This window comes from Lissotriton helveticus, chromosome 1_1 (assembly GCF_964261635.1).
Source record: "Lissotriton helveticus chromosome 1_1, aLisHel1.1, whole genome shotgun sequence".
NCBI classification, from domain to species: Eukaryota; Metazoa; Chordata; class Amphibia; order Caudata; family Salamandridae; genus Lissotriton; species Lissotriton helveticus.
Window position 1 is genome coordinate 1847332697 of NC_136057.1, and position 72089 is coordinate 1847404785.

Sequence of the window (72089 nt, forward strand, 5' to 3'; positions counted from 1 at the left end):
GCATGACTAATTGTGGTCCTACTTGCCCCTGTATCAATCAGAAACTTTCTGTCTTTCCCTAATACTTGACTGTGAACATAGGGACCTTCTTGATCTACAGGTATCTCGATGAGAGGCAAGCCTACCTCCCTCTCTAGGCTGTTTCATGAATATGGCTGGTACTCTGGATACTCAGACTGTGCATACTGGTACATCTGTGATGTAACATGCTGTGTTGCAGCAATAGGCTGCGGTACTGTAACTGTCTGTTGTGCATTCTGTGGCTGAGGAATCTGTGAAACTTGTTCTTGTCTAGGCGGACGTGGTCTTTCTTTAGTCTTACCAGTAGCTATGTTGTGTTTCAGAACTGCACACTCATTTATAAAATGACCTGGCTGTTTACAATAATTGCAGTTCCCTTTAACGGGAGCTGCAGGATGACTGGCTTGATTCGGACCCCTCTTCTGACTGTCTTGAGGAACAGATTGTGCAACTAGCACTTTCATTTTCGTGTCTTTCATACGTTTTCTTTCGTGTTCTTGCTCTTCCCTGATTCTATTCTGGTGATACTGAAGCATCTGGAGCATCTGGGACGGAGTATTTGCTTGCCAGGTGCTTTCGACTTTCAAAACTCGATTTTTAATTTGTGGACTTGAATTCTCGACTAATTTAGTAACGAAAAGGTGAGGGTATGACTCACTACTTGTCTTGAGGCCACTGTTAATACTGAAACATTTTTCAAACCTAGAATAAAAATCACTAATATCTTCATCTTGTTTCTGTTTACAGGCTGAGATTGCATCCCAGTCTTCTTTTCTCGTTGTTAATAATCTGGGTAAAACTTGAATTAATAATTCTGGTAATTCTTTACATTTATCTCCAAGACCGGTACCTGGTACTCGTGCCTTGTCTTCAGCTTCTAGAGCTGTCCAATCGATCTTTTTCTCTCCCACCTCCCATTCTTTTTCCTTTAGCTTTTCATACACCCCTGCGGGCAACAGGACCTTTAACATTTTAATGATATCTGGGTAAGTGTATTCTCCCATACGGAGCATGTCTTTTAATTCTCGATGGAACCCTGCTGGATCTTTGTCATGACAGGGAATTAATTTCTTCATTTCAAGGAGTTCCATCTTTGTGATTGGAGTGTATACAAACACTCGCTGCATTTCGCCACCCGTTCCTCTAACTGGGTGGACTTCTCGTAACGGATTCTGTCTGTCTATGTAGAATGGTTTACTTTCTGGGGGTGAGACATGAACAAAATGCGGGTTCAAGAACGTTCTATATTTGTGACGCTGTTCTAGAATGACACTAATTAAATCGGTACCTAGACCTCTCCATTTATACTGGAGTAACTCGTTCAGGATATCATGTAACGGACCTGGATCAGAGTGCTGACCCTCATACAGAGTAATGAGGTGCTGGATCATATACATACCCACCAGTCGCTGCTCGGCTGGGGGCAATTTCAGAAACATTTGTGCCACTATTTCGTCTGGAAAAGTGGTAGAATCAGTAATCCATCGGACTGCTGATCGAACTAGTTCTTGTTCATGCATAGTACTTAATTCACTGTAACCGATTCGTGATCTCAGAATATGATCGGTAGCTTGAAATACTTGTTCTAGAGAACCTTGTTCTGGTACTGAATGATGGAAAATAGACTTGGGTTCTAGACGTAAATGGCGATCTGGAAATCTAGATTTTCCTACATACGCTATTCTAGCAGAATTCTCGTCGTCTTCCTCTTCAGGATCAGAGGTACTTTCTTTCTCGCTTACTTGTGCTGCTTTACGCTGTTCGTGTATCTTTATTATTTCTTTACGGATTTTCTTGTACATACTTTCCATGGCACCGACGGTCTTGTGCTTACCCTCGGCTATATTATCACTCCACCTTGTCAGGATTCTCATTTCGGCAGAATCTTTAGACGGGTAATCTTGTTCTCTTATTAGACAATTAATTAGAAACTTTAATATCATGAGCTGGATCTCGGCTTTCCTTTGAGACATGGCTTCGTGAATACTTTCTGGATCATCCCCTGTACGGATGAAACGATATATTCTGTCTAGATCTTCTTTCATATTCGGTAAGGTGACTAGATACTCGGCCACCTTTCTTACGCGGAACGAATATAAAACCATATTATCCTCGCCTGGGACTGGATCATAGACACATTCGGCAAGGGATTTTCTTATTTCTGCTACCGTCTGATGTCTAGGCGTACGCTGTGACGCTTGTGCATGTAATTCGGCTAACGTTAAACGCTTGTGTGGCGGCGGGGTTTGAGGAGGACCTCCTCCTGCGGCCCCTAAACTAGAATCATCGACGGACATTCTTCGTGGCGGAGCGGGAAGTTGAAATGCTGGCTGGACCGGGGGTACCGTAGCAGGTACTCCGGTGTCTGGAAGAGCGGGAAGTGCCTGATTTACAGGGACTGGCGGAGCGCGAACAGGATTTGCATATTCTGGGACTGTGTCGTCCAAATAGGACGAAATAAAAATATCAGCTGCGGTCTGTTTGTGACGTAGCTTGGTCGGAACTAATGGTGGCGGGAAATTACTGGATGCCTCTGGGGTCGCTTTTGGCAAGCCCTCGGCAAGAAGAGGATACATACCCTTAATAAGGGCATGCCTCTGTCTGTCTGACTGTTCGGCTTTGACTTGTTCACCTATCTCGATTAATTCTCTTTCTTGGGCTCGTTCTTGGGATTCTCTACTTAACTCTGACTTTCTGACTTCCTTTTCGGTTCTTCTATGCGCTTCTTTACGCCATAACTCGATGGCATCTTTCTGTGACTGTCTGGCTTTCTTTTTCCATAATGCTTCTTCTACTCGCATGATACATTCGGCATCCCATGTACCCGATACAGGCCATCTATACTTTTCTTCTAACTGTTTGGTATACTCTACCCATAAATCTAGATACAATATGGCACTTATGCCATGTTTCTGATACATAAAATGACCTGGACTGTCCCTCGGCGGAACAGGAACTGCTTCTTCTAATAAACCCTTTCTAGTTTTTAACTGACGTAACTTGGAAAAGAGCGGCATTGTAAACTTGAATCGGAACACAATACAATACACAAAGAACAATAACAATTGGGAAAACAATTCAGGCATACCACGACATTGAAAATACATTAAACAATATCATAACATAACAGTTCGAACAGAATATTACCTGGAATACTGAGAACAGAAATACAAGAATTTTCTCGAGAACGGAACAGACTAGAGTTACTGGATGCACTGCTGTAACAGTACGGAACATACCGGTCCCATAAAGGGACGCATCAAGACCCGTATCCACCTAGGTGAACACTTCGTTTGTGAGTCTGGGTACCACCAACCCACGGACCAGGAGTCAATTTAGATTGGTCCTGTCTAGATACTACCCCAGCAATGGTACTCACCGGGCAGCACGGAACGGAAGGCCTCGGACTGGACTGTACTGATGACGACGAACTTCGGACTTCGGACTTCAGTTACGGGTGGGCCTCCGGATACCTCGGACCTTGGACTCTCGGCTTGGGCTCTGGTCGGGACTCGCCGCGTTCCTCCACCGTCTCGTTTGGATGCTGGACCGCCTCCTCCGTCTCCTCCGTGGGCCTGAGGGATACTTGAAGCAGAAATATCTGCACTTGGCCAGTATGGTTCCGTCACGACTGCAGAGGGTCAGGGGGTCGGCGTGGCTTCACCGACGCGTGGGGAAAGGGCAAGTCCCTATTCGGGCGCCATTATGTGGTAAATAAATAAATAATACCCTATTTTTGACTAGGCATATATCATAACAGATAGCTCAATAAATAAGAGTCAAGATTCGAGGTAGTAGGAGTTTCTGCAGGTTTATTACAGCATAAGGACAGGATCAGGACAACCTGCATAGGAACAGAATGGCAGGGCTAGAGTGGCCCGGCAGCTGCCGGGGCTGGGTCTGGGATGAGCGCGCTAACTTTTAATAACAATACACGGGCATATATACATAGCGCGAACACATAGCATTACATTGCAGTAGGCGTAGCAGTGGGTGGAGCAGAAGGTGTGACGCGTAGCAGTCGCGAAAGATAACAGTAAAAGTAGGTGTAACTGGGCGTATACATAGACATGTGGTGCAGACGTAACAGAATATGTCATGAATGGGGCGGAAACATTGGAGGGGGCTACCTAAGGAGCCGGGACCTCTAACCTGGTGGTGCGCGTAAACTGGCAATGACGTATCACTAGGAGAAGCTGGGGGCTATGAACTCTGTGCTAGGAGCAGAGACTAAAGTCTGGAGGGTCGGAGCGACATGTACCTAAACCCTATCTAGTATCTGATGTTTAGGGAACATGTTGATATAAACTAGAAGTCATGAGGGGAAAAGCTAACTTGACTCTAAGACTGGACCATGCATTATTCTACATGTAGTGCGTGATGAAGAATATTAAATGACCAGTAAATACAGTATTTCTCTAACATGGAGACGTGAAGGCTAGACAATGACGGAAACTATTGATGCAGTTCAGTAGCTTAGGAATGCAGAGAAGGAGGACTGAACTGATAACTGGACTTTTGGCAGACTCAGAGGCAGAGCCAAGCTGCACCGGGCACTGCGAGGCAGGAAGTAAGTGAAAGGTCGAGGATACAGGTGGGGGCTGTATCGCTCCTCAGCGAGGCTTCAGGAGACAGGAGCTGAATCTAGTGTCCGGGCCCTGTTGAGGCCTGGAAACGGGGACTTTATAATGAAATAACGTGCACACTGGGGAACGTGGCAACGTAGCTTTACATAGGCCTGATATTCGTAGTATTCACGAGAACTGGAAACTGGCATACTAGAGGTGGACACAACTATAATTGCGTCATTAATCGGACATGGGGAATAACATATGCATATTGGTCATGCACACATAACATATGAGGGATGACACGTAGGGACACAGAACATGGCAAAATTTACTTTTCCACACACCATCGGGTACAACGCATCCCCAGAGGCTTGCGAATTCCTTTAAAATCAACATTGTGTAAAAACAATCCTCGATTTACAGAAAAGTGGTACGGGATCCTCAATAAGTGCTCTTTAGATTTAATACTGCTCATAGTTGAGGAGCTGTCGAAATTATTGGAAGAACTAGAAAACGAAGTTAAACAACTAAAGCAAGATTTAAGTACAAAACTCACCACTGAGGAACTTGCTACAGCTTTGGAAGACATTAACAATCAACTAGATAAGTATGTGAAAGAAATAAATGAGAGGAAAATAAGAAAATTCAAATGAGACACAGTTGACTACAAACTGGGAGAAGTTTATAACTGGGCTGAAATTTACGCCTCTAGGCGACAAAACCGTACTCAAACCAATAGATCAACTGACGGAGACACTTCATCATCTGAAGATACTTCGAGAACAGGACCTACTAGAGGCCAACCCAGGCCAAGGCCAGACGCATCTGACCGTTCAAGAACAGACCATCCTTCAACTTCAGGCACACCCAGTGATTCCAGGAATCTTACAGACTCAACACCTTCTTTTTTAGAAGTAGGCCGAGCGCCGACCGCAGACCCAGGAGGTCCCGCAGGACCCACCGACTTACCACCACCGGCCAAATCCACCAGGAGTCACAGAATCTAGTGATAAATATCTCGCAGACTCCACTTACTACCATCCAACAACAAGTACTCCAAAAAGGCATGAATTTTGTACCAACATACCATACTAACGAACTTGACACTACCATCTCTTTTTACAAATTTATGAGAACTTTGCGCCTAAGGCATTTTTTCACCAACGTATGTCCCCCTCAAACTACCCAAGAACCAGGTACACTCATGGGACTAAGACCAACAAGTTCCTTTATCCCACCTACCAGCCACAAAGTTTTGGACACGTTTGAAATAGCAGTTCAACAAGATCTACATACTATCTTCAGAACCTCTCCAAAACATCGCCCAAATATATCTACTAATGAATTCCAAGCACTACGACAACTTTCCTCTAATTGTAACTTAAAAATTTGCAAAGCAGACAAAGGAGGACCACTAGTAGCCTTAGATACTTGCTACTATAACCAAAATCTAGACACTCACTTGAATAATTCAGATCTTTACATGCCTCTGAACACCGATCCTACCTACGAATTCAAACAGGTTTTGATCACTGTTGTCAACAAAGCTGTCTCTTCTGGGACCATAACAGAAAAAGATAAAAGATTCCTTATCAAAGAACATCCTCAGATACCATACATCTACCTAGTACCTAAAATTCATAAGCACGCCACCAAGCCACCCTTCAGACCCATAGTGAGCACACGTGATTCCATACACGAGCCCACTGGCAAGTACATCGATAAACATTTACAAAGATCTGTGACAAGCATGTCTACATATATACAGGACACTACAGATTTCCTAATCAAGCTTCAAAACATCAACATTCCACCGGATCAATCTGTAATCTTATGTACCATCGATGTAAACTCACTATACACATCAATACCTCACAATTTGGGATTGGAAGCACTAGAAACTGCCCTGGTACAAAGTCAAAAATCTACAGACCTACAAGTTTTCATCATGGAATTGATGCAATACACATTGCATCACAGCTACTTCAAATCTTCTACTGGTCAATTTTACCAACAACTATCTGGAGTTGCCATGGGAAACTGTGCAGCTCCAGCATATGCAAACTTATTCATGCACTCATTCGAGAACCAACATATATTGAAACATCAGATGTGGCAACCATACATACATGCTTACTATCGGTATATCGATGACATTTTCCTTGTTTGGAAAGGTAACGAAATTCAACTAAAGCAAGCTATCTGCGATTTGAATCATGTGGACGACCGCATCCAATTCACATACTGTTCTGATTCTAAATCCATATCTTTCCTTGATGTACAGATTTCGCTATCCAATAATCAATTTGTCACCTCAATATACACCAAAACCACAGACCGGAACAACTACTTACATTACCGGAGTTTCCACCAACCCAGCTTGAAACGTCACTTGCCATACTCGCAGCTTTTGCGGGCCAAAAGAATTGCATCCACACCAGAAAATTATGCTCAAAACAGCGCTACGATCATCACCAAATTTAAACAACGGGGTTACCCCGATGAACTTACTGAAGCAGCAAAAAATAGAGTCTCGAGTAAACTCAGACAGGAGCTACTGAAACCCCGAGAAAAGCCAGCAAACTCAGATACCCGCGTAGTGTTTGTCTCCAAATACTCCACGCAATCTATCAAAATCAAACAGTCTATTCGCAAGCACTGGCAAATGCTACAACTTGAAACAGATTTCAATAAAATATTTGACAAACTACCTATTTTCGCACACCAACGTTCTAAAAACATTGCATCCATGTTGAAGCCAACACCTACTAAAGAGGAAATCGCCTACAAGGGCACTATACCATGCCACAACTGTGGCCACTGCAGTAGCATCATTTCAGGAAATTGCTTATCACACCCCACACAAGGGACGCCTATCCGCCTTCGAGTTAATGCTACCTGTGACTCTATGAACGTTATATACATGCTAAAATGCCCGTGTGGCCTCCCATATGTGGGCAAGACTGAACGCAAAATTAAAATAAGACTAACTGAGCACCGCAGTAACATACGCACTAAAAATCTCAAGTCCTGTGTAGCGGCTCATTTCATTCAACATGGTCACAATCCCAGCCAAATACGCTTCCTCATTCTGGAAGTAGTGGACAAATACCCACACATCGACAACAACAAGAACTTGCTGCGTCGTGAACTGTACTGGATACACCGCCTTCTGGCCATGCACCCGAAGGGATTAAATGACAGACTGGAATACAGTTGTTACCTTTAGAATTTTCCCAGTACTGTACCTCCACCCTTCGTACTATGAACTGCAGATTTGTTTGATCCCCCTTATAGCTCTTAATTTTACCCTCCACTGCACCCATTCATGTGTTACGTTTCATGGGTCTTATTGTTTTACAGGTGCCACGGGTTGCATATTGTCTTGATATTATTGTTTACAACATATTTCCTCGTTTTAATAATTATACTGTGAGTTTATGATTGTTGACATAACTACACCTATCTATCTTTGATTCTTCTCCACTCACTTTTTCTTTTGTGACTTTCTGTATCTTACCTGATAGATTATAGTTCCACTGTGCACGTTTTACTTTCCCTTCCTGTTACCCTATTTCTTCAATTCCTCTTATAGACGTTAGTTCAATTTCTGACGCTTCTCGCGTTATTTATCATTCTTTTTCATTTTACCCTATTCCTTCTGGGAACTCTCCCCATACTCTCCTCCCTATTATTGATCACATTCCGTTTCTCTATTACTTCGTTTATGTTTTTTCTCATTCATGTTCCATTGCGTATTCTGTCTCCTTCTAGCTTTAGTCCGTCTTTACTCTCTCTGCTCCTCGTGTACATAGCACACCTTATGCGCATGCTCGGCGTCTTCCGGGTTTGTGGACACTTTACTCGGAGCTTATCTGCTCACACCATATAGAATGTATCTCCACCTTGGTTAATCGGTAAGAATGCATGATTTACCCAGTTTTCTTTTCGTTTCACAGGCTATCATCTAATCACACGCGTACTGCCGATATTTTAGAAACACGTTTATTCCGGTGTTGGTTTCTTCGGTTTACCTATCTTTTCATTGGGCATTCGTGACTTTCTTGATTCACACTTTTGTCTCTAACTTCAATTTCCTTCATCAAATTTTAGTTAATTCGTGGCACCTCACTTTTGCATTGCGTTTTGGTCTACATTTGGTTTTCTATCATCTTCCATTTACGAAGTAGATTATTATTACCACTAACTTCACACAAACATGCGTTGTGTATTTACGACTCCTGTAGTAGCGTTCTACATATGTTTCCTTTTACTTTCTAGATTCCCCCTGAAGAAGTGCACCTTTGCACGAAATGCATCGGGGATTATTTGATTGCACTGTTCTGCATAAACTTTGATATCCATATTATATATCATATGACGGCAATATGATTATGGAATTATTGAACTGTCAAATTTAACCACCACTATGGAGAAAGACTTGTTGAAATAAACTCTAAAACTTCACGTAGAACAATTGATTTTGGAACATTATTAATTACAACCACGCACCACGGTGCCTACTAGAGTGCCCAGGATTTGTCCTTACCCCCTGTAAGGCTTGTTTTGTTCTTATTTTTGGGGAGGAGAGCATCCAGTGAGTTGGTGAGCCAGGTGTTAAGATTCTCATCCGCGACTAGCGGATTAGACCCAGGGGGAGGCCGCGACGCCTCCAAATGTGCCGCCCATTTATCAACTTGGAGCCTAGACCAGGTTCTATCCATGGTGTAAACCCTAGGAGCCCGCGCAGCTGAGATGTCAAACTGCCACTGGGCAGGCACCATAAAGTGGTCTGTCCAAGGCAGGGCCAACGGTGGAAATGCTCTGAGGCCAATCGAGTTGGAAAGTATAGGGTCCAGCAGGTGGCCTTTCCCATGTGTGGCACCCGAGTTGGCCAAGTTGAACCCAAAGGTTTTGAGATCGCCTAGCAGATCTGCTCCCGGAGAATTAGAAGGGTCGTCAAGGTGGATGTTGAGATCACCTAAGATGACAAAGTTACCCGTTGAGGAAGCCAGAAGTGCAGTTGTTTCTAGAAGGGAGTTGAGAAAATTTCCCAAGGTTCCTGGTGGACGATAAATGAGCAAACCCGCCATAGATGCCGTAGGTGATAAGCGAAGAGAGAACTGATAGCTCTCACAGTCGCTCACTCCTCCATCCTGAGCCTTACAAACTAGTGAGTCCCTGTGGAGGATAGCAACTCCACCTCCCCTCCCCACAGGCCTGTCCCGATGGGATATGAGAAAGCCTGGAGGGAGTGCTCTGACGATGTCAGGGCCCGAGCTGGAAGAAGTCCAGGTCTCGGTAAGGAATAGCACATCCAGGTCATGGTCCAAAATAAGGGAATTGATCTCAGTAGCATGCCTGGGTAGAGACCGACAATTCAGTAACGCCATGGAGAGTACTGACTTAACGGGAGCCGCATTCCGACCCACTGTACAAGCCCTACAAGGCAGAAACGGCAATGATCCTACCTGGGCGAATTTACAAGTAATAGGGTGGGAAGGCCGCCAGGACATGAGTTCCTCCCTCCCATACACTATAGAAGTACGAGGAGGCTCCAATAAATCGGGCATAAGAACTGGCCCTGGGCCCGTCTGGGCTCTAATGAAAGGAGTCTACTATTGGGACATATAGACTTGTCGTAAAAGAAAAGGTTTCCCTTTAGTGTTGTCTAGCATAAAGGCCAATCATGCCACACCTGTTCACTCACATCAAACACACTTTTTTGAACCAACAACAATTGTATTCAAAATGTATCACAAAATGTTTATTTATCATTTAAAAACATTACCCCTAATACGCAGATATATTAAAATTAATCACATGAAAAGGTTACTTTAAAAACACACTGCATGTTTACTAAAGCTGACAGGAGAAAACCAGACAATAAGCTTTGTCTTGCTGATGTTAATTCAGATTAACTTGGTACAACAGAGGGCATGAGTTTTAATTCCCTGTCACCACAACACTGTTGACCCTTCCAAATTTAACAGGGAAAGTCGGTCGTTGGATTAAAGAGTTGAGCGGGTAACACCTTGGGCATTTACGTGGCATATTGGAATGTCATTTAGGTGAGGGTAGTAAGATTTGCGTATTGCAGCCACTATAGACAGACTCCGAAGCATTAAACTGAACCTAATTTAAAATGTCAGTGATAGAGTGTCAACACCCAGAATAGTTTACATAATGTAGATGGGAGTATATTTTAGTTTCGAGTAGGACAACGCAGTGAGCTATAAATACCCCGGGAGGACCACATCATTGACCCACCAGTAAGGGAATGTCAGGGATGTTCTATATTATGCATATTTGCTTATTAACAGTCCTAAATAGAGAGTAACTATCTTGTTTTGATTTTTTTCTATATATTTATCACAATGGTTGCAGCCACGACACCATGATATACCCCGGGTCTAAGAACTGATATTATACCGTATGTAGGTGCCTGTGACTTAAAAAAAGGTGAGACATTGTTTACAATTTTTATGATATTTTAACATTGATTTACTTGTCTGTAAAATAGGGTACTCAACCAAAACAAAATAGGTCATTTTCTTTTAAAAAGGTGAATCGATCGAGAACATTGGGAAAGAAACAGCCCATTCAGTGGTAAATAGACAATCACCACGCACCAATAATAAAGGTAATTATTAAAGGATTCGTTCTGTGCAGTTGATTTAGGTTATGTCAAAATCAGGGAGCTTTAGTATTACATTTATGTGTACTTATGCTTTGACTGACAGGGTTGGCTTCAAGGTTATCCCTTTGACTGATCAAGGGAAGCATTTTAGAGATCAAACACTGGGCTTATAAAAGGTAAACCCCCACTGCATAACATTTATAGAGATTGAATCTGTAACCTTAAGGATTGTCCAACACCATCATACTTGGATTAGAAACAGTAATTCTGTTATATTCCACAGATGTTTTAACTGTGATATTGAAATACCCCCTTTAACAAAACCAAGGAGGATTTTCACACATATGTGATCGCACGGGTGAGTCAGAATATTGACAAAGTGTGACTATAATTGGTTTGTGAGGATGAATGATTGTGTAGTTTGCAACTGGACCAAGAGTGAAGCACTTACAAAGAATAATAGAGAACTAGGAGGGGCAATGAGCAATCGATTGCATAGTAACATTTGTTGTGGCAGGAAGCTGTAACAATGTTTGCAGCTCTGACCATATAGGATTTACTGTGTATATATGGGATGCACATTTGAGATTTGTTTAGACTATATTGCAGTAGCTCTATAAACTCTATGAACTCTTTGTAAATTGTCTCAGATTTAAAAAAATATATATATATTTTCGAAAGGTAAAAGAATGTTTTGTTTTATCTTGAATTAGGTGACACCAGTTATAAGGAGAAATATATTAAATCTGTCCTGATGAAGGTGGTTTTATCGATTTAACACCACTGAAGCGCGTCGAAGCTCTATTTCCTGTTAAATTTGGAAGGGTCAACAGGGTTGTGGTGACAGGGAATTAAAACTCATGCCCTCTGTTGTACCAAGTTCATTTGAATTAACATCAGCAAGACAAAGCTTATTGTCTGGTATTCTGATGTCAGCTTTTGTAAACATGCAGTGTGTTTTTAACGAAATCTTTTCATGTGATTAATTTTGATATATCTGTATATTAGGGGTAATGTTTTTAAATGATAAATACACATTTTGTGATAAATTTTGAATACAATTTTTCTTTGCAAGTGTTTTATATTTTGTTGTTGGTTCAAAAAGTGTGTTTGATGTGAGTGAACAGGTGTGGCGTGATTGGCCTTTATGCTAGACAACACCAAAGGGAAACGTTTTCTTTTATGACATAATATCTGGGTTCTCTATTCCCTTTGGTTCAAAGAGCCCCTCTCCTTGTTTTAGGACATATAGGCTTGCACATATATGTCTACACCGTTAATATAATGTACCCTGCCTCCTGGGCTCAGGAGGTCTACCATTGCGGTGACTGGCCTATATTAAAAATAGTGCTGTGACCTTGCCACTCATGGTGAAGACAAAGTCGAGTTCAAGCAGTTTTCACTGCTTGAACACGCAAGAAGGAGGGAACAGGAACGTGAAAACAGTTTCATTTACACCCCTACTCTCTGAACCCAGCCAGCTGACAGAGTTAAGGAAGGAATGTGCAGTTGTCACGGGGAGGGAGTCTATGGAGATGAGCCATCCTGGTGGTTGGTGTAGCCTGCGCTTGCCTCTCCGCTGAGACCTCAGCCGTATTGAATTTTGGAGAAATAGTTCTTTCTGGAAGACGATTGTGACACACTTTGGAGGAAATGGTCATGCACTGGGGTGTTGCCCTGCACCTCATTGGCGCCTCTGTGAGAACACTGAATAAGTATCTGAGAGGGGCAGTGCCTCTCAGCTCTGCTGCCTGAAAATGAGAGAAGGATTTCCAAGCTGGAAACTTGGGCCTCATTTATGAAAAGTGACGCATCGCTGCGAGAAAACAGCAAAGTGTCACTTTTCATTGTGCCCTCTTTGCGACACCAATGATGCGTCATATTTACAGTATGATGCATTGTGACGAGGAAGGGAGGACCGACGCTATGAGAGGGAGGCCGCCAACATGTAGCCCTGGTATCAGCTTCTCCCCGTCTATGTCTCCACAGTGTCCACCACCAATACATGCTCCCCGCACGATTCCAACAACTGAAACGGAGCCATGTTACTTTAATTGGGCGGAGTTAGCAGGCGTCCCAACCCCCTTCAATGACGTCACCGGAGAGGACGTTGTAAAAACGTGGAACCCCATTGGAAGAGTGTGCGAGTCACCAGCTCGGAGTGAAGCGGAGGAAGAGACAGTGTTTACGGAGTCTGCGGAGTTAAGAGAAGCAGAACAAGAACACCATCGAAGTCCAAAGAGGGTCGTGATCGGGAGCAGGAGACCAGAGGAGCCAGGAGGCCAACCTCCCAACGCGCCGCCCAGCCGCTCTTCAGGAGAAGAGTGGCTTGCGCAGGTACGATCGCGTCTTGCGGGTTGGGCGGGGAGAAGAGTGTGAACCGATCCCTTCACCAGATCTCCTCTTCCAGAGCACCTACCCTTCCTGTGCACTTTTCACATCTTCGTGTATGTGTACAGCACCGTGTGCCTTCCCTCACTCCCCCCCTCCTTTACAACCTAGGTAACTGAGCATTACCTAATACTACCTTTCATTTTTTTTTTTGCTTCTGTACGGGTGAGGAGTCATCCTGGAGAGACGACGTCGGTCCCCGAAGAGTTGCCCCTTACCAGAAGACGAACCAGAAGTTACCCTACCTTACTACCGTCCCAGTTCAAGAAGGAGGACATTTTTGTTAAGCCTCAATAAAGAACCTGCATATAAAGAACCTGTGTCCTTGCCTTCCTATATCCCGCTCACATGCATCATGTTGCAAGGAGTTACAGATACGTCAGTATTTCTGACGTATCTATAGGCGCAAAAATGACGCATTGCTGGAGTGTGTCACGAAAGTGACGCAACTCTAGCATTGGGCCATTACACATGGGCAAGTCCCATGTGAAATTTGCTTGCGTCAGTCTTATGCTTGCCATCAGGCAGGCATAAGATATTGGCGCATTTGTGTCCTAGAAGTGACGCAGTGAAACCTCATAGATTTTACTGCGTCACTTCTACGAGGCTTTCATGCGTCGGAACGCCCCCCGCACACATTATATCTGGAGTAGGTATAATATGGCGCATGGGTTTACAAAGTGACACATCTACCTAGATGCGTCACTTTGTAAATGTGGTGCAACAAGCCACATTTTTTATGCCGCTGCTGCGTCACAAAAAGTGACACACCGGTGGCATGAAAGTGACACAAGGGCTTATAAATAAGCCCCTTGATGTGCACCATCAGGCCCTGCATTGATGACTGATTGCGCCTCATAGATTATCTGAGACTACAGCCCTTTGGATGTACCTTGTTTCAAGAGGAATAAAGAGTGGACTCCCTGCAAGCTACAGGTTAACAGAAATCACCTGCATCAACTCCACCAAGAGTCCCCCCTGGAGTGCATCCAAAGGACATTTAAGGGTTTTGGCCAGGTGGATTGTGGGAATTGTGGTCCCAAACTTTCAAGGACCAGCTTGGAGCTTTCAGACCCTTGGATTGTGTTTTGTTCCCTTTGGATCCTCAACAGGAAGAAGTCCCAGCAGTTTGGAGCAACTTTGGGGAGAACCTCAATACGGTGCCTAAATGCTAGGAAGTGTTTATTCTTAAAAAAATCATATCTCAGGTTCACTACATTTTTATGTCATTTTGAAGATAAAACTATTTTATATTTTTATATATTGGTGTTGGAGTTTTTAAATTCTTTATGTACCTGTCTCTGTAGTTAAGCCTGCCTGCTTGCAGCCAAGCTGTCAGGGGGTAAAGCATGGGACCTTCTCTGAGCCGTAGACTGTGTTAGTGGTCTTATTGCCAGTGGCAGATGCATATTTGCCACTACTAATAACCCACTCTCGGACAGGACAGGTATGGTATGGTATGTTACGGTACGGTATGGTATGGTATGGTATGGTATGGTACGGTATGGTATGGCATGGTATGGTATGGTATGATATGGTATTGTATGGTATGGTAAGGGATAACATGGCGTGGCATGGTAGTGTATGGTATGGCACGCTCTGTCATTGTATGGTATGCTCTGGCTTGGCATGACATGCCATGGTATGGTATGGTGTGGTGTTGTGTCGTGTGGCCAAGCATTGTATAGTATGGGATAGGATGGCCTGTCACTGTTTGTTATGGTATGGTGTGGTATGGTATGGGTTGCCATTGTATTGTATGGTATGGTGTGGTGTAGTATGGTATGGTATGACCTTTCATTGCACAGCATAGCATAGACTAATATTGCATTGTATTGTGTAGTATGACATGGCTTGGTACGGTATTGTGTGGTATGGTATGGTATAGTGTGGCATGCCGTGGCGTAGCGTGGTGTGGTATGGTATGGTATAGTTGGGTATGGTATGGAACAATACTGTAAACTATGGTATGGCATGCTCTGTCATTTTATGCCATACTCTGTCATGGCATGGCATTGCAGGGCGTGGCAGGGCATGTCATGGCATGGCATGGCATGGTACGGTATGGTATGGTATGGTATGGTATGGTATGATAACATATGGCATGGTATAGTGTGGCACTGTATGGTATGGAACGGTGTGGTATGGTGGGGCCCGTTATTGTATGATATGATATGGTATGGTATGGTAAGTTATGGCATGGTATGGTATTGGCTATCATTGTAAAGTATGGTATAGTAAGGTATGGCCAAGCATTGTATAGTATGGTAAGGTACGCCTGTCACTGGACCTTATGCTACGGTGTGGTATGGAATGGCCTGCCATTTTATGGTATGGTATGCTATGTAGGTACGGTATGATATGGCTTTTCATATCCTAGCATATTATACACTATTATTGGATAGTGTTCTGTAGTATGGTATGGCCTATCATGGTATGGCGTGGCTTGTCATCGGGTGGAACGGTATGGTATGCTATGGTATGGTCTGTCATGTTATGGTATAATATGGTATGATGTGCTGTGGCCCTTCATTGTATAGTATGGTATAGTCTGTCATTGTATTCGAAGGTATGTATGTTATGGTATGGTATAATTTTATTTGGTAGGGTATGGCATGGTGTGGTATGATGTGTTGTGTTGTAGTATGCTGTGCTATGCTGTGGTATGGTATGGCATGGTATGGTGTGGTGTGGTGGGGTATGGCATGGTTGGTCATTGTACAGTATGGTATGCTATAGTATGCTATGGCTTGTTATTGTATGGTATGGAATGTTATGGTATGAAATGATATTGTATTGTATGGTATAGTTTGGTTTGGTATGGTATAGCCTCTCAATGAAATGGTATGATATGGTGTGGGTTGTCGTTGTTTGGCCTCTAATTGTATGGTAAGGTACATACAGTAGGGTATGGTATGGTCTGGACTGCTAGTGTATGACATTATGTAGTATAGTATGGCATATCATTGTATGGTATGGTATGGCCTGTCTTTGTGTGCTATGGTATAGTATGGTATGGAATAGTATGGTATGGTCTGCCATGATAGAGTGTAATGCGGTATGGTGTGGCATGCTGTGGTGTGGTATGGCCCTTCATTGTATAGTATGGTATGGTATGGTCTGTCATTGTATATAAAGGAATGTATGTTATGGTATGGTACACTTTTATTTGGTATGGTATGGTATGGTATGTTATGATTGTAAGGTATGGCAGACTATGGTATGATGTGGTGTGGTGCAGTATGCTGTTCTGTGGTGTGGTATGGTGTGGTATGGTATTGTGTGGTGTGGTATGGGTGGTCATTGTATAGTATGGTATGGTATTGTATAGTAGGTTATGGTATTGTATGGCATGGTATAGCCTGTCGTTGAACAATATGGTATTGTACGTACTGTCAGGTACGGTATCGTATGGTATGGTATGGTATTATGCGGCTTGACATGGTATGCTATGGTATGGTATGACTTGTTATTCTATGATATGATATGGAATGTTATGGTATGGTATAGAATTGTATGCTATGGTATGGCCTCTCAATGAAATGATATGGTATGGTGTGGGTTGTCATTGTTTGGCCTCGCACTGTATGGTATTGTTCGTCTGGTGTATTATGGCATGGTATTGTTTGATATGGTATGGGTTTTTGTATTTTACGATATAGTGTGGTATGGTATGCTCTAGTATGGTATGGTGTGGTGTGGTGTAGTGTGGTGTGGCCAGTCATTGTATAGAATGTTATAGTATGGCCTGTCACTGTATCTTATGATATGGTATGGCCTGCCATTGTATGGTATGGTATAGCATGGTATGGTATGGTATGGTTTGGTGTGGCATTAAACAGTACAGTAGGGTACAGTACATTATGGTATTGTACAGTATGGTATGGGTTTTCGTTGCATAGCATAGTATGGACTAATATGGCATAGTGTTGTGTATTATGGTATGGTTTAGACATTCAGGGCCCTATTCACAGAACTAACTTAAGACAAAATCCTAAACTTACTACTATTTTGGTATTCACAGAAGGCACTTACTCATTTTGGTATTCACAGAAGGTACTTACTCATTTCGGTATTCACAGAAGTTAGGAATCCTAACTTTATTACTCCTAAACTGAGAAAAATTCTAACTTTAAGACTTTCGGTATTCACAGAAGGCAGTTAGGAGTCCTAAAGTTAGGAGTCCTAACTTTACTACTCCTAAACTGAGAAAATTCCTAACTTTAAGACTTTCGGAATTCACAGTAGGAATTTAGGAGTCCTAAAGTTAGGACTCCTAACTTCTGTGAATACCAAAATGAGTAAGTGCCTTCTGTGAATACCAAAATGAGTAAGTGCCTTCTGTGAATACCAAAATGGTAGTAAGTTTAGGATTTTATCTTAAGTTAGTTCTGTGAATCGGGCCCTCGTTGTATGGTATGGCCTGTCATGGTATGGTGTGGCCTGTAATTGTGTGGTGAGGTGTGATATGGTATGGGATGTCATTTTATAGTATGATATTGTATGGTGTGGCATGCTGTGGTGTAGTATGGCCCATCATTGTATAATATGGATGGTCTATCATTGTATACCATGGTAAGTTTTTATGGTATGGTATCATTATATTTGGTATGGGGTATTATGGTTCGGTAAGGTACGGTGTTGGAAAGTGGATTATTAGTAGTGGCAAATAGACATCGACCACTGTCAATAAGGTCATCATCTACGTCTCAGAAAATTATTCCCATGCTCAACCCTTGGTAGCTTGCCTGTGAGCAGGCAGGCTTCACTTCAGAGACTGGCATGTAAAGCATTTAAAAACACCAGTTCAGTAAATAATTAAGACACAACACACAATAAAAATCCAACATAACTTTATGAAAATTGGAAATCCTGATGTAGGGAACCATAGATATGAATTTTTAAAGATTTAACACTATATCGCACATAGAAACCTTTAGCCTCTATTGGGACATCTGGTCGCCTTAGACAGGGACAAAGTCAGAGTTTCAGGCTGACTGCGATGGAGTCCTGCACAGCTACCCCTCGTGGTAGGTCTCGGTTGAAGTTTTTACCGTCTGACTTAGAAACTTTTATGCAGCTTTTCTTCCCGGATCCTGTGAGGGTTCACTGACTTGCCTTGCAAAAAGCTCCCGCTCGAAGTTATGGAGGTCAGACTACTGGAGCTTACCAGCCTGACGAATCAGAGATTCAGGCCAGGCCGCGATTGAAGGTTGGTGGCTTGACTGTCGCGGTTGCTCAAGGTCACCTTTCCTACAATTGGACTTTTACAGAGCTTTTCCTTCAGGGGTCCCTCGCTGCTCTTCACCAGTGAAGGTTCACCGGCTTGGGTTTAAGCCAACTGCAGGTGAAACTCTGGAAGTTGGACTTCCAGACCTTTTCAGCAGGATGAACCTGGACAGCAGGCCGGCTCGCAGTTGAGGATCACTGGTTTGGCTGGCCAGGTGGAGTCACTCCACTTATGGACTTTTTTCCAAAATTGCTCCAAACATCTTCAAACTTCTGGAAGTTCTTACTGAAGTTCCTTTGAGGGTCCCAAAGTGTCCACAACTTACTTCAGGGTTTTGAAAGCTCTAAGATGGTCCTTGAAAACTTAGGACTTCAGGTCCCACAATCTACTTAAACAAAACCTTTACAAATCCACTGGTAGTGCTACAGGCTGGGGATTCTTAGTGGTCATAGTCCAGGCGAGCTCTGTTAACCTGTAGCTTGCAGGGAGTCCACTCTTTAGTCCCTCTGAAGCAAGTTAGTCCACGGGGCTTTAGTTCCATATTGTGCAGCAGACGCAGTCTTCAGAGTGCAGGACCTGGTTGGTGCAAATCAAACTTCTCAGCATGGCCCCTTCTTTTTCTTCTTTTTTCAAGCAGCAGATCTGAGAGGCTCTGCCACTCTCAAATACTTATTCGGTATTCTCTGGGTCAAGCAGGAGGGCACTTCTGTCCAATGAGGTGCAGGACGACACCCAAGGGCATGACCATTTCCTCCAAAGTGTGACACAACGGTCTCCCGGAAAGCACTATTTATTCAAAATGACATATGGATGAAGTCCAAGCAGAGAGGTAAGAGCTAACTAAACACACCCACAGGATGGCGCATATCCATATTCTCCCGCCCTTGGCATCTGCAGATTTCTTCCTTAAGCCTGCCATCTGACTGAGTTCAAAGAGTAGGGGTGTAAATGAAACTGTTTTCTCCTCCCTGTCTCCTCCTCCTATTGAAGATTATTGTTTACAACCCCTCCCATGGCTCTAGCATTCCTATGTAGCAGAAATGTCTCCCCGCAAAATGGCTCCTTCCCCCCAGGGCTACTTATCACCTCATCAAAGCAGCCTGGCTAATCCACTTAACTCTGACCATTCAGTACAGAGCACTGGAAGGCTGAATTTTTGGATTACAGACAAGAAAGTCTTATAACTTCTTGTCCGTACATTTTGGGATAAATTCAACAATAGCAAATTGTTGGATTTATCAATGCTATTCTAAGTCATTGAATTATATTTTTATGATTCTCCTGGTGGAATTAATGGTAGTTTTAATCCATCTGCCCTATTATGTACTAGGGCCTTAGGGGGGAGGCCATGTCAATCATAGGGGTACCCTAACCTATAGTTTATCCTAGTGTATGTGGGTTTTTTCACTGTTTTCTAAGTGTCTTTTCAGCATAGCACTGGCCCTGGGCCAGGTATGGTAGAGCCCAGGGTCAGTCAGAGTAAGTTACCACCAGTCAGTAAAAAATGGGGGTGCCAAGGGCCCAGGATGGGTTTGCAACACATGGTATGGTATGATGTGGTGTAGTGTGCTGTGGTATGGTATGGTATGTTTGGTATGGTGTGGTGTGGTATGGTCTGTTATTGTATAGTATAGTTTGGTATGGTATTGTATACTATATTATGGTTTTGTATGGCACGTTATAGCCTGTAATTGAACAATATGGTATTGTACATATAGTATGGTATTGTACGGTATGGTACGGTATGGTATTGTATGACATGGCATGCTATGGTATGGTATGGCCTATTATTCTATGGTATGGAAACATATGGTATGGCCTGTCTGTGTAAAGCAATGTATGATATGTGTGGAATGGCCCGCCATTGTGTGTATGGTATGGTATGTTGTGGAGTGCTATGGTATGGTATGGTATGGCATGGTTGGGTATGGTATGGCATGCTCAGTCATTGTATGGAATGCTCTGCCATGGCATTGTCTGGAACGGTATGGTATGGTATGGCATTGTACGGTACAGTATGCTACGGTACAGTATGATATTGTGTGACCCATTAGTGTATGATATGGTACTGGCTATCATTTTATAGTATGGTATAGTATGTTATGGTAAGGTATGATGTGGTGTTGTGTAGCGTAGTGTAGTGTGGTATGGTGTGGTGTGGCCAAGCATTGTATAGTATGGTATAGTATGGCTTGTCACTACATCTTATTGTATGGTGTGGTATAGTAAAAGCTGCAATTATATGATATGGTATGAAATGGTGTTTACGGTACATTCGGTACGGTAGGGTGCGCTGCAATGCGGTGCTCTATAGTACAGTATGTTATGGTATGATATTGTTGGGTATGATATGGCATGCTCTGTCATTGTATGGTATGCTCTGTCATGGTATGAAGCGCATGGCAAGGCATGATATGGTATGGTACTGTACGGTACATTACAGTATGGTCTGGTAATAACGTTTTTCCCACACAAGATTGCATGGTTGAGGATGATTATTGTGACTGGACCCAATAGGGAGGCCCAAGAGAGAGACAGGAGCGAGTACCACTACCTGTAGACCAGTCTGGTCCATATGTCAAAATGACAGTTGATGGTGAAGAGCATACGTTTCAAATAGTTGCAGGTGCTACTAATACCCCTATTTCCCACCGTGTGCTTCCTCATGCAACCCTCTCGGGAAAAATAGATAAGTCAGTGGGATTCTTGTTAGACTTGGCTTTTTCAGCCTGGTTTACCCCAGACTTTTTTCCTTTTCGACCTTCTGTTTTTGACCTATTTTTCGTTGGTTTTAGGACTCTGGGCACTTTACCACTGCTATTCAGTGCTAAAGTGCATATGATCTCCATATAAATTGTGTCATGATTGGCTTTCCATGACTGGGATATTTGATTTACTAGTAAGTCCTTCGTACAGTGCACTGTGTATGCCCAGAGCCGGTAAATCAAATGCTACTAGTGGGCTTTCAGCACTGGTTGTGCCACCCACACAAGTAGCCTTTAAAAGGTGTGTCAGACCTGCCACTGCAGTATTTGCACACAATTATTTCTTCCACTTAAACCTGGCAAGTGCACCCACTTTCCAGGCCCAAACCTACTTTTTCTTACATGTAAGGCACCCCTCAGTTAGGCCCAAGGTTTGCCCATGGGCTAGGTGCAGTGCATGTGAAAGGTAGGACATGTACTGATGTGTTTTACATGTCCTAATAGTGAAAGACTGTATTTTGTTTTTCATAATTGAAAGGCTGTGTGCCCCATAGGTTAACATTGGAGCTTCCTTGTAACATCTTACAAGCGTAACTTTCCATTGGGACAAGATGGAGAAACTGAGTTTAGGCTTCCTAAACTCAGAATTTAAAATTACATCTTTTAGTGCAGATGATTTTTATATTGTGTGTTTGAAAATGCCACTTTTAGAAAGCTGGCATTTTCCTGCTTAACCATCCTGTCTGTCTCTGCCATTTGTATATTATCCATCTGGGTTAGGGGAGATAGGAGCTGGGGATGTGCATTTACACTAGACAGACACAAGGGGGGGTTGAGGTGTGTCCTGCCTTTCCTGGGTGACTTATAGCCAGGCTGAATAGACCTGGCTGCATTCAGAGTAGGGGGAGGAGCTGTCGCTTGTACCTGAACTGACTGTGGCTGCCTTCCACAAAACCGTCCCCCCCTCCTGTAGTGATTCTGGCCATCGCCATGCAGGACTGGTTTATGTTTGCCAGAGGAACTTTGTCTAATAATTTCCAGTACAAACAAATATTATAATATGCAATTTAGTGTGTGGTCACACTTGTTAGTGTTACCACAGTTATAAAAAAAAAACAATAAGTGTAACCATGTATGAGACTTTGACGACAACAAGAGCTTTCATGGTGTACTGTTCAGTCTAGTACACTCAGGAAGGATAGGAAAGAAGAAGAAGAACAAAAATTCAAATGTAATGGTTTGGCATTGTGCATCGCCTGGCGGGGAATGAATTCAGCACTCAGGAAGCTGCAGCTGACAAATTAAAATGGAGTGGAACAATTCCTAGACAATGAATACTGTTGTACACGTCATATAGCAGACATGGGGTTAAAGTTAATGGTTCATTGATGCCAAGTTATGGTACTTTGAAACTGAAATTTTAAAGAAATTGAAAAAAATTAACAAAATATAATTTGAAAAATTGAAAAAAAATGAAAATATTTTTTTTTTAAACAAATTGGAAAAATTAACACATAAAAATGAAAAAAGAAATTAAAATAAAGAAATATTTATAAATAAGTAAAAAATACAAATTACCCTAAAGCGTCTAATTAATAATTTATTAAGCTGCTTATCTTATTTATCAACCATCCATGCAAGCATATGGCAAAGAGGCACACTGGCTGAATGCACAAAATGGCTGCTAGCCACATGGCCAGGCCACAACAAAAAGCAATGATAATAAGCAAAGGGGATCAAGGGGAAGACATGCAGGCCTATGGTTAAAGCACACTGACTGTCTACACAAAATGGACGCCAGCCAGATGGCCACGCCACCACAACAAGAAGCAATAAGACAAGAGGAAGAAACGGAAGACAAGCAGGCCTATGGCAAAAGCACACTTACTGCCTTCACAAAATGGCCGCCAGCCACATGGTCGCATCTCAACAACAACAAGCAGGAGGACTGGAAAACAATGAACACAAGCATGCATAAAGGGGACACAGACTTTACCATATGGCCCCCGCCATGTGGCCCTGGAGAACCAAGAAAAATGCATTGCTTGTCTACTTGCAAACACACTCGTCAAAGGAGGCATGCTTGCTAAACAACACGTCTTTAATACAACAATGGCAAAAACAAAAATCCACTGGGCTAAAAAAGTTTGCAAGTTAAAACCACACACATCCAACAAAGGCATTTCATTAATTTAACACATGAAAAAAAGTGAAATACCACAAAAAAATACATATGTTGTATTTTAATCCAATGCCATCTATGGCCAAAATGATGTTTAAATTAAACAGACACAACAGAAACAGTTGTTACATGCACCCATGAGTAGCTCTGGGTCTATTGGCTTGAAAACCCATTGGCAGACTGGGCCACATAGTGAATCAATTCAAATCAATATTACAAATTTATTAAAAACATGGAGAAAATGTAGTGAAATGTGCTACATTTTTTCTGAAGAAAAGAAGAAAAAATTGCATGCAAAACAACAACCAGCAAGAAACCATAGCCACCACAAAGAAGGCATGCAGGCCTATGACAGAAGCACACTGGCTGCCTTCACAAAATGGCCACCAACTACATGGCCAGGCCACAACAAAAAGCAATAATAAGCCTACAAAGGGAAGACAATGCAGGCCTATGGCAAAAGCACACTGGCGGCCTTCACAAAATGGCCGCCAGCCACATGGCCATGCCTTCACAACAAGAAGAAATAAGCCAAGAAGAAAGAAAGAAATGCAGGACTATGGCAAAAAAGCACACTGACTGTCTCGACAAAATGGCCACCAGCCACATGGTCACAACAACAAGCAGGGGGCCTAGAAAACAATTGAACACAAGCAGGCCCATGAACACAGATTTTATAAAATGCCCCTGGCCACATGGGGAGCCAAGGCAATTGCTGGGGCCTACTATTACAAACACACTCACACACTGGCCAGACAAAGCTAAACAACACATCTCATGAAAAAAAGTGAAATACCACAAAAAAATAAATGTTGTATTTCAATCCAATGCCATCCATGCCATGAAACTACAGGCCTCCCAGCACAATACATTTTAAAAAATCGATGAAAAGTACAAACAAATATAGGTGCTTGGCCCAATCAAACAAACAACACCAGGTTTCAAACTTACTTGTGAAATCTCTCTCAAATTCAAAGTCCTCAAATCCAATGATACAGGCAGCAGACACAAAGAGTGATCCTTCCAGCTTCAAATCCAAATGAAAAGTGACCAGGAGAGGGGCAAAGCACTGGGAGGAGCCTGCTGGACAGGAACAGGAAGTTGGAGGCTCTGGGGCACTTCCTTCCTCTTGAAAAAAAAGTAGAAAAAAATGGACTCCTTGCACAAAAAAGTATACCCAAATGTCAATTTGAGGAGTTTTTTTTACTCCAAATCGTAATTTTGAGAAGTATTTGACGCTGCTCGGGGAGGGAACCTTCTCCAGATTGTAGTTGTGGTAGATTCTGCACGTTTCGGATCGCGTTCTTTAAAAAAAAAAAGCCAGAAGTCCGCTGGCACGCTCGAATGACTTGTTGGGGACCGCAAACTCTCGAGGGACCATGCTGCTGCCTAGCAAATCTCGTGGCGCTTGCGAACGGCTAGGGAAATCTCCTCAACGATCGCAGAAATTTGGGGTGAGCAAACACAAAAAAACTCCACTCCGTTGCGGAGTGCAGAGTTTTTCAACAACTCCACAAACTCCGCAAGCGGAGCGGAGTTTTACGCCCAGAATTAGTATAAATATTGGGGCCCTGACCCCAGAACTTTAGAATATTGCTGGACTAAGGAACTTGTCAGGAAGAAGTGCTGCAACAGCTGCCAGGAGGAGTAAAGCCCCTTTGCTGTTGTTGCTTTGTTGGTTGGCCTGAAGTTGCTGCTTCTGTCTTGGGTAGGGAAAGTACTGTTTTTTTTCTGCATACTAAGTATCTCCAAGGGATTGATGTAGAGCTTGCTTCCTGTTGGAAGTCTCAGGGAAATCAAAAACTTCAACATCTTCTGGGTACCAGCTTCTGGAACTGGAGGTTTAAGCTGCCAGAGAGGAGAAAGGTAACCTAACTCAGTCCATGACGCAGCCTCCGTGACTTGAAGGCACTGCAGAGAGCACCGCCGCACATGTCACTGCAACCCTGGTCGCACTGATGACGACGTCCAATGCGGCCACCGAGCCTCTGCTTGCACTGTGACCTCTGGGCACCACACTAAGCAACACCTCACTTCAGATTGTTGCCCGGGTGTCCCCGACAATGACGCGATGCCGCTGCCTGCACCATGCCCAGCTGTTCTCTCTCTAAATTGATACCATGTACTTTAGGTACATACCAGATTAGTTACTGGGTCACTCTTGTGAGCCCCTGTATAGTTTACCATAGGTAACCAGGGCGTAGGTGTACCTTAGGCCTATCAGGGGCTGCAGCAAGTATTGTGCCACCCCTGGTTTGCCTTCCAAACTGGCACCACAGGTCTGTTCACACAGCCTGGGTAAGGTGGTGTGATCACCCCTTACTTAGATATAGTATACCTATATCTACCTTATATATAGACACATAGGCACCTATAAGTCACTCCTATGGTAGGCCTCGACAATCCTGGAGGCAGAGTGCTTGGTTTTATGTGAGAGGGTGGCCTAGCATGAGCTGAGCCCCTCTGCAGCTTTCTGAACCATCTCTTTATAGCTGTTCTATGATATAGCCATACCATATACTCTTAAGTGCATTATAATCCTCGCAGTTAATGCTAACTTTGGTTTGGCTTTATCAAAACATGTTGTGTTGGAATATTACTCCCCCTCCCCCCCAATTCTGGCGGCGGGGGTAGCATTCCACCCTTCTAGAGGGAAAAGACATGTATGTTACTGCTTTACCCGGTTAAAGTTAAACAGAGCCTCAGCATCACAAAATGGATGCTGCTGCCACAGACATGAGTCTGACCTCCTGTTGTTTGGGAAACTCCAGCAAGGGCGGCCTGGACAGTAGGTTTCTTGTCCAGGGAGGTGCCAGCACCTCCCCTGACAGGGGTTTTGTGTATTGGGGCAGGGAGGGCTGCATTCAGTGAATGCATCTAGACACTGCCTGGGGCACACAAGGTGCTCCATGCATAGCCCGGTTCAAACCACTTGCTGAGCCACTCCAGCCCCAGCTCTGGTGTGAAACTGGACAAAGGGAAAGGGGTGTAACCACCCAGTTCTCAGGTCCACCCAAAGGAGGGACCTAGGCAGGTAATCCAGCCCCCATCCTTAGTATAAGTATAGGAGCTGTATCCCCAGGACTTTAGATTATCCTGGAACAAAACTTTGATACAGAACTCTTGGACCTTCGACATTCTATTCTAACTAGAAGATGGAAACATCTCCCTTGTGTTCAAGGAGTGACCACCCTGTTCAAACAGGCACCAACAGCAATGTTGCCAGTCTGCAGTTGCAAGGCTCCCACCAGAACCCAAAGACTCTGTGACTCAAGAACTGGACTTCCAGACTTCTCTAGCCTTGACCCACATTCACAGCAAAGCTGAGACCTGTGACGGACACGAGAGACGTGGGACCGGAAATCTTGGAAATCCTGCATTTTGCTACCTGCACTCCTTTTCTGAAGCCTCAGTAAGTTGTGCATTGGAGTATGAGAATCCTAAGCCCCGAGCATCATTTGACCCGAAGCCCAGACCCCCACACTCCGCGAATGTCCCGTGGGCCCCGCCTTTACATTTGTGCTTGATGTATCCTCCCGGTTACTTGCCCATTGGCTAGTGAGCCCCCTGAAGACGCCATCTTGAATTTAACTTGTGAGCATGGTTGCTCCAGGCTTGCCCCAGCTTCCCTGCAAAGGAAAAGTGCCACAGACCTTGCTGGTCTGCAACAGAGCCAATCTTGACATCTTGCATGGCTTGTGGTTGCCAAGGCTTGTTGGGTCCAATCCGGATACCACCACTGCAGTCATCTAGATCCATTGTGGGACAGATTGAATCCAGCTCCTGGTCATCATCAATGCCTCCTGGACCTCGTGACTGAAGAGACAAACTCACCTTCTTCACCTTAAAGCACCCAACATCGCCTGGTTCCTTCCTGGTCACTGGCTAGTGACCCAGGCTCTGTCCCCTCTGCTTTCAGGTTCTTCACATCTCCGATCCACCCTTGGATCCACCCGGACACTTTTCCTTTGGTCGCCTGCAGCACTTCTTTGCAGCTCTCCATGGAAAATGACGACGAAACCCAACATCAAAAGACAACTATGCACTCGGCTTCCGTGGGTGAGGTAACACGAGTACTCTGGTAGTCTCGAGGGCGTTGGCCCTCCTAGTGTCTAAGACTAAAAGGGTTACGTCCTAGTCTATCCGGAAGTGTCCTTAACTTGTAACTTTGTAACTTTTACGAACTCCATAGAAAGTCAATGGGAGCCTGCGCCTGTGTTTAGACACTGCACGTGACTCCCGTGGGTCTCCTACTTCCTAACCTTTGGTCGTTTAGTGTAGCCCCAGTGATTCTACAGGCCCTAGGCCTGCTTTCTAACTCTCATGTGGTACTTATACCACTTTCTTAGTATATGGTTAGTGAGGCCCCTAGGGCATAACGTATACTGTGCAACTTATTGTGTATTAACTGTGTGACTTGTATTTTATATTTACCTCTGACCTCATAAAGAGTGCAGAGGGGTTGTGTTTAGATTAAATACATATATATTTGATATATACCTTGTGTGGTATCCTTTCATTTGGTATTCTAGGGATTATATATGGTAAACCAACTTGCTTAACTCGCCTACTGAAGTCTTAGCCTGAAGACTGCTGGTTCATGCTACCACTAGGATAGCTTTCTATAAGGTTGACTTTACAACCACCATCAATAAGGGTCGATTAGACTGGTGCAAGGTGCCCACTAGAACTAGTGGACATCATATGCCAGGCTAACTTCTCACATTTAATTTATTTATTTATTTATTTTGAAAGTTGTATAGAGCGCGAACAAGACCCTTGCGGATATCAGAGAGCTTTACAATCAGGGAAGGATAGTTATGCAACTAAATAGCAACAGGTAAATTGCGTATACATAGCAAAAAGTAACAGTAAATCAAAACAATAACAGATAAATCAAGTAAATAAAAGGAAATATCGGTGGAGGTACTAGTGAACTCGTAGTTCACGAATAGTTATGCAGTAAAATAACTGGTAAATTGCATATACATAGCACAATGTAAACAGTAAATCAAAACAATAACAGGTATATTCTGTATATAAAAGAGATATCGGTAGAGGTACTAGTGAACTCGTAGTTTCCTTAGATAATGATCATGTGAATTTTTCCATGAGAATCGCTTTTACTTCCTTTTTGAAAACCGCCGTAGATGTGATAAGTCTGATTTCTGGGGGTATTGCGTTCCAGATCCTAGGAGCCATCCCTGAGAAGGATCGTTTATAAGTTTTCATCTTATTGAATCTGTGTGGCTTCAGTAATAGGTTTTCCGCACTTCTTGTGGATCTATTACCACCAGAGATGGTCAGTTTCTGGGTGAGGTAGCTGGGTGCATTGTGGTGTATGGCTTTGTGAGTCATGCAGGCAATTTTCAGGTGAATTCTGGCTTCCCATGGTAGCCAATTCAAGGCTTTTAAGTAGGGGGAGATGTGGGACCTTCTTTTCGAGCCTGTGATGAGTCTGGCTGCAGCATTGATAGAGGCTCTTAGTGGAGCTGTGGACGCTTTCGGGAGGCCACAGAGAGAGACGCTTCCATAGTCCACTCTGGGGATGACTAGAGCTTGAACTGCCGTCTTGAAATCGTTGAATGGTAAGAAGGGTTTCAGCTTTCTCAGTGTATTAATCTGGAAATGTGCCCGCTTTGTGGTGTTGCTAATATGTTTATGCATGTTGAGGTTGCAATCCAGGGTTATACCCAGTGACTTGCTGAGTCGATGATGATTGGATGAACGTTGAATGCCGTAAGGTGTTTGAACCAGTCATGCAAGAGGGATATTTTGGCGGGTGGAGCTATAAGGAGGAATTCAGTTTTTAGTGCATTTAGCTTGAGATGGTTCTCCGCTAACCATGTCTGGGTGTTCAGAAGCGTATTGTTGAGCCGTATGATGTCCTCTGGTGTGTGTATCTTAAGGTACAGTTGTGTATCATCTGCGTACATGTGAAATTGTACGTTGGATGCTTGCAATAGGGCAGTGAGCGGCTTCATGCATAAATTAAATAGTGTTGGAGATAGAGCCGACCCTTGTGGGACTCTGAAAGTTACTGCCACGGGTTTGGACAGGGAATTGTTGGCCTTGAATTTTTGAGTCCGGTTTTGAAGAAAGGAGGTAAACCAATTAAGCACTGCTCCTGATAGTCCCTTAATGTGATTCAGCAGATCTATCAGGTTCTCATGTTTGACAGTATCAAAGGCTGAGGAGAGGTCTAGTAGGATGAGTAGGCATGATCCATTCTGATCAAGTATTTGTAGAGCATCATCAATTATGTGTGTCATAGCTGATTCAGTGCTGTGACCTGCTCTGAAGCCGGATTGATGTTTATCCAGAAGATCGAAGTGGTCAATGTGTTTTGTCAATTGAAGTAGTACACATTTTTCCAGGAGTTTGGCTAGAGTAGGGCTATTGGTAATCAGGCGATAGTTGTTAAGGTCCATGGGGTCAGCTGTGGGTTTTTTGAGGATAGGTGAAACCTGTCCTACTTTGAGGATGTCAGGGATGCAGCCTTCATGAAGTGAGCTGTTGATTATTTTGGTCCAGAGAGGCAGAATCAGTGGGGTTAAGTCTTTAACGGCATTAGCCGGGAGAGGATCGGAGGTGTGATTGGCTGGCCTGAGGGTGCCGAGGATCTTGCCTATTGCTTCTTCGGTGTAGATATGAAAGGAAGACCAAGTTGCATCATTTTTTTGTTCCAATTTTGAAGTGGCAAGATGTGTCAATGATGGAAGAGTGAGGGGTGTTTTGTTGTGCACGCTTGAATGTAGGATAAGGTCGTTGAGTAGGTCTTTCTTGACATTTTCAGTCTTTAACATAAAGAAGGTGTCAAATTCTTCGCACATGGGTTGCAGACGAGTGGTGTTGTGTAATCGTTGAGGTTCATCCTTAGATTGGGTTTTGATTAGTTTAAAAAGTTTTTTGGGGCGGTTTCTTGCTTGGTCTAGTTGGTGGGTAAAAAAATCTGCTTTAGTGCGTTTGATCTTTCTATGATACGCATTTCTGTTTTTCCTTAGAATTTTGAGGTGTTTGGCGGATGGCACTGATCTCCAAATGCGTTCGGAAGTCTTAAGAGAGCGTCTATCATCGTTCAGCTTGTCATTGTACCAAGGTTTAGAGTCTTTCGAGGATACTCTCTTTAGTTGAAGAGGAGCAACCTCATTGATAACCGAGGCCATCGAGTTAAGGTAGTGGTTGGTGAGGTTGTGAACATTGGAGAGGCCAGCCGGGGGCATGAGTAGATTATGGATTTAGGCGGGTAAAGAGTTGGGATAGACCTTTTTCAAGTCCCTTTTCCATATCTTGGGCTTAGTGGATTGGGCTGCGTTGAGTTTCACGATTTCCCTGATAGAGAAGGTGATGATATGGTGGTCTGACCAATCACAGGGTAGGATTGAGTCAAGCTGAATGGAGTCATTTTTGGAGATTATTAAGTCCAAGGTTGCGCCTCTGTTGTGTGTGGGGCTGTTGCAAATTTGGGTGAGGTCTAACGCACCGATGAAGTTTTTGAGACTGTTGACCATTGAGTCGTTGAGGTCATTCCAATAGAGATTGAAGTTGCCTAGGAATATTTGAGTGTTTTGTTGTCCGGTGTTCGTTCTGACAATGTCCATGAAGTGTTCCGTGAATGTGAGGTTGTCGCCGGGTGGGTGATAGATGATGTGTAAAGAGCAAATTGGAGTACCCGTGCTATTGATGTCAATGCACATGTATTCGCTGGTGGAAAGTGTAGGGGATAAGTCTCTGCTAACTGAGATGTTGCTGCGTTGTATGCACGTGATTCCTCCCCAAAGCTTACCGCTCCTATCTAGTCTGATGATGTCATAATTTGGTGGTACAAGAATGCCCAAGAGGGGTGAGGAAGATTAGGTTAGCCAGGTTTCTGTTAACATAATCAGGTCAAGCTCCTGTGCGATGATGAGGTCGGCAATGTCTACTGCGTGTCTAGAGGCCGATCTACAGTTCATAAGAGTGCATCTAAGATGTGGTGAGATGAGGGAAGGGGTGGGATCGAGTGTGAGTGTGATTATTCTAAGATTATTATTGTTGATTCCTCTATTGATGTATGAGGGGGACCTGTGTGGGTTGGGGGGAATAGTCGGGATGGCCGTGTGTGCGGGGGAGATAGGGGTGGTGAGAAGGGGTATGTAGGAATGTAGAAGGGAGCGTATATCACTCTCCGAAAGTGGGTTGATGCTTCGTATTGGGTGGGTAGGGAGATTGTGGGCTGGCATGGAATTCGAGACGGGAAGAGTATGATTGGGGTTGAGTGGGAGGCGAGGTGGGGGCTTACTTGATCTAGTTTTATTTGCTGCTCTAATGTACATTGATTGTCTAGATATCTCTTTAACAGTGTGGAGTTCCTCTTTAATTTGGTCGATTGCGGACAAAATCAGATCCAGACTAGCATCTGTTTCTGTTATGAGAGGGGTAAGTGGATGGGGTAGCTCGTGCGGCGTGGGATCAGGGGTGGTTGTGAGTGAGGGGGTGTCTGAGATATGTGTGCTGGTGGTTGTGTCTCAGCCTGGATTTGTGAATGATCTGGTATGGGCGGACATAGAGTTGTAGATGGTGATGTGTATGTAGATGGGGGATATGTAAGTACGGGTAATTGAGGAGTTGGAGTGGATTGCAGGTGAGTGGGTTCTATGTTAGGGGTGGCGATGTGAGGTACGGGTGGCGTGGTGGGAGGGAGTTCTATGTTAGGGGTGGCGATGTGAGGTACGGGTGGCGTGATGGGAGGGAGGAGTAAGGAGGAGGAGATGGTGACCGGGGATAAAGCAATGCTCGTTCTTGGGGGGGGTCGACTCCAGTTGGGGGAGTGGGTGTAGTCTCAGTCGTGTTCAATGAAGATAACATGTGGAGATTAATTCGCATGGGATGGGGGTGATGGTGGGAGGGGTAAGCTGGGTGGAAGAAGAGTGTGTGTGTGGTGTCGCTGTAGGACTAAGTGGAGGAGACGTGAGGAGGTAAGAAGAGGTGGAATGGGGTCCGTTGGAGGGGGTAATCCGGGAGGGAGGGGTGCAGGGATTCGATGCTTGTGGAAGACGGGGATACGGGGGGATTGAGGTGTCAGGTGGGGATGGGGGTGTGATGACATGTGAGTTAGCTGTGGGAGGGGGATGGGTGGTAGTGGGGGGATTGGATACGTGGTCTTTAATGATGGCAAAGATGTTCTCTAGCAGATTTAGTTTGTGATCCGTAGATTGCATGAGGATAGTTCCGTTATTATAGATGGTAATGGTTGCTGTGGCAGGGAAGAGCTGTGATGGTGCAATAGAGATTGCAAGGCTGTGTGAAGATTTTCTAGTGGAAGAGATTGAGAGTAGTGCTTGGAATGCTTTCCACCATTGGGTTCTTCGTTTGGTGTGGAAGATAATGTCATTGGTCATGTTACCGTTGTGAATAGAGAAGTAAGGGTCAGCGAAGAGGGTTTCAGGATGTAATTTTATGAAGTTGTGCTTGAAGCGTTTGACGGCTTTATGTGTAAGGTGTTGGGGATAAATGATATTGAATATATGTCTGCCTGCTGGTTCCATGATGCGTGTTTGCAGAGAATGAGAGGTGATGAGGCGTCATAGATGTGTATGAAGGTAAGGGACAGGTAAGGGGATGAATGGGAGGTAATAAGGGCCGACGGGTGGGAGTGCGCGGATGAGCATAGCTGCGTCTGTGCAAACTAGGCTGAGGTATATGAGTGGGTCTGTGGCTGCAATGATATGTATAGACTATAAGGGGGGGTGGGCAATGGGGTGGAGGGGTGGGAGGTCAGATGTCGTGTGAGTTTAGCCTGAAGGGGCAGACTAGGGATGATATATACTTGAGAGGGGGGTGGAGACGTGGGATGGAAGGGAGCGAGGAATCCCCAGGACCTGTCTGGGTCTATGGTGAATAATACCGTAGCACTGGGAATGAGAGATACATGAGAGTGGTGAAGACATGGGGTGGTAGGGACGCTGGGTGGGAATGCGCGCATGAGGAAAGCTGCGCCTGTGCAAACTAGATTAAGATATATGAATGGGCCTGTGCCTTTAAAGGGGGCTTTTTTTTGGGGGGTTGTGGGCAGGGGGGAGGAAGGGCGGGAAGTCAGATGTTGTGGGAGTATATCCTGGTGTGCAGACAAGGGATGATAGATAACAGAGAGGGGGTAAAGACATGGGGTGGAAGGGAGCGAGGCATCATCAGAAGCTGCCTGGGCATATAGAGAATAATGCTGTAATAGTAGGATGATAGGTACTGATAAGGAAAGCCAAAAGAGAATTCCTTAAGGAGAGAATTGAGTCAGCTGAAAATTCCTCCAAGGAATTATTCGCTATATATAAGGAGCTTACGGATCCCAACAGGAGGGTGGCCCAAGATACTTTCTCCGAAGAGATCTGTGAGTCTATCGCAGACCACTTCGTGAGGAAGGTTGAGATGATATATGCTTCCTTCCCGGTGGGGGCGGGTAAGGACATATGCGTATCTGAGGGCTGATCGAGGCACACGAAGGACAAATACTTTAACTGCTTCGAAGTTCCTCCCACATGGGAATTGATGAGAATCGCGTGCAGCATTCAATCAGGATCCCCTATGGATGCTGCCCCGCTCAAGAGGTTTAGGAACCAGTTGGGAGTATTGATTAACCATATAGGTCATATGGCCTTCCTTTCCTTTCAGGAAAGCCATGTGCCTGATGATTGGAAAAGGGCCCAGGTTATCCCTTTAAAAAAGAAAGCAAACCTTAATATATCTCAATTAGAGAATCTCTGTCCCATTTCAATCCTTCCATTTTGTATCAAGGTAGTGGAAAAAATAGCTAATATTCAGCTTATGAAATTTATGGAGAATGCCATCTTCTCCACCCATCCCAATCTGGCTTTAGGGCTAGTCACCCAACAGAAACAGCCCTCCTCTTTTCTACGGAGATTCTCCGGAAAAAAGTAGATGAGGGACAGACAGCGGCTCTGGTATTATTAGACTTGAGTGTGGCTTTTGACACCGTGTCGCACACCATGCTGTTGACTCGCCTTACTGAATTTGGAGTGGTGGGACCGGCTCATAAGTGGCTACGTTCTTTCTTAATGGATAGAAGCTTCCAAGTGCACTGCCCCGTTCAAATCAACATCTCGGTGGCTAAGGCAGGAGGTTCCACAGGGCTCGAGTCTGAGCCCAACGTTATTCAATCTTTACATGGAGCCCCTAGCACGGATTGTGGAATCATACGGGGTGGATATTGTCTCATACGCCGATGATACACAATTGGTGATTACCTTATCTCAAAGCCAGGCAGAGGTCGCAGCTAATTTTTCCACCTGTCTCACGGCGTTAGCTGGATGGATGAATAACAACTGCTTGCGCCTTAATGGGAATAAAACCGAGCTATTAGTGATCGGGAGGGCACCTTCCATTTGGTCATCGGTTTGGTGGCCTTTGAGCTTGGGCCTATACCTACCCCTTCAGTTCTTGTGAAGCACCTAGGCGTCCTCCTGGATACTAATCTTTCGTTTGGACAGCACATTGGTAGTTTGTCAGGCAAATGCTATGGTATTTTGAAAACCATATGCAAAGTTCTAGATCTCCTTCCCATCAAAGCAAGGAAAGCGTTGATACATGCCCTAGTCACTCCCTACCTGGACTATGGGAATTCTTTGCTTATTGGTCTGAACGCAAAAGGGATGCAACAACTCCAACGTGTCCAAAATGCGGCAGCCCGGCTTGTCCTGAACTTGCCTAGAAAGACATCAGGGAAGCGAGCCTTGGCGACTCTTCACTAGCTCCTCATATGGGAACGTATACTGTTCAAAACGATGTGCATTGCGCACCGCATTGCACAAGGAAAAGGCCCTATATATCTTCAAAAGCTCGTGAGCATTCATCGCCCTAAACGCAACTTGAGATCGCTTGGAAGCATGCAGTTCCAGGTCCCCCGCATTTATAAGGCACGAATGGGAGGTCGCTCCTTTAGATACCTAGCCTGCAAACGATGGAATAAACTCCCCATTGTACTCCGGATGGAGCCATCGGAAGCAAGGTTCCGCTTAAAACTTAAAACACACCTCTTCCCGAAGGACTAACCTCCGGATTGGTGTTTTCCCTCCTCCTCATGTTGCCGTTTTCTTTGGAAGTTCTGCCCTTTTGTTGGACTGCATCCACAGCGCGGGGACACACTGATATAGTGTAACCAGGCGCTCTACAAATGATTTTATTATTATTATTATTATTATTACAGGAGAATAATGCTGTAATGATAGGATGGTAGGTACAGTAGAGAGGGGGTAAGGACATGGGGTGGTAGGGAAAGAGGAATTCTCAAGAGCTGTCTGGGCCTATGTTAAATGAGGCTATAGCATTGTGGTGATGCCGGTCTAAGATGGACATATCCTTAACCAAGGACTTAATGCATAAATGTGTAGTCCTATGTTTGTTTCCAGTGCAGGGAGGGAGCCCATGGTGTCCTGTTTTCCAACCATCCAGCTGAGGGGAATAGTGGAGGGTGACGAGGTAGTCCTATTACACTGTTTAGTAGCTGAAGGCTATGGTCCTCTTTCCCTTGCAGTGGCGTAGACCCCCGATGTCCAGGTTTTAAAACAGTCGGCCATTTTGCCCTAGGTAAATAGGTAAAGGAGCCCCTTGTTCGAGTATAAACAAACAGTCAGCCATTTTGCCAGGAAGAAAAACAACGACCTCAATAATAGTGCAAACAGCAAAAATATAACTGAGAAAAAGATAAAAATATTTTGTTGACACAGCAAATATACTATAGTCGAAAGTCTGAGCCAGCCGAGGAAACAAGCAAAACCAACTTGCCTTTGGTCACGTTGATGTCCTCTGTGTGGGGGCCTCGAAGCTGGTAGACATGTGAAGCTTAAACAGGCTGTGTGGGGAGCAGGGCCAATGCGCCATCGGTACCGATGTGAGACAGTGCCTGTTGTTCCGGAGAGGGCGGGGCTGAGCCGCAGCCTCAATCCGAGAGCTGCCGTTGATCCAGGCCGGGAGACAACATGAGGAAGGGAAGGGAAGCCAGCGTGAGAAAGGAGAGTCAGTCGTCTGAATATGGAGGAGTACTGTCTTTGCTACTGCTGGGCGGGGGGGAGAGGGCTGCCTTGTCCCGCTCCTCCGAGGCAAAAACCACAATGCGGCAATGCGTCTGGCCGTATCTCGTCAATCTGAGCCTGCCAACCCTGCGGGACGCCGCCGGCTCGATCGGGGATCCATGGCCTCCCGCTGCCTCCAACCAGGTCACCAGGCCGCTCCCGTGCTCACAATGGGTCCACTGCTGCTCATCATGGACCCTCTACCGCAACACCCCGGCTCCAGACCCTGCGCCCAGCTCAGTGGCTGTCCTGTCGAGCTTGTGGGATGTCCCGGTAATCCTTCAACCTCCCCAGCCAGTCTCGCCACTGTCTCCAAAGCAGCGGTTGGGATAAGAGCTTGCAATTTGTTTTACCAAATAATCTTGTAATATCATCTGAAAGATCATATCAAGATACCTGTAGGTACATATAAATCAAGTCTTAGATATACATAGGTTCTACTGAACTTAGTAGTTGTAGGTGGTAAGGGCCTAGCACACCATGACTACAACTCCTAGAGAGGTTCTAGTAGGAAACCATTTAGTGTAGGTAGGTGCACACACCACACCTCACTAGAAATGTCCTTGGAAGCAGGCCCTAGTGGACCTCTTCAAGAAGAAACCCAGAGGGTGCCTTCTAAGTATGACTCATTCACTTTTCATGAACTGAGAAGCCTGTGTGCAGTCAGAAAATTGAAACAAGGACAGAGTCCAACCTTTAACCACCTGGTAGATATTTTAGTGGAGTGTGATGCAGAAAGGGCATCCAACCCAGATCACCCAGGTAGTACAGAAGGGGGCCAGCCCGCAACAGAAGATCCCACTGGTAAGAACCCAGGGGATTCTGATGATGATGTGGATGCTAACCAGGTAGAAGTCAGGGAACTGAACCAGGTTAACCTAGAACTACAAGGATCCAATCCAGACCCCCAAGTAGGCCTAATGGTGAGTACAGAAGACCCAGATCACTTTCCAGTGCATCTGACAATTCTGATTCATCAGTTGGGTATGATGCCTCTGCTCTGAGGAGAATGCCTTCACCTTAGAGAAGGGAGCATAAAGCTAGGATGAGAGAGGTCAAGCTTAGGATCAAGAGGCAAGAAGTTGCCCTTGCAAAAGAGACCCTAGCTCTTGAGAGAGAAAACAAGTTGAGTGGGTTAGAACCCACTGGTGGCAGCATAATTCCTAGAGATAGGGAAAGGTCTCATGACCATAAAAACCTGAACAAAATTGTCCCTTCCTACAAGTGTGGGGATGACATCCACAAGTGGATAACTGCTGTGGAGAGGGCCTGCAAAGTATAGCAGGTACCCCAGAGTCAGTGGGCAGCATTTATGCGGCTCTCCTTTGCAGACAAAGGCAGAGATAAGCTCCCGATAGTTAGTGAACAGGATGCTGACAAGTACAATGTACTGAAGAGTGCTCTGATAGATGGGTTTGGCTTAACCACTGAGCAGTACAGGTTGCTGTTCAGAGATACCCAGAAGGCACAGACTCAGGACTGGACTGACTTTGTTGATTGTGCTACTAAGGCTCTGGAAGGCTGGTTGCCTGGCAGTAAGGTCAATGACTATACAGGATTGAATAATTTGATTATGAGAGAACAAATTCTTAACAACTGTCAGAACCAGTTATTGCATCAGCACCTGGTTGACTCTGACCTGACCTCTCCCCAAGATTTGGGAAATAAGGCAGACAAATGGTTCAGAACCAGGGTGAAGCAGAAGGTACAGAACCAAGGTGGTGATCAGAAGAAGCAAGACCAAAAGGGTGGGAAGAACGTAAAAGACCAGAAGTCTTCTCAAGGTCCCCAAAAAGCTTCTAATGGTGGGGGTCCCCAACAATCAAAAAAGAAAGAAGGTCCTATGAAACCATGGTGCAAAGTATGTAAGGTAAATACTCACTGGACCAGTAATTGCACCAAGAAGGAGGCAGCTCCAGTAACAATTGCCCCTAAGGCAACTGTCCCCCCTAGTACAACTAATAGTGGTGGTTCTCAACAGAAGGGTGTAGTAAGGGTAACCCTGGGAACTGAGACGGGTTCTGGCCTAGTCAGAATACCGACTCAAGCTGTTCTTGTCTGTCTGTGATGTGGACATGGTTATGTCCTCTACTGTGAGTCCCATTAACTTGGGCAAGTACAGACAGACTCCTTTAATTAATGACAAGATGGTTCAGGCCTACAGGGACACCTGTGCTAGTGTCACAATGGTGACGCCTGGCTTTGTGGACCCTGGACAGATCATACTAGGTGAAAATTAAATTACCTAGCGACCAATGCTAGCAATGTCACTACCACTCACAGTATGGCAATTGTTAATTTCTCTTGGGATGGGGTAACTGGCCTCAAAAAGGTTGTGGTTAGCTCAGACCTCCCTGTAGAATGCTTGCTTGGCAATGACCTGGAGACTTCAGCTTGGGCTGAAGTGGAGTATAGGACCCATGCAGAGATGTTAGGAATATCAGCACATGTCCTTGCTGTGACTAGGTCACAGGTCAGAAATAGCAACACTGAACTGGCACTGGATTCTGGAACAATGGACCAGTGCCTTCCCCCTTGCCTCAGGAAGAGAGTCAGGCTTCACAGGAAGCTAACTGTGAGACCCAGGAGGTAACTGTCCTAGAAAAGCTTGAGCCTGATCAGGTTGAGTTTCTTAGAACAGGGGGACCCTCCAGGGCAGATCTGAGGCAGGCGCAGTTAGACTGCCCTTCTCTTGAACCCTCAGACAGCAAGCTGCTGCTGAGGCTGTGTGAATGCTAGTGGGACCCACAAAGTCTATTGGGGCGATGGGCTCCTGTATTCAAAGGCTAGAGACCCCAAGCCTGGTGCTTCTAGGAGGTTGGTCATACCTTTGGCATTCAGGGGCTTCCTTCTCACACTAGCCCATGATATTCCCCTTGCAGGACATCTTGGCCAGAACAAGACTTGGGACAGGCTTGTCCCTCTCTTTCACTGGCCTCACATGTCAGAATGATTCAGAAAAGGGGGTGGTGATGAACAGAGTGCCTGAATTAAGCAGACCACTCTTACCCAGTCCAAAGATCAGGGCTTGATCCATCACCGTTTTTTAGCTCACTGCACCATCCCAGCTCAGAACTTGGCTATATGCAAATTAGTCTGTTCCTGTCCCAGTGCATGATGGGAACAGGGCAAACCAAACTACCAAGCCAATTCTTGTACTGGGAAGGAAACAAGCTTCCGGGGACCGGTTTCTGCCATTACAGGCGTCGTCGGCCCGGCTTGCTTGAATCCTGATGGTGCAATGAGCAAGGGACTCACATCTGAGTATACCCTTCCACGCTTATGGTGGACAAAATGATTGAGAAAAGGGGGTGGTGATGAACAGAGTGCCTGAATTAGGCAGACCACTCTTACCCAGTCCAAAGATCAGGGCTTGATCCATCACCGTTTTTTAGCTCACTGCACCATCCCAGCTCAGAACTTGGCTATATGCAAATTAGTCTGTTCCTGTCCCAGTGCATGATGGGAACAGGGCAAACCAAACTACCAAGCCAATTCTTGTACTGGGAAGGAAACAAGCTTCCGGGGACCGGTTTCTGCCATTACAGGCGTCGTCGGCCCGGCTTGCTTGAATCCTGATGGTGCAATGAGCAAGGGACTCACATCTGAGTATACCCTTCCACGCTTGTGGTGGACAAAATGATTCAGAAAAGGGGGTGGTGATGAACAGAGTGCCTGAATTAAGCAGACCACTCTTACCCAGTCCAAAGATCAGGGCTTGATCCATCACCGTTTTTTAGCTCACTGCACCATCCCAGCTCAGAACTTGGCTATATGCAAATTAGTCTGTTCCTGTCCCAGTGCATGATGGGAACAGGGCAAACCAAACTACCAAGCCAATTCTTGTACTGGGAAGGAAACAAGCTTCCGGGGACCGGTTTCTGCCATTACAGGCGTCGTCGGCCTGGCTTGCTTGAATCCTGATGGTGCAATGAGCAAGGGACTCACATCTGAGTATACCCTTCCACGCTTATGGTGGACAAAATGATTCAGAAAAGGGGGTGGCAGGGTATACTCAGACATGAGTCCCTTGCTCACTGCTCCATCAGGATTCAAGCAAGCCGGGCCGACGAGGCTGAAATGCCAGAAACCGGTCCCCGGTAGCTTGTCTCCTTTCTGGTGAAGAATTGGCTTGGTAGTTTGGTCTGCCCTGTTCCCATGATGCACTGGGCCAGGGACAGACTAATTTGCATATAGCCAGGTTCTGAGCTGGGATGGGGCAGTGAGCTAAATAACGGTGATGGATCAAGCCCTGATCTTTGGACTGGGTAAGAGTGGTCTGCTTAATTCAGACACTCTGTTCATCGCCACCCCCTTTTCTGAATCGTTTTTGGCCACTATAGGTGTGGCAGGGTATACTCAGACATGAGTCCCTTGCTCACTGCTCCATCAGGATTCAAGCAAGCCGGGCCGACGAGGCTGAAATGCCAGAAACCGGTCCCCGGTAGCTTGTCTCCTTTCTGGTGAAGAATTGGCTTGGTAGTTTGGTCTGCCCTGTTCCCATGATGCACTGGGCCAGGGACAGACTAATTTGCATATAGCCAGGTTCTGAGCTGGGATGGGGCAGTGAGCTAAATAACAGTGATGGATCAAGCCCTGATCTTTGGACTGGGTAAGAGTGGTCTGCTTAATTCAGACACTCTGTTCATCACCACCCCCTTTTCTGAATCGTTTTTGGCCACTATAGGTGTGGCAGGGTATACTCAGACATGAGTCCCTTGCTCACTGCTCCATGAGGATTCAAGCAAGCCGGGCCGACGAGGCTGAAATGCCAGAAACCGGTCCCCGGTAGCTTGTCTCCTTTCTGGTGAAGAATTGGCTTGGTAGTTTGGTCTGCCCTGTTCCCATGATGCACTGGGCCAGGGACAGACTAATTTGCATATAGCCAGGTTCTGAGCTGGGATGGGGCAGTGAGCTAAATAACGGTGATGGATCAAGCCCTGATCTTTGGACTGGGTAAGAGTGGTCTGCTTAATTCAGACACTCTGTTCATCACCACCCCCTTTTCTGAATCGTTTTTGGCCACTATAGGTGTGGCAGGGTATACTCAGACATGAGTCCCTTGCTCACTGCTCCATCAGGATTCAAGCAAGCCGGGCCGACGAGGCTGAAATGCCAGAAACCGGTCCCCGGTAGCTTGTCTCCTTTCTGGTGAAGAATTGGCTTGGTAGTTTGGTCTGCCCTGTTCCCATGATGCACTGGGCCAGGGACAGACTAATTTGCATATAGCCAGGTTCTGAGCTGGGATGGGGCAGTGAGCTAAATAACGGTGATGGATCAAGCCCTGATCTTTGGACTGGGTAAGAGTGGTCTGCTTAATTCAGACACTCTGTTCATCACCACCCCCTTTTCTGAATCCTCACATGTCAGAAGTCAGCAAGGAGTTTTGTCTTTCCTGTGTCACCTGTCAAGCCAGTGGCAAATCAGGTGGCACCACAAAGGCCCCCTAATACTTCTACCTGTGGTAGGGGTTCTTTTTGAACATGTAGGGATTGACATTGTTGGACTAATGGATCCCCAAACAGCCTCTGGGCACAGGTTTATTCTGGTGGTAGTGGATCATGCCACCAGATACCCAGAAGCTATTCCCCTAAGGACCACAACAGCACCTGTTGTGGCAAGAGCCCTCCTGGGAGTTTTCTTAAGAGTGGGTTTTCCAAAGGAGGTTGTCTCAAACAGAGGTGCAAACTTTATGTCTGGATATTTGACTGCTATGTGGAAGGAGTCTGGTGTGAACTACAAGTTCACCACACCCTATCATTCACAGTGCAATGGTCTGGTGGAGAGATTCAACAAGACCTTGAAGGGCATGATTAAGGTTTTACCTGAAAAGCTTAGGCGAAGATGGGACGTCCTGCTACCCTGCCTTTTGTTTGCTTTCAGAGAGGTCCCACAGAAGGTGGATGGCTACAGCCCTATTGAGCTTCTGTTGGGGCACCCTGTAAGAGGACCCCTATGTCTGGTAAAGGAGGGATGGGTGTTACCGCTCAAACCTCCCAAACAGGACATTGTGGATTATGTACTTGGTCTCTGCTCCAGGATGGCCGAGTACATGAAAAAGGCATCCAAAAACCTTGAGGCTAGTCAGGAATTGCTAAAGGCCTGGCATGACCAAAAGGCTGTGCTGACTGTTTACCAGCCAGGACAGAAAGTGTGGGTGTTGGAGCCAGTGGCCCCAGCAGCTCTCCAAGACAAGTGGAGTGGACCCCACACTATTGTTGAGTAAAAGGGAGAAGTCACCTATTTGGTTGACCTTGGAACTCCCAGGAGCCCCCACAGGGTGCTTCATGGCAATAGATTGAAACCATATGTTGACAGGGCAGACATGGGCTTGCTCATGGCTACAGATGAGGGACAGGAGGAGGAGAGTGACCCTCTCCCAGACCTGCTTTCTCAGAACCCTGATGATGGTTCAGTTGATGGTGTAGCCTTGGCAGTCAGCCTCACTGACCAACAGCAGCAGGATTGCAGACAAGTTCTACACTCCTACAGATATATGTTTTCTCTGACTTCAAGACAGACCACCGGGTGCACTCATGAAGTGGACACTGGGGACAGTCTGCCTGTTAAAAGTAAGATTTATACGTATTTACCAGACACTCGTACGTCATTGTTCCTCTGACTTGCATAGACTTTAGGCTGCGTGGGAACAGGACGTGGGGGACTTAGAAGAGGAGGACTGGGCAGAGGCCCTGGCGAGCCCCAGGGGAGCAGCAATCTCCGCTCGCTTGCGACTGATACAATTTAGGTACTTACACCGCACATACTTCAATAGACAGCGTTTGTGGAGGGCGGGGATGGTTGCCTCTCCCGAATGTCTCCGGTGCGGATCAGAGGTAGGCACACTGCTGCACACGACATGGGAGTGCTCAGCGCTGTGGAGATTCTGGGATGGGGTGTTTCGATGCTTGGCTGAGGTTCTGGCCTGGGAGCTCCACAGGGATCCTAGGCTAGCTCTGTTGCATGTTATGGATGGGGTTGGGGGCAATAGGTACAAGCGCCACTTACTGCTACTAGGCCTTACGTTAGCGAAACGTGACATAGTCAAAGCTTGAAAGGCGCCCCAGGTCACATCACTGACCGCCTGGAAGAACGGCATAGACTTCTGTATGGGGCTCGAACACCCCATATTTATAGCCAGGGGATGTCCTCAAAAACATTATAAAATCTGGAAGAGGTGGGCGACTACCGGGGTCTGGATCTGGACCCACCGCCTGAAGGGGCCACCCTCCCGACTCTTTGATAATGCTGAACTTTGCAATACAATGTATGGTGCTTTGGTGGACATGGCAAGCTTTGTATGCGGACAATATGCTATATAGTGTGGTTAGCAGCAGCGCATGGGGGATGAGACGTGGGTGGGGGGTTATGTAATTGTTTTTCTTTTCTTCCAAATATTTGCTGGAGAAATTGTTGATTTATTGATGATGGCAGTAGACTCTGAATAACAGAGCTTTGCATAACATGTGTGTTCAGACAATAAAATCTGTTTAAAAAAAAAGTAAGATTTACAGGCAACCTGATCATGTCAGGGACTGTATCAGGACAGAGGTCCAAAAGATGTTGGAGTTGGGAGTCATTGAGCTCTCAGAGAGCCCTTGGGCCAGTCCAGTAGTCTTGGTGCCTAAACCTCACACCCAAGTTGGTAAGAGAGAGATGAGGTTTTGCGTGGATTACAGAGGCTTCAATGCTGTCACTAGGACAGATGCCCACCCAATACTAAGGGCAGATGAACTCATTAACAGAGTGGCATCTGCAAAGTTCTTGAGTACATTTGACTTGACAGCTGGCTACTGGCAGATCAGACTAGCTGATGATGCAAAAGCCAAAACAGCATTTTCAACCCCAGGTGGACATTATCAGTTTGTGGTAATGCCCTTTGGTCTGAAAAATGCACCTGCCACATTCCAAAGGTTGGTGAACCAAGTCCTCTCAGGTCTGGATAACTACTGAGCAGCTTATCTAGATGATATTGCTGTCTTTAGCTCAACTTGGGAAGATCACCTCATCCACCTGAAGAATGTTTTGGTGGCCCTGCAAAAGGTAGGCCTAGCTATCAAGGCTACCAAGTGCCAGATAGGGCAGAGTCAGGTTGTATACCTGTGCCACCTTGTAGGTGGAGGTCAGGTTCAGCCATTGGAGAGCAAGATCCAGGCCATAAAGGACTGGACTGCTCCCACCACCCAGACACAGGTCAGAGCTTTATTGGGCCTGACTAGGTACTACAGGAAATTTGTCAAGGGGTATGGTTCCATAGTGACACCTGTTAATGACTTAACTTCCAAGAAAATGCCAAAGAAAGTTCAGTGGACAGTAAGCTGTCAAAAGGCATTTGATGACCTGAAGCAGGCCATGTGCACTGCTCCTATTCTGCAAAGTCCAGACTACTCCAAGGAATTCATTGTTCAAACAGATGCTTCAGAGTTGGGGGTAGGTGCTGTTCTTTCACAACTGAATAAAGATGTTCAAGACCAGCCAGTAGCTTTATTAGCAGAAGGCTGGCCCCTAGAGAGAAATGTTGGTCAGCTATTGAAAGGGAGGCCTTTGCTGTGGTTTGGTCACTGAAGAAGCTGAGGCCATACTTGTTTGGTACTCACTTCAGGATTCAGACAGACCATAAGCCCCTATTGTGGCTAAATCAGATGAAGGGTGAAAATCCCAAACTGCTCAGTTGGTCCATTTCCCTACAGGGGAAGGACTTTACAGCGGAACATAGACCTGGGACTGACCATGCCAATGCAGATGGACTCTCCAGATATTTCCACTTAGAACATGAAGACTCAACTGGTCAAGGTTAGTTTCATGTCCCTGCGTTTGGGGGAAGGGGGTTGTGTAGGAGAGTAGGGTCTGCTTCCTATGATCACTCCCACTTTTTGCTGGGATTCTCTGGTTTTTCGACTTTAGTGTGGCTGTGGGCCTGCTAATCAGACCCACAGCCCAGCTGTTCTCTCTCTAAATTGATAACATGCACTTTAGGTACATACCAGATTGGTTACTGGGTCACTCTTGTTATGTTATGTTATGTTATTTTTTTTTTATAAAGCGCAAACAGCTGCCCCGGCAAAGAGGCGTCCCGGCGCTAGGGAACCTTGTAACCTGCTAAGAAGGAAGTGGGAACAAGTGGGTTTTAATAGCCTTTCTGAAGGCGGACAGACAGTTGATGGAACGAATAGTAGGTGGCAGGGAGTTCCAAAGTTTAGCCCCTAGAACTCTGAAGGAACGACCTCCAACCCGACAGAGTTTCGTTCGGGGGACAGTCACAAGATGTTGGGCAGAGGGCGCTGAGGGATATAGGGTTCTAGGAGGGGACGTAGTAGTTCAGGGCAATCAGCTTTAAGAATTTTAAAAGCAATGGTGAGAGTCTTAAATTTAATTCTGGATTCAATGGGGGGCCAGTGAAGTCTTTGGATGGTAGCTCTGGCGGAGCACCTACAGGGAAGGCCCACCAAAGCCCGTGCTGCTGTGTTTTGAACCCGTTGCAGGCGAGCAATCTCCGCTTTATTAGCGCCCAAGAATAAGATACTAGCGTAATCCAACCTGGATAGAATAGTGGATTGGATTATCAATTGGCGTGTTTTTGAATCAAAAAATCCAAGTATAGGGTTGAGGCTCCTCAGCAGGCCCACACAGGTAGCTGCCACTTTCTTTGTGTGGGCCTGAAAGCTGAGCGATGGATCGAGCTACAAACCCAAGTTTTTCACCAGGGTTTTTGGGGACGGGATTGGGCCCAGCACAGAAGGCCACCAGTGGTCGCTCCAAAGTCTGGAGTTCCTTCCGAGGAGTAGCACCTCCGTCTTTCCAGCGTTCAGCTGGAGACAGTTGTCCGTCATCCACTGGGCAATTGCCGCCAGGCCATCCCTAAATCTTGTAGCCGAGTTCGAGGGGCCCTCAGTAAGAGTGATAGCTAGCTGTGTGTCCTCAGCGTACGACACCAGCGTGAGGTCCCACTTTTTGGCTACTGCAGCTAGAGGCTGAACATAAAGATTAAAAAAGGATGGGCTGAGTGCAGAGCCCTGAGGAACTCCCTGTCCGATGGAGTGGGACCGAGAGATAAACGGAGGAGCTGAGACCCCGAAAGGATCTGTCCTTCAAGAAAGAACGAAACCAGCCAAGGGCGAGATCACAAATCCCTATAGCCTCAAGGCGTCTTAGCAGGATGCTGTGGGACACCGTATCAAAGGCTGCGCTGATGTCAAGCAGAATCAGCGCAGCACTCTGACCGGCATCCAGTATCCTACGAAGGTGTTCGGTGGTAGATAGAAGGGCAGACTCGGTGCTATGGCCAGGTCTGAACCCATTCTGGGAAGGGTCCAAGATGTAATTTGTGGCCATGTGGTGGGACAGGACGTTGTTAGCGTGGGCTTCAGCAAGCTTGGATACCCAGGGGAGCAGCGAGATGGGTCTGAAATTTTCCAATTTAGTGGGATCCAGAGTGGACTTTTTAATAATGGGAGTAAACCATGCCTGTTTCCAGCAGTTTGGGACAACAGCCGAAGAAAAGGAGAGATTGAGTAACGTAGCAAGGGAAGGAAGAAAAAAATCCAAGGACTCGAGAAATTGAGCCGGTCTCATGGGATCGTTAGGAGAACCGGACTTGACCTTTTTGCAGAGTTTGGCTAGATCATCCTGTGAGATCGCCGGTACATTGGACAGCTTCGTGCCGATGACGAATGGGTTAGAAAGATTAATAGGCTCGGTTGAAGCCTGTGGAAAGGCACTATAGATTTTCCTCACCTTATCTATAAAAAAGGCGGCAAGATCTTCACACTGTTGAGTGGAGGTGATACAAGAGGCAGTATTGCCACAATTTTGTAATTTTTGCACTATTTTGAAAATGGTTTTTGTGGGGTTAGAACTTGAGCTAATTTCATTGGCGTAAAAAAAGACGCGCGTGCATCGCGTATAGCTTTGTGGTACAATTTCAGTCTGGACATATAAAACGCTTTGTCACTGTCCTTGTACTCTTTCCTCCATTTACGCTCCACTACTTTACACTTTTCCGCATAGTTTTTAGGTTATCATTATACCATGGGTTACTAGGGGAGCCCCTGTATAGTGTACCATAGGTACCCAGGGCATAGGTGTACCCTAGGCCTACCAGGGGCTGCAGCATGTATTGTGCCACCCCTGGTTTGCCTTCCAAACTGACACCACAGGTCTGTTCACACAGCCTGGGTGAGGTGGTGTGATCACCCCTTACCTAGATATAGTATACCTATATCTACCTTATATATAGACACATAGGCACCTATAAGTCACTCCGATGGTAGGCCTCGACAATCCTGGAGGCAGAGTGCTTGGTTTTATGTGAGAGGGTTCCCTAGCATGAGCTGAGCCCCTTTGCAGCTTTCGGAACCATCTCCTTATAGCTGTTCTAAGATATAGCCATACCATATACTCTTAAGTGCATTATAATCCTTGTGGTTAATGCTAACTTTGGTTTGGCTTTATCAAAACATGTCGTGTAAGGTGTCAAACACTTTGGAATACTACCCCCCACCAATTCTGGCAGCGGGGGTAGCATTCCACCCTTCTAGAGGGAAAAGACATGTATGTTACTGCTTTACCCGGTTAAAGTTAAACAGAGCCTCAGCATCACAAAATGAATGCTGCTGCCACAGACAGGAGTCTGACCTCCTGTTGCTGGGGGAAACTCCAGCAAGGGTGGCCTGGACAATAGGTTTCCTGTCCAGGGAGGTGCCAGCTCCTCCCAAGACAAGGGTTTTGTGTATTGCGGCAGGGAGGGCTGCATTCAGTGAATGCATCTAGACACTGTCTGGGGCACACATGGTACTCCATGTATAGCCCGGTTCAAACCAGTTGCTGGGGCACTCCAGCCCCAGCTCTGGTGCGAAACTGGACAAAGGGAAAGGGGTGTAACCACCCCCTTCTCAGGTCCACCCATAGGAGGGACCTAGGCAGGTAATCCAGCCCCCATTCTTAGTAGAAGGATAGGAGCTATGTCCCCCGGACTTTAAATTATCCTGGAACAAAACTTTGATACAGAACTCTTGGACCTTCGACATTCTATTCTGACTAGAAGACGGAAGGCATCTCCCTTGCGGTCAAGGAGTGACCACCCTGTTCAAACAGGCACCCACAGCAACTTTGCTTGTCTGCATTTTCAAGGCTCCTGCTGGAACCCAAAGACTCTGCGACTCAAGAACTGGACTTCCAGACTTTTCTGACCCTGACCCAAATCCACAGCAAAGCTGAGACTCGTGGTGGACACGTGAGATGTGGGACCGGACATCTTGGACATCCTGCATTTTGATACCTGCACTTCTTTTCAGAAGCCTCAGTAAGTTGTGCATTGGGGTACAAGAAGCCCCCGCCCCGAGCCCAGGCCCCCACACTCCGCGAGTGTCCCGTGGGCCCTGCCTTTACATTTGTGCTTGATGCGTCTTCCCAGTTCCTTGTCCGTTGGCTAGTGAGCCCCTTGAAGATGCCATCTTGAATTTAACTTGTGATCCTGGTTGCTCCAAGCTTGCCCCAGATTTCCTGCAAAGGAGAAGCTCCACAGACCTTGCTGGTCTGCAGCAGAGCCAATCTTGACATCCTGCATGGGTTGCAGTTGCCAAGGCTTGTTGGGTCTAATCCGGATACCGATGCTGCAGTCATCTAGAACCGTTGTGGGTCAGCTTGAATCCAGCTCCTGGTAATCGTCAATGCCGCCTGGATCTCATGGCTGAAGAGACAAACTCACTTTCTTCACCTTCCTTCACTGGCTAGTGACACAGACTCTGTCCCCTCTTCTTTCAGGTTCTTCACATCTCCAATCCACCCTTGGATACACCCGGACACTTTTCTTCTGGTCGCCTGCAGCACTTCTTTGCAGCTCTCCATGGAAAACGACGACGAAACCCGACATCAAAAGACACCTATGCACCCGGCTTCTTTGGGTGAGGTAACACGAGTACTCTGGTAGTCTCGAGGGCGTTGGCCCTCCTAGTGTCTAAGTCTAAAAGGGTTCCATCCTAGTCCATCCGGAAGTGTCCTTAACTTGTAACTTTGTAACTTTTACGAACTCCATAGAAAGTCAATGGGAGCCTGCGCCTGTGTTTAGACACTGCACGCGACTCCCATGGGTCTCCTACTTCCTAACCTTTGGTCGGTTAGTGGAGCCCCAGCGATTCTACAGGCCCTAAGCCTGCTTTCTAACTCTCACGTGGTACTTATACCACTTTCTTAGTATATGGTTAGTGAAGCCCCTAGGGCATAACGTATACTGTGCAACTTATTGTGTATTAACTGTGTGACTTGTATTGTATTTTTACCTCTGACCTCATAAAGAGTGCAGAGGGGTTGTGTTTAGATTAAATACATATATATTTGATATATACCCTGTGTGGTGTCCTTTCATTTGGTATTCAAGGGATTATATATGGTAAAACAACTTGCTTAACTCGCCTACTGAAGTCTTAGCCTGAAGACTGCTGGTTCATGCTACCACTAGGATAGCTTTCTATAAGGTTGACTTTACAACCACCATCAATAAGGGTCGATTAGACTGGTGCAAGGTGCCCACTAGAACTAGTGGACATCATATGCCAGGCTAACTTCTCACAGACATGATTTGTGGAAAACTGTCCCGCTTCGCACCGCAGCCCTGGTCTCATATACGGCGCTGCTCCAAACTGACATCAACACCACTGCCTGCACTGTGGTTTGGGGGCATCGCTTGTATGTTAAATGACGCCCCGCCCCACACCGCAACCTCGGCCCACCAACTCCAGTGTCATCGACTCCAGTTTGTAAACTTTATTTTTGTATGATGGCTGTGCTTTGGCTGTGCTAACACAAAAACAATGGGAGAAGAATAGACCATGTGCCTATTTTTCATCAACGTTGGATCCGGTAGCAAGAGGCCTATAAAACTGCTTCCAAAATATTGCTACGGCAGCTGCTGCTTTAAAACAGACAGATTCAATTATTTTGGGAAACGAGGTCCCAGTATGTGTACTTCATTCAGTTGACATACTATTGAATAAAACAAAAGTGCAACATTTAATAAAATGCCAGACCGACGCAATATGAACTGACTGATGGCCCGAAATGTCACTCTGGAATTATGTAACACAATAAACCCAGCCACTCTGATGCTTCTTCCTTTGAGACAGGATGAAGCACAGCATGACTGTGTGATTGTTACTGAAACTGAGACAAAGGGTCGAGTGGATCTGGTGGATATACCAATCCATATTGCTGATGGTACTTTGTTTGTAGATGGTTCTTGTCTAAAGAAACCGGATAGGACTATCTCCGCTACTTTTGTGATTGCCACCAATTCTACTGTAGTTGAGACATGTAGAATAAAACAAACATCAGTCTAGGCTGCAGCGTTGATAGCGTTGACTAAAGCATGTGAATTGTAAAAAGGGTTAAAGGCAAACATATACACTGAAAGTCAGTATGCATTTGAAGTGGCCCATAACTTCGGACACTTATGGACTCATTTCTAGGCTTTTGAATGCTATCACTCTCCCAAAAATACCAGCTATCATTAAATGCAGTGCACACAAGAAAGTAGCAGATGAGGTGGAACAAGGAAATGCTTTTGCAGATGAGGTAGCGCAGACTACAGCTTTGGCTGAACAGTCACTGAAGTATGTTGTAGAGAGGACTGATAATGAAGGAGAGGAGTAAGATCCATATGCAGAGGTGAAGGAAGTATAAAATTAGATGAGGGGGAGAAGAAAAAGTGGCAGGAAAAAGGATATGTGTTTGACCAACACTCTTAGGCATGGATGGAAGGTCCAAATGGAAATAGGTAGATTCTCCCAGACAGTTTTGTTTTGCCTATGGTCCAAATGATACACGGGTCAGCTCATGTTAGAGCAGATGGTGGAGTAAACACAATTTCAAAAATATGGGAAAACAATACGGGCATAAAGGTGCCTTTACATTTTTTTAAAAATTGTATCGCCTGTACCCATTCAGTTTATCACTCTACAGCTGCAGGATTAGTGGAAAGTTGTAATGGAAACTGTGAAGAAAAAGTTGTAAATAATATGTGCATCCAGTGAACTGAGTTGGGTGGGTGCCTTGTTCTCCATGAGATCGACCGTAGCAGTAAAGAATAAATTGTCACCCTATGACTTAGTGATGGGTAGGGCTGCCAAAGTCAATGGGTTTGCATCTCCATTAAGACTGCACAATAGGCCACATTCTATATTGTTGGATTATTGTAAAGAACTGACTAACAGACTATCTGAAATTCACCAACAGGTCGGAGACACCTGGTCCCCACCCGTGGAAGGACAAGTGCATAGCATCAAGCCTGGGGATTGGGTGCTGACTAGGAACTTCTTGAGACAGAACAGTTTGCAACCACGGTAGAAAGGCTCCGTCCAGGTCTTGCTGACAACTGAGACAGTAGTACGGTGCGATGGATACAAGAAATGGATCCACCTATCTCATGTTAAAAGGGCTCCACCATTCTGGCAGGAGAGGCATTCAGCAGGAGGTGGTTCAAGTCTCAAGAAAGTGCCCATCCCTGGAATAATAGACAACACACTTACTTCACCCACTACAATCTGTGCCCAAGAAGACTGCAGGATTAGGTAGGAAAGTGATTACAATGGAACAAGCACCCACTGTAGGTGCTCAAGAGCGCAATCTTTAGGAGAACAACTTGTGCAGTGAAGTTAGTAAATGAAGGAAACTGTAAAGAATGGATCGCTTGGAGATGCATCCCTTTGGCCAACCCATCACTAAGGCAGATCTTGAAAAATTAAACATAATAGGAACTGTTGCAAATGAAAATGTAAATAAGAAAAAGAAATTGATAGTTGTTTTTATAGTATTGATTATCTGCACTTTGATATTTGCCATGACCCGGTACCTTGATGTTTACCACCCTGTACATGTGATAATGGCTAAAGCCACTTCTGCACCTACTAGCACCCCTTTAGATGAATATCTCACAAAAATGTTGGGCATGTATGAAACGTTCAGTGCACACTGCTACAGGTATGCCATGTCTGTTTCTGTCATTAGCTTATAATGATTCCTGTTTTATCCTCTTACGGACAGTAGTCCAGAGGTACATTGCAGATGGAATAGATTTCATGCATGATTTTAGGGATAACATTATGGTCCCTGCATCCTGTAATATTAGGGTAAAGAATTCACATTATAAGAGCCTTTTTAATAACTCCTTTATATCCTATTGATATGTTGAATTCCTGACTAGAATGAACATTACTGTTTTACCCACTGATTCAGCCATTTCCTCCCCACTGTCTCTCCAGGTAACTATATCATCAGGGGAAATATGTCTACAATCCAATGGTTCCTTGTTTTGGGGTAATAGTGTTTGCAAGGTACATTTTTAAGGGCTAGTGTCTCCCATAGTCATTGTGCCCTCCCATCAGAAGAAGTTATATATAATAGATGTGGTTTTAAGGCTTAACCCTGGCTGCCACCAGGGTTGGGGGGATCCTGCTATTTGGCTCTGGCTCTTCCTTGCATTGAGGTAATTCCCTCTGACCTTGAGTTTGCTAAATGACAAAATTCTCTTGGTTGTCACAAAAGGTATAGCTCAAATATGTTCTCAATAGATCAAGCAGATACTCCTGGACAGCAGGCCTATGACTTTGGATTAGGAATACTACCCATACTTGGGATAACTATGAATTTCCATTGTATTAGTCGATTGGGACGGTTATTGGAGGCTACAATAAATTAAACTGTGTTGGTCATAGATAAAATAACAGTAGAAATGACTGCTATGCGTTCAGTGGTTATAAAAAACCACCTGGTCCTTGATATGCTACTTGCAGAATGTGAAGTGTATGTAAGATTTTGCATACCGTATGTTTCATTTTCATACTGGACAATTCTCAAAACATACATCAGGCTATTGAGAACATGCAAAGCATATCCCAACATGTACACACGTTTGTCAATAAAGATATTTCCTCCCTTAGTGATTGTGTTACCTCATTCTTCACTAGCTGGGGTTGGAAGTTATTGATGACAGTGGTTGTACTAGGAAGTATAGTGTTAGGATGTTGTCTATGCGTACAATGCTTGCCAGTGTACTGTGGTATACTGGCAGCCCTTCTCCAACACTTAAGCATCAGACAAATGCAGCAATGGCTCATCAGGAGGAAGTCTTATTATTCTCCAGTGAAAAATTGTGAACAAAACAAACAAGTGCCTACTGATGTTTTGGGTTGAATGATACTGAAATATTCAGAACTAATATTCTAAGGGTCGATTAATCTATAAATCTGAACATCAGGTCTTCCATTTTGTATTTTCCTGATGACACGCAGCTGGCCATCACTCTCACCGAAGGTCCCTCTACTTCTGCCGCAAGGTTCAGGGATGGTCTGGCTGCTGTGGCCCAGTGGATGACAGACAACTGCCTGCAGCTCAATGCAGGCAAGACGGAGGTGCTGCTCCTCGGAAAGAATACTAGCCACTGGAACCAGCACTGGTGGCCTTCGTCGCTGGGCACCACTCCACCCCCCAAATCCTTGGTCAAAAACCTAGGCGTCTGGATTGACTCCTCACTTAACTTCCAGACCCACACAAAAAAAGTTGCGGCCACCTGTGTGGGCCTGTTGAGGAGCCTCAATCCCATACTCGGCTTCTTCGACTCCAAGGTTCGCCAAATGATTGTCCAAGCCACAATTCTCTCCCGCTTGGACTACGCCAATGTCTTACTTCTGGGCGCCAACAAAGCGGAGATAGCACGACTGCACCGCGTGCAGAACACCGCGGCAAGAACCTTGGTCGGTCTTCCCCGCAGATGTTCAGCCAAAGCCACAATCCGAAAGTTGCACTGGCTACCCATTGAGTCTCGAATCCAGTTTAAAACTCTCATCATGATCTTTAAAATCCTTAAAACTGGACGCTCAGAACTTCTCCGGCCACTCCTCACACCCTATGTGCCACAGCGCAACTTGCGCTCTCTAGGCCAACATCTACTGACGGTCCCCCGCACAAAGCTAGCCCGTACTGGTGGACGCTCTTTCAGGGTGCTGGGAGCCAAACTTTGGAACACCCTGCCAGTGAACATTCGCTCATTGGAAAATCTGTCTGCCTTCCGGAAAGCCGTCAAAACCTACCTATTCCCTTCCCCTTAGGCCCCCCAGCTTTCTTTCCTTTTGTCCTCCATTGAGTCTCCGTGGTTCTTTAGCGCCGGGACGCCTCTTTGCTGGGGCAGCTGTTTGCGCTCTATCAAATAATAACATAACATAACATAACATGTTGAATTGCAAACTTTGGTAACTTTTTAACATCATCAAGCCAGCACAAACAGACTTGTTTTCTCGCGTCTTTACACACCTGGTGTTGACATACCTGCTCTTTGCCCATCTGAGGTAATCCATAATCCACTTGCAATGTTTATACTTGATTTTTCGATTGTCTGTCAATGTATGAGAAGAAACAAGCAATGCCCACTTGTAATGTTTATGCATGTTTGTCTGATTAACTGTCAGGAACAAGCCATATCCTTGTTAACTGATCTGGATTGTTCCTTGTGTGAATATTTGGCACATCCCCAGCTCGTGCCATATGTATAAATAACCTTGCAGATCTCTGTACGATGTCTGCTCTAGTCTTCACCATCTTAGCACTGTGATTATGATTAGGGCTGGGTGAAGAATTCCGCTCCGCCGGCAGAGTTCCCGTAGTTTTCCCTAATTAACAAGGAGTGCAGTGTTTCGAAAAACTCTGGAGCTGAGTTTTTTCTCTCGAGCAGCTCACTATAGGTAAGTTGGCGAGAAAAAATCATGCTCTAGACATCCTTCTGGCGAGATTTCTCATCACGGACGGTCACAGCAGGTCAAAACCGCTTGGGTTGGGAAACCGGCCATTCACGTTGAGGAAGCCTCACTCGAGTAGAATGTCTACTCAAGCCGGCAGAAAGCTGGAGCGTCCTTTGGCGCGAAGCGTAGTGCTGTTCGTGCTGATTTTGAAGCGTGGGAAAAACTCCCTAGGCGCTAAATATCAGTGCGAGCAGAACAACTTAAAAGACCCTGCCGCTGGCGGTACTCCACAGAGCGTGGCAGAGTATTTTTCTGGCACTTTGCGGAGTTCCATATTATGGTATGGGTTGGTATGGTATGGTATTGTATTGGCTATCATTCAATAGCATGATATAGTATGGCATGGTGTGGTGTGGGGTAGCCAAATATTGTATAGTATGGGATAGTATGGCCTGGCACTGTATCTTATGGTTGATGTGGTACGGTATGGCCTGCCATTGTATGATATGATAGGCTGCCATTGTATGGTTTGTTGTGGTATGGTATGGCATGGTACTGCCTTTCATTACATAGCAAAGTATAGACTAATATTGCATAGTGTTGTGTAGTAAGGTATCATCTTTCATTGTATGATATGGCCAGTCATGGAACTGTATGGCCTGTCATTGTGTCATATGGTGTGGTATGGTGGGGTATGGTATGATACGGTATGTTATTGTCTGTCATTTTATAGTATAATATGGTATGGTGTGGCATGCTCTTGTGTAGTATGGCCCATCATTGTATAGTATTGTATTATCTGTCATTGTATACAATGATGTGCATGTTATGGTATGATATCATTTTGTATGGTATGATACGGTATGTTATGGTTTAGTATGTTATGGCATTGATGTGTGGTGTAGTATGGTTCAGTGTGGTGTGGTGTGGTATTGTATGGTCTGTCATTATACAATATGGTATGGTATGTATGGTAGGTTTGGTATGATATTGTATGGCATGTAAATGTAAATGTAAATGTGTTTGCATTTATATAGCGCACTTCTACCCAGAGGTCTCGTAGCGCTGTATTCTTACCGTGTGGAATCCATCCTGGCTTTTCTGTGAAATGTCCACTTCTGGGCACCCCCAAGGTGAAGCCAGGCATCCAAGCACTGCTGGGGCCGTTGTGGAGATTAAGCAAGCTATTGCCCAGAGTCACAGAGTGGGACCCATGATTAGACTAGGCACCGAGGCGAGAATTATCAGGTCCGGGGAAATTGAGTCCAAGAACCGCCGTGGAGGGAATTGGACCCTGGTCCCGGGCCAGACCTCTGCATCAGGGTCTGCCGCTCTAACCATTGAGCCACGCTTCTCCACTGGCATGGCATGCTATGGTATGGCCTGGTATTGTATGGTATGGAATGTTATGGTATCGTATGGTATTGTACAACATGGTATGGTATGTTATTGTATGGTATGGTATGGCATGGTACAGCCTCTTAATGTAATGGTATGGAATGGGTTATCATTGTTTGGCCTCTCATTGTATTGTATGGTATGGTATGATATGGTGTGGTATGATATGGCCTTTTATTGCATAGTATGGTTTGGACTGTTATTGTATAATATTGTGCAGTATACTAGGGCCTATCATTGAAAGGTGTGGCCTGCTATGGAATTGAATGGCCTGTCATTGTATGGTATAGTTTGGTGTGCTTTGGTATGGTACGGTATGGTCTGTGATTGTATAGTATAGAATAAAATGGTATGCTATGTTATGGTATTATTTGGGATTGTGTGGTATGGTATGATATGGTATGTTATGGTATGACGTGGTATGGTATGGTATTGTATGGTATGGAATGGTATAGTATTGTATTGTAAGAGATGGTATGGTATGGCATGGTATGGTATGGTTTGGTATGGTGTTGTGTGGTGTGGTTTGAAGTGGTGTGGCCAACCAGTTTATAATATGGTAAAGTATGGCCTGTCACTGTATCTTATGGTATTTTGTGGTATGGTACGGCCTGCCATTACCAATTGCCATTGCCTCACCAACGACCCCGCCACCGCCAGAGCCAACCTGCACGAAGGGATGACAGAAGTAGCCAAATGGATGTCGAACAGCCGCCTGAAACTGAACTCAGACAAGACGGAAGTCCTCATCCTGGGCTCCTCGCCCTCCGCCTGGGACGACTCCTGGTGGCCCCCCGCCCTGGGCAGCGCACCCAAACCAACTGACCACGCACGCAACCTGGGCTTCATCCTGGACTCCTCCCTCTCCATGACCAGACAAGTCAACGCCGTCTCCTCGCCGTGCTTCCACATCCTGCGAATGCTACGCAAGATCTTCCGATGGATCCCCACCGAGACCAGGAAGACGGTCACCCAGGCCCTCGTCACCAGCCGTCTGGACTACGGCAACTCCCTCTGCGCCGGAACCACCGCCAAACTCCAGAAGAGACTCCAGCGGATCCAGAACACCTCAGCACGACTCATCCTGGACATCCCCCGCCGCAGCCACATCTCCGGACACCTGAGAGACCTGCACTGGCTCCCGGTCAACAAGAGAATCACCTTCCGGCTCCTCACCCACGCACACAAAGCCTTACACAACCAAGGACCAGGATACCTCAACAGCCGCCTCAACTTCTACGCTCCCACACGCCAGCTTCGATCGACCAGCCACGCCCTCGCCGCCGTCCCCCGCATCCGAAGAGCCACCACAGGAGGAAGGTCCTTCTCCTACCTGGCCGCCAAGACTTGGAACTCCCTTCCGGCCCACCTCCGCCTGACCCAGGACCACCTCGCCTTCAGGAAGCAGCTCAAGACCTGGCTATTCGAGCAGTAGCGGACCCCCCCCCCCCAGCGCCTTGAGACCCTCCGGGTGAGTAGTGCGCTATACAAATGCTCTGATTGATTGATTGATTGATTGGTATGGTCTGCCATTGTATTGTATGGTATGGTATAGTATGATATGGTATGGTATGGTCTATATTTGCATAATATGGTTTGGACTGTTATTGTATAATATTGAGTGGTATTGTAGGGCCTATCATTGTATGGTATGGCCTGCCATGATATGGTATGGCCTGTCATTGTGTGTTATAGTTTGGTATGCTATGCTATGGTAAGGGATGGTACAGTACGGGCTGTGATTGTATAGTATGGTATTGTTTGGGATTGTGTGGTATGGTATGGTATTGTATGCTATGGTATGGTATTTTATGGGATGGTATGTCATGGTGTGGTATGGTATTGTTTTGTATGGGATGGTTTGGTATGGTATGGCATGGTATGGTTTGATGTGGTGTGGCCAATTATTGTATATTATGGTAAAGTATGGCCTGTCACTACATCTTATGGTAAGGTGTGGTATGGCCTGCCATTGTATGGTATGATATGCTATGTTATGGTACAGTTTGGTTTGGTATGGTATGGTATGGTATGGTACAGTATGGTATGATAGGGTACAGTATGGCCTTTCATTGCATAGCATAGTATGGACTATTTTTGCACAGTATACTGTAGAATGGTGTGGACTTTAATTGTATGCTGTGATCTATCATGGTATGGTGTGGCCTGTCATTGTGTGGTGTGGTATGGTATGTTATGGTATTGTGTGGTATGGTCTATGTTTTTATAGTATATATGCTATGGTGTGGCGTGCTGACGTGTCGTATGGCCCATCATTTTATAATGTGGTATGGTCTGTTATTGTATACCATGGTATGTATGTCATGGTATGGTATAATTTTATTTGATATGGTATTGTATACTATGGTTTGGTATGGTATGGCATGATATGGATATGATTTTCTGTGGTGCAGTGTGCTGTGCTGTGGTATGGTATGGCATGGAATGGTATGGTATGGTAGGTGTGGTGTGGGGTGGAGTGGTCTGGCATTGTATAGTATGGTACGGTATTGTAAAGTATATTATGGTATTGTATAGCATGATATGACCTGTCATTGTACAGTATGGTATGGTATGTGTGGCACGGTACGGCAGGGTACAGTATGTCTGATATTGTATTGTATGGCATGGCAGTAAAAACTATGCACAGACACTGCCGTGTCGGGTCTGAGAACCCTCTGAAAGGCTGCATATGTGGATGGAACAATCAGTGCTGCAGGCCCACTAGCAGCATTTGTTTTATTGGCCCCGGGCACCCATGGTGCGCTGTACTAGGGACTTAGTAGTAAATAAAAATACGCCAATCAGGGAAACGCAAATCATGACACAATTTACAGTAGGAGCACTTGCACCTTAACACTGAACAGCAGTGAGAAAGTGTGCAGAGACACGAAACCAGCAAAACAAAGTTCAGCATATCACCAAAACCAGGAGGTCAGAAAGCAAAAAGACAGGGGAAACACGGCAAAAGAAGCCAGGTCTAACAGTATGGTAACATGTGGCCAGTCATTTTATAGTGTTGTATGGCTTGCTTTGGTATGGTATAGTATGGTACGGTATGGTTTGTTATGGTATGGTATAGTACAGCCAGTCACTGTAAAGTATGATATCGTATGACATGTTGTTGTATAGTATGTTATGTTATGGTCGGTCATTAAATTGTATGGTATGCTGTGACATGGTATGCTCTGTCATTGTATAGTTTAATATGGAATGGTATGGCCTCTCATGGTATGGTATGGTATTGTGTGTTGTGGTCTGGTGTGGTTTGGTGTGGTATGTTTTGGGATGGCCTGTCATTTTATGGTACGCCCGGCATTGTATGGTATGGTATTGTATGGGTATGAATGAATGAATGAAATGAATGAATTAAATTAAATTTCTATAGCGCTTTTCTACCCTGAGGCCTCGTAGCGCTTGTGGACCGGACAGAGAGAAGCACATCAAATCAGGGCACAGTGCTAAACAGGTGAGTTTTAAGAAGCTTACGGAAGGCCTGTAAGTTTGGTTCTCCACGCAGAATGGGGGGCAGAGAATACCAGAAGTTTGAGGCATTCAAGGAAAAAGAACGTCCGCCCCACCTGGCTCGACGTTCCTTCCTTGTGGTGCGAGGAAAGCGGAGCTGGAGCGAAGACTTCTAGAAGGTTGGTACGCAGTGACCAGGGAATGGGTGATGGCCGGGCCAGATTCCAAATGGCTCTGTGAGCCAGGCACATGGCCTTAAACTGTATCCTGGCCTGAATTGGGAGCCAGTGGAGATTTCTCAAAGCAGGTTTTGCTGATTGTCTCCGAGGAATTTGGAGCAGTTGGCGAGCCGCGCAATTCTGGATCACTTGGAGTTTCTGAATGATCGCCTGCAGGGCGCCCAGGTACAACACATTCCCGTAGTCCACGCGGGAGAGTATGACAGCTTGCACCATAATCCTTCTCGCCTCAAAGGGGAGCAGGGGAAGGATTTTCCTTAACATCCTCATCAAGCCGAAGCATGCAGCGTAGAGCTTGGTGACTTGATAGTTAAAGCAGAGAGAGCTGTCCAGCCACATGCCGAGGCTCTTGATCTGCTGCTTTGGGACAGGCATCGGGCTGAGGCAAGTCGGCCATAGGAGTGCCGATGAGGGAGATGGGGGCTTGCCCAAAAACATCAACTCGGTCTTGTCACCATTTAGCATAAGGTGAGATTGTTCCATCCATTCGGCTACCGCCTACACCCTCCAGAACAATCAGGTAAAACCTGTGGTGGATTGGGGAGCGGCGGGAATGCAAGAGCGCTGCCAGGAAAGTACAGGTGAGTGAGTAGCAGAGAAGTGATTTAAAATGCGGCAAAAATTAGACAAAGAACAGGTTTAAAAACAGTTTCCAAGAAAGTAGCAGGTGTGCTTACAAACGTGCCTTTCTGCTGCACGAGTCCGCTGCCCTGCGGGTCTGGTGTGCTGCCTAAGTACTGCCCACCTAGCATGCTGACCTCCTGTCTCCGCCCCCAACCGGAACTAAGGAGACCGCCAAAACCCTCACCACAGCAATCAGATAAAACCAGCGGTGGACCGGGATGCGGCGGGAACGCAAGAGCGCTGCCAGGAAAGTACAGGTGAGTGAGTAGCAGAGAAGTGATTTAAAATGCGGCAAAAATTAGACAAAGAACAGGTTTAAAAACTGTTTCAAAGAAAGTAGCAGGTGCGCTTACAAATGTGTCTTTCTGCTGCACGAGTCCGCTGCCCTGCGGGTCTGGTGTGCTGCCTAAGTACTGCCCAACTAGCACGCTGACGTCCTGTCTCCGTCCCCAACCGGAAGTAAGGAGACCGCCAAACCCTCCACAACAATCAGGTAAAACCTGCGGTGGACCGGGGTGCAGTGGGAACGCAAGAGCGCTGCCAGGAAAGAACAGGTAAGTGAGTAGCAGAGAAGTGATTTAAAATGCGGCAAAAATTAGACAAAAAACAGGTTTAAAAACAGTTTCCAAGAAAGAAGCAGGTGCGCTTACAAACGTGCCTTCCTGCTGCACGATCCGCTGCCCTGCGGGTCTGGTGTGCTGCCTAAATACTGCCCAACTAGCACGCTGACGTCCTGTCTCCGTCCCCAACCGGAAGTGAGGAGACCGCCTAAACCCTCCACAACAATCAGGTAAAACCTGCATTTGACTGGGGTGCGGTGGGAACGCAAGAGCGCTGTCAGGAAAGAACAGGTAAGTGAGTAGCAGAGAAGTGATTTAAAATGCGGCGAAAATTAGACAAAAAACAGGTTTAAAACAGTTTCCAAGAAAGTAGCAGGTGCGCTTACAAACGTGCCTTTCTGCTGCACGAGTCCGCTGCCCTGCGGGTCTGGTGTGCTGCCTAAGTACTGCCCACCTAGCACGCTGACCTCCTGTCTCTGCCCCCAACCGGAAGTAAGGAGACCGCCTAAACCCTCCACAACAATCAGGTAAAACCTGCGGTGGACAGGGGTGCGGCGGGAACACAAGAGCACTGCCAGGAAAGAACAGGTAAGTGAGTAGCAGAGAAGTGATTTAAAATGCGGCGAAAATTAGACAAAAAACAGGTTTAAAAACAGTTTCCAAGAAAGTAGCAGGTGCGCTTACAAACGTGCCTTTCTGCTGCACGAGTCCGCTGCCCTGCGGGTCTGGTGTGCTGCCTAAATACTGCCCAACTAGCACGCTGACGTCCTGTCTCCGTCCCCAACCGGAAGTAAGGTGACCGCCTAAACCCTCCACAACAATCAGGTAAAACCTGCGGTTGACTGGGGTGCGGTGGGAATGCAAGAGCGCTGTCAGGAAAGTACAGGTGAGTGAGTAGCAGAGAAGTGATTTAGAATGCGGCGAAAATTAGACAAAGAACAGGTTTAAAAACAGTTTCCAAGAAAGTAGCAGGAGCGCTTACATACGTGCCTTTCTGCTGCACGAGTCCGCTGCCCTACGGGTCTGGTGTGCTGCCGAAGTACTGACCACCTAGCACGCTGACCTCCTGTCTCCACCCCTGACCAGAAGTAAGGAGAAGGCCTACACCCTCCACAACAATCAGGTAAAACCTGCGGTGGACCATGGGGGGTGGCGGAAACGCAAGAGCGCTGCCAGGAAAGTACAGGTAAGTGAGTAGCAGAGAAGTGATTTAAAATGCGGCGAAAACTAGACAAAGAACAGGTTTAAAAACAGTTTCCAAGAAAGTAGCAGGTGCGCTTACAAACGTGCCTTTCTGCTGCACGAGTCCGCATATGGTATGGTATGGCCAGTCACAGTATAGTATATCAAATGGCATGTTGTTGTATACTATGTTATGGTACAGCCTGTCATTAAATTGTATGATATGGTGTGACATGGTATGCCCTGCCATTGTATAGTTTGATATGGAATGGTATGGCCTCTCATGGTATGGTATGGTATGGCATGGCATGGCATTGCATGATATGGTATAGTATGGCATGTTATGGTATGCTATGGTATAGTATGGTATGGCACGGCATGATAATGTTTTGGTATGGCCTGCCATTGTATGGTATGGCAATGTATGGGATTGTAGGAAAGTGTCTCTCTTGACATGGTTAGCCCCCACTTTTTGTCTGGTGCAAAATGGGATTTCGAATGAAAGTGCACTGGGTCCCTGCTAACCAGGTTCCCAGTGCCAGATCTCTTTCCTAAAACTGTGCCACAATTGGCGCAACTTCAGCAACTCCTAAAAGTCCCTAATAAATGGTACCCCTGGTACCTAGGGCATTTGTACTTAAGAGGATCCACTAGGGCTGCAGCACAAATTGTGCCACCCTAGGGAGACCTCACCAAGACCATGCAAACTGCCACTGCAGCTTGTATTTCTTGGTGCAGAGAAAACTGAAGAGTCGACATGGCACACAGCCCTATATGCCATGCGGCCGACACTGCATGCAGTATAGGTAGGTCACCCCTACTGCAGGACTTACAGCCCTAAGGCAGGGTGCACTATATCTTATGTGTGGACATAACTGCATGAGCAGATATAACCCTACAATATCCAAGTCCATTCTTGGACATTGTAAGTGCCCAGTGTGGCCATGGAGATTACATGGGATGGATAGCTGTCATCACAAGTTTCCTAGCTCCATGATGGCTTCACTGTACCCTAAGATATTTGGTACCAAACATTTTCTCTTAATAAATCCTCACTGATGCTGGTGTTGGACTTAATAATAAATACACACAGGGAACACCTTAGAGGGTCCACTGAAAACCACTGGTGTGGTATCAGACTAGTCTTAGCCAGCCTGTTACCAACAGACCTGTTTTTGACCTCTTGAGGAGGTGAGCCAGTGCTCTCAGAGGCCAGGAACAAAGCCTGCTCTGGGCGGAGGTGGTTCACACCTCCCCCAAGCTAGAATGCAATTCCAGTGCAGAACGCTTCAACGGTGATGCCACTTTTGAAATGCAATCCAGGCATCACAAGATAGTAGAGGATTCCAACCCCCCTTCATGCCCTACATTTGGAGGGAGGACAGACGAGAACATTTGTTAGAGTTGGAACTGTGCCCACATTCAACCAGCACCACCCTTAAGGTGGAGCAGGTGATGTGGACACTACTTTTGCAATTTCATCATCTTGAAATTGCAGGAATTAACCTATCAGACCTAGGATAGTGCCTCTTTCCATAGGAAGTGGGCCCTTAGAGGGTGTAGACACCCAAAAGGTAAGTAGCCCATTGGCTACTACCTGTCACTCCCTTTTAACATCCCTAAATTTAGTATTTAGGTTGCATTATAGACCCTGAACTTAGGTTTGGCAGATACAAAGAAGACACGGACAAAGAAGAGCCGTTGACCCGAGACCTGAATATCTGCTGCAGAAGTTTTTGCTAAACCATGCCTGCTGCTCCCAGGACTCAACCATCGTGGTGTGCTGTCTCGCCCTGCAACTGTGAGGTCACCAAGAACACTGGATCACCACCACTTCTTTGCAATCACAAGAGAACCCCCTTTGGGTAGAGGAACTACTCCTTGCAGGCCACAGGCACTGAACCCTCAGACTCAGGTTAACCAACTTGCTCGTCCCCGGCACCACCAACGCAGCATCCAAGCAAGAAGAGGTACATCAGCTCCGAATGGTCAGATCTGTCTCCTCACTGAGCGTGAAGACACAAGGACCAACTGGAGCCATGCCATGCCAATACCTGGTGTACTGTATCCCTTGCAACCTACACCGAGACGAAGAGTCCAATCCAGACTCCAACTGCCCAAGAAGCAAGTGCCCATCGAGGAACATCAAGACCTCTGAGACCCACTTCATGAGTGGCCCAGCTGTCTCGGAATAATTCCTGCAACCTGCTTGGCCGTGACCACGAAGACATCTTAACACATGCCACCCAACTGATGTGTCTGCTCTGCAGCAAGCCCGTATGGCCTGGGTGCCAACAAACTGGCTGTGTTCCTATGTTCATGAGTCCCTTTCAGCCTGCTCCCTCGAGTGGGACACCTCTAACTTACCTTTAGGTTCTCTCTCTTGTGCAGTGTGTTTTCTGGTGGCCCCCTTCTCTGTAGAGCCCCTGCTACCAACAACCACAGTACCTTGCTTCTGGCCGAATCCAGGATGCTCCAGACAATCTGCTGGTGGAACATTGGACCTGGCCTGATACATACCAAAATCCAGACTGTGAACCTCGAGATTCAAATGTATGATTTTATATGCATTTTCCTATTTTCATATTGACTTTCATAGTGCATAATTGCACGTAAGAGTGTGTTATTTTGCAAAGTTTGAAAATTCATATCTTAAAAAGTACTTGCCTCAAAATGATGTTCTGGGTCTGAAAAATGATATAAAATCAATTGTATTTTTACAAATTGGTCTCAGATTTATTCTCGAGTGTGTGTATCATTTATCTACTCTTTCAGTACAACAAATGCTTAGCACTACTCTTTGATAAGCCAAACTGCTTGCCCACACTACCACAAATAGACCGTTAGTATTATATACTTTTGCCTTTGTATACCAAGCTGGGATCCATTGGACTCTCTGCACAGTGTACTTTGTTTTAGTGCACTATATAGAGAGGCAGCTTTTTACAGGTATCATATGGTATGGTATGCTTTGTCATTGTATGGTGTGGTGTGCCATTGTGTGGCATGTCATGGCGTGGTATGGTATGGTAAGGCCTGAATTACATAGTATGGGATGGTGTGGCCTGTTATTTTGCATATGTATAGTATGGTATGGCATTTCATTGTATGGTATGGCTTTTTATTGTATGGTCTGGCCTGTCATTTGGTGGAATGGCCTATTATTGTATGGTATGGTGTGGTGTGATATAGCATGGTATGGTATGGTATGTCTGAATTCCATAGTATAAATCAGTCCATTTCTCTCCTGCAAAACATTAACGTTGCAGCCAAAGGGGAAATGGACTAGTGCCAATTGGCCATTTGTAGGTCGAGTTCAGTGTAAACCACTGGGGTGAAGGTGAGGCAGGTCCTAGGACCAGGCTCGGACAGTCAGTTGATTTTTACCTGGTTCATAGGGCCTGGTGCAGAGTAGTCCTGGCTGTCCATGGTGCTGTAGCGGGACCTGAGGGTGCTGACTTTGTCACTTACACGGTGCTGGTGAGGTTGAGAATGCAAACTCATGACAACGGTGCCATGGAGGTATCGGGTTCAAGATGCTTCAGGGTTCCCTTAAGGCACAGAGTCGAATAAGGGTTGTAGTAGCCTGGCTGGCTACCAACAAGCCTTAGTAATTGACAACCTCAGTGTTTGCTCACTTTAATGGCCTAGAGTCCGGGCGAAATGGTCAGAGCTATGTTTCCCACAATGTGCTAGATTATTCATGTTTGGGCGATTCCCTTGGCAGACCTGATGGCAAGTGGTTCGTTGGATCTGGGAGTGTGGTTCTTGCCTGCAGGTTGCAGGAGACTAGGACCTCTAGTCCAATGGAGTCCTGGAGTTGCCTTTGGCTTGCCACGGGGTTACTCTTTCCTTTGGAACCAGTCTCTGGTCCAGGATGAGTCTCAATCATGCGGTTGCAGGGTGGCTGCCACAGGTGCAGTCTTTGGTGCCTTGTTTTGTGCAGGTCCTGAAGCCGGAGACTTGGGTCTCTTCTTTGCCGGTTTTTGGAAGTTGACCAGGACTGATGATCTAGTGCCAAAGAGAGCCCCTTAACGCCTAGATTTAGGGGCATTAGTGATGTGGAGCTAGTAGCAAATGGGCTATTTGTTCCAGTGGCTTATTTGCTCCTGCGGCGACTACTTCTTGGGGAGTGTGGCACCTTTTCTACCCAGAAGACTCTATTCTGCCACTTTTAAAAATGGCAGAACCCTTCTTCAGCTGTACAGACCAGGTAGCCCACCTTAGGGGTGGGGCAAGCCTTCAGGGTTATACACCTCCTAACTATCTATTTTTTCCCCTCCTGCCCTGGTTGCAAATGTGCCTGGGGCAAGGGGCTGTTTTTTCCTTCATTGGGGGGAAGCCTAGTTGCATTTCAGTAGTGGTGAGAGCTTTGAAGCTCACCGCTGTGATATGCCACTAGTCATCCTGTCAGGGAGGAACGTGGCAGGAGGTTGGATTCCTGTCTTGGAGGCAGCAGCAGCTGGATGTCAGTCAGGGTACAGGAAAGACTGAGGAAATCAGTTGGGCAATCTCTACGGCAGCCACCTGGGTGCATGGAACATTTAATCCAACTTAAGGAAAAAGTCGGGTGTGAAGGGAACAGTTGTTTAATACCAAACATGATTCTTTTCATTGGGACCATTATGGAGCTTGTGCGCTGATCATCTACATGATAACCTGCCCATGTTTCCTGAGGTACATCGGGATGACATGTAGAAAGGTTAAACAAAGAATTGGTGAACATCGGAGTAATGTTAAATGTAAAAAGACCACTACAAAGATGGCCCATCATTACCTTGAAAAAAACCACACAGTGGATGAACTGAATTGGGTTGTTTTGGAAACTCTTGAAAACAAGGACAACAACGCAGAAAAAATCCTTTTCGAAAAGGAACAACGTTGGATACATCGTCTGGGCACTGATATTAGAGGCCTCAATGACAATATTCCATGGTTGAGCCTACTAAGATAAGCAATATCAAAATAAGCCCTCTATCCAGACAGTCATCTCAACCTTACAGTGTCAATCTATAACGTGAATATGAGTATTAACAATTTTACCGTTAAATACCACCCTACCTCGTCCCTCTCTGAACAACCATGAAAATATCTCACAATTTCCTTAACCAAATAGCTCTGTTATACATTCAATACAATCATAAAACACTACACACTCCTCTATGAATAGAGTACGGAGTGATGTCTCAACATCCAGCTCTGAAAGCAGGAAAGCCTCATAAAACTATTTCGGAGTATATATTCTGAACTAACACGAATTGACATTTAATTCCGTCTTAAACTGCCTCGTAATCTTTACCATAATTTACATTCGTGGTAGTTTCATCTTAAAATTATCAACCATATAATAACTTTAGATACCAAAAAAACTGTTTGCCATTCAGGATTATAAAGTAATTTATAAACTAGTTTATTAATTACTTTCTTTAAATAAATTCAATATGCAGAAGTAACTCGGAGCGCACGAGAGTCAATGTCCCATCTCTACCTCTATTATTTTGAGCACAAAATGAACCTGGTAGCTGAGTCCGGCTACTTCCGGGTCACGAGAGGCAGCCACAGCGCAAGGCGAGGCGCGAGGAGTGGAGCGCGAGGTAATCGACGCCAGCCGAGTACACCACGACTCAACCGCAAGTATTCTGAATCTCGACCGTAACATTCATATTCCCTTTCCTTCTGAACCTAGCCCCCTCGAAGCCCTTGTAGTGCCCGAAGGAGGTGTAACATAACTACACTTCAGGTATGCCACTATAGGCTCAATAATTTAACGTTCTCTGTGGCTAAGTACACCTCGAGTGCTTGCTGGTTATTATTGATAACACAGTTTGAGAACAAGATTATCCTACAGAACGGTCAATTAATATTTTTCCTCACTTGATTACTCGCATTTACCACTCCATGCATGTAATCCACCTCATTTTCAGATGAAAACGAAATACGTCATATTTCCACATAATGGGAACTAAGAGAGTCTTTTATCACGCATGACATTTTGAAATACACCATCATTTAGACAAAAAATCATCTTTTTGCATGGTACACGTTTGTGGATAAAGAGAGAGTTGACACTGCCAGTTACTAAGGGTCACGAAGTATTGCCGTTTTAAAGTTGCATTAATTTCAGATTGAGAAGTAGTGCATTTACTACTCTATATGTCTCCTACATTTCTTTCCCTTGTTTTGTCTGTATTTGTTTGTAACGTTTGTTTCACAGGTACAGTGAGACCTTGAAGAAGAAAACAGGTTAATTTTTCCTTTTTTCTCACACTTACTTGCTATAATTTAGTAAAGTATTATCACTCCTACACACCATTACTGGTCCTGAAGAAAGCCCATAAGTCCGAATTCCGGCAGATGGGGCTGAAACATGTTGGCCATTTTTTATTCTAATGCTGTACGTCCTGAAAAACCTAATTTTTTTCAATAGAACGCACTACAAAGAGCATTCCCTTATGGGATTTACCCGAACCCAGATTTAATAAAATTCCTCTTTCTGGTTTTCCGGGTAATTTTTAATTTTGATCACTGTCCACATCACTGGGTCACTACTGTTTTAAACCAAGGGTAAGATCCTCCTGGTGGAGGCTGCATACCAAGAAACTAACCCTATGATTATGCACACACGTGTATGAAGAGCGGAGAATCAAGATATACCGCTAACCATACTTCCCAACACGTGCATGAGGGTTTTTTACTGGAGACTACTTGTTCCCTTTCCTGCATACCCTGGTTCATGCAGGACAAGTGATCCTTCCCCATTTGATTTTCTTTTTACCATTATGGAGCTGGCAACCTGGGAATGCATAGGTGCCATCCCATGTTATCCCATGCCCCCATACACTTATAGTAGCCTCTATTGAAAGGAGTCTACTATTGGGACATATAGGCTTGTAAAAGAAAAGGTTTCCCTTTGGTGCTGTCTAGCATAAAGGCCAATCACGCCGCACCTGTTCACTCACATCAAACACACTTTTTGAACCAACAACAAAATATAAAGCACTTGCAAAGAAAAATTGTATTAAAAATGTATCACAAAATTTGTATTTATCATTTAAAAACATTACCCCTAATACACAGATATATTAAAATTAATCACATGAAAAGATTTCGTTAAAAACACATTGCATGTTTACAAAAGCTGACAGGAGAAAACCAGACAATACGCTTTGTCTTGCTGATGTTAATTCCGATTAACTTGGTACAACAGAGGGCATGAGTTTTAATTCCCTGTCACCACAACACTGTTGACTCTTCCAAATGTCACAGGAAATAGAGCGTCGACGCGTTTCAGTGGTGTTAAATCGATAAAACCACCTTCATCAGGACAGATTTAATATATTTCTCCTTATAACTGGTGTCACCTAATTCAAGAGAAAACAAAACATTATTTTACCTTTCAAAAATAAAAAAAACATTTTTTTAAAAATCTGAGACAATTTACAAAGAGTTCATAGAGTTTATAGAGCTACTGCAATATAGTCTAAACAAATCTCAAATGTGCACATCATATATATTTACACAGTAAATCCTATATGGTCAGAGCTGCAAACATTGTTAATACATAATCAGAGACAGCTTCCTGCCACAACAAATGTTACTATGCAATTGATTGCTCATTGCCCCTCCTAGTTCTCTATGATTCTTTGTGAGTGCTTCACTCTTGGTCCAGTTGCAAACTACACAATCATTCATCCTCACAAACCAATTATATTCACACTTTGTCAATATTCTGACTCATCCGGGCGATCGCACATGTGTGAGAATCCTCGTCGGTTTTGTTAAAGGGGGTATTTCAATATCACAGTTAAAAAATCTGTGGAATATAACAGAATTACTGTTACTAATCCAAGAATGATAGTGTTGGACAATCCTTAAGGTTACAGATTCAATCTCTATAAATTTTATGCAGTGGGGGTTCACCTTTTATAAGCCCAGGGCTTATTCTTTAAAATGGTTCCCTTGATCAGTCAATGGGATAACCTTGAAGCCAACCCTGTCAGTCAAAGCATAAGTACACATAAATGTAATGCTAAAGCTCACTGATTTTGACATAACCTAAATCAACTGCACAGAACGAATCCTTTTATTATTACCTTTATTATTGGTGCGTGGTGATTGTCTATTTACCACTGAATGGGCTGTTTCTTTCCCAATGTTCTCGATCGATTCACCTGCTGTCAAGGGTTGAGCATGGGACCTACTCTGAGCCGTAGACTGTGTTAGTGGTCTTATTGCCAGTGGCAGATGCATATTTGTCACTACTAATAACCCACTCTTGGACAGAACAGGACAGGTATGGTATGGTATGGTATGGTAAGGTATGGTATGGTATGGTAAGGGATGACATGGCGTGGCATGGTAGTGTATGGTATGGCACGCTCTGTCATTGTATGGTATGCTCTGGCATGGCATGGCATGGCATGCCAAGGTATAGTTTGGTGTGGTGATGTGTCGTGTGGCCAAGCATTGTATAGTATGGTATAGGATGGCCTGTCACTGAATGTTATGGTATGGTGTGGTATGGTATTGATTGCCATTGTATGGTATGGTGTGGTGTAGTATGGTATGGTATGACATTTCATTGCATAGCATAGCATAGACTAATATTGCATAGTATTGTATAGTATGACATGGCTTGGTACGGTATTGTGTGGTATTGTATGGTATGGTATAGTGTGGCATGCCGTGGCATAGTGTGGTGTGGTATGGTATGGTATAGTTGGGTATGCTATGGAACAATACTGTACACTATGGTTTGGCATGCTCTGTCATGGCATGGCATTGCAGGGCATGGCATGGCATGGTACGGTATGGTATGGTATGGTCTGGTCAGGTATCGTATGGTATGGTATAGTGTGGCACGGTATGGTATGGTATGGAATGGTGTGTTATGGTGGGGCCCGTTATTGTATGATATGATATGGTATGGTAAGTTATGGCATGGTATGGTATTGGCTATCATTGTAAAGTATGGTATAGTATGGTGTGGCCAAGCATTGTATAGTATGATGAGGTACGCCTCTCACTGGACCTTATGCTACAGTGTGGTATGGAATGGCCTTCCATTTTATCGTATGGTATGCTATGGTATG